Below are 72,089 nucleotides of genomic sequence, written 5' to 3' on the forward strand. Positions count from 1 at the left end.
GCATAATGTTTTCCTTCAAAAATATTTTCTCCAACCATTCAAGCAGTATAATGTATTTACTCCAACATATTTTCCTCCCACTCACCTTCGCTGATATTTACACGCTCATTTACCGCCATCTCTCACCGAATAAATTGTGCTCGACGCAAAAAAGCGTCGTTTCTCTTACGCACTGACGCTCCTTCACTCAAGCACTCATGGGAAGCCGAAAGATAAAGATCCCGGAGGCAGACATTCGAGTCGGCTGACACGTCGGGAAACGTCGCTCGCAGCCAGCGGCGGAGACCATCGTTCCTCCCGCGCGGAATGAGGTGGCTGCCGGATAGAGGTGGGGGACTTAGATTCACTTCGGTGATACGAGTCGTGAGATTCGGATCATGCCTGTGAATCGTTCATTCAAATCTATCAAGATGAAACTGAATTCGACTAGGAAAAGAAAGTAAAATAATATCCTTCACAATAGTGAAGTTGATTCACCTGGCTCTCCGCGGAGTTGATTTAAATTTACACAACCTGCCTACACAATCACCTTCAGGAATTATTCCGTACACGAATATTGCAACATAGGATCCTCAAATCGGCCTCAATAATGAGTTGCCACCCAACGCGCATTTAAATGGGTTTACAGAAGTCGCCACTCGCGTCGCTTACGGACAAATTGATCCGAGTGTCACGGAGAAATAAAGTTTATTTAGAGTTCAACCGAAGTTTACATTCTCTATGATATGATTAATCAAATCCATACATTATCCATGCAATTTCTTGCATGTTCAAAGACCCTACTGAAAAACATTCGAAAAAAGTGGATCGTATTGCACTCATCACCAAGTCACGGACATTTTTGAAAGCCGATTAAAATGCGACCGAAGTGCCAACAGAAACAAATCTTCTACGGGATGGAATTGGACCTTCTCTATGCAATACCGTTGATTCCGTAGTTCCCAATGGAAGTGACTGCATTCGGAAAGTTATTGAATATTCAAATGAATCGTTCAGCAAGTCATTAATTTTTTCGAGGAAACCACGACACGGTGAAAATGAATACTTCCCGTGGAAGTGAGCCCTTACTCTGCCGTGGCTTTCACCAGTTTCGGATCCTTTCATTACAACATGCTAGGCATCATTATCATGCGACTTTAAGTTTAAAATTTAAAAATTTCAACTCTCGATTAATTCGGAATGTCAAATATTAAAGTTTTTTTTCAAGACATCTCTCGAAGAAAATCAAAAATTTGTTTTCGAAGTTGAAAGTTAAGCTGAATTCTTTTGTCTCGTGTAAGGAGTGAAATGGAAACCAAAAGGTAAATAAAGAGTCTTAGCAAAAGAACTGAAAGTAGTTGGAAAAGAAGTTGGCCGATGGTAATATCTGCTGCTGGCCACACGTTCCAGTGCCTCCGACAACGATCCGACTAACCCCCGCGTGCAGGCGTCCCCGTATATACGGCACGGCCGCCATGATGGCCGCCGCCCGCATATAGGTTTATTGCACTGCCCGCGAGGGCGCATCGGCCAAGTTGTCGGCGGTTGGGACGTATGACCAGGTCACGCTGTGTGACTGATCTTCTTTAATTAACGTATCAAGGTACAATTTTACAAGTTCAGGATACATGGTAAATACAAAACCTCTGCCTTTCTTGAGGCTATATAAAGCACACGTATTGTCAATGAAAACATTAATACATACATTAGTCATATTGAAGGCAGATAAAAGATCCATAGTTTTGGCTAGGCCCATTAGGGCTGCGTATGTTTCGGCACCATTGATTTATTTAATCGTGTTAGGGATCGGAAAGGATTGTGACAATGTCCACACCGGTATGACGACCCCCCCTTGTGTGGGTGTGGCGTCAGTGTACACTTGTAATTCTTCTGTGGCTCGTGGGAGAGATACTTTTCTCTGAAATATTTCACTGTCACTGAGCATGAGCCACCACTTGTTATTTCTTTGAAACACATGGGATATTAGGAAGGTCGGTAGCCGTAAGATCCAGCATACCCAACTCAGGTAGCCTGCTACCTTTGGAATATCAATTTGGCGCACTCAGTGCAGTGGACATTGTCACAATCCTTTCCGATCCCTAACACAATTAAATCAATCAATGGTGCCGAAACATACGCAGCCCTAATGGGCCTAGCCAAAACTATGGATCTTTTATCTGCCTTCAATATGACTAATGTATGTATTAATGTTTTCATTGACAATACGTGTGCTTTATATAGCCTCAAGAAAGGCAGAGGTTTTGTATTTACCATGTATCCTGAACTTGTAAAATTGTACCTTGATACGTTAATTAAAGAAGATCAGTCACACAGTGTGACCTGGTCATACGTCCCAACCGCCGACAACTTGGCCGACGCACCCTCGCGGGCAGTGCAATAAACCTATATGCGGGCGGCGGCCATCATGGCGGCCGTGCCGTATATACGGTGACGCCTGCACGCGGGGGTTAGTCGGATCGTTGTCGGAGGCACTGGAACGTTAGCAAAAGAACTGAAAGTAGTTGGAAAAGAAGTTGGCCGATGGTAATATCCCACACCAAGGAATCTTCGCCTAATGAGCTTCAATTCTTTTGGTTCGTGCCAATCAATCGTTCACAGTGAACAGTTCTCTCACAAACGACAGTCTCTGTTGGCTCCAATGGATGGCGAACAGAGAGAGATACGGAGCTTTCACTTGAAGGGTGGATAAGCTTCGACAGGTATGAATGCACTGGGGCGGGTAGAGGGAGCTCCTTGTGATGAGGAGGGGAATGGTTTACTTCTATCATTTTGTTCATTAACATAGTGAGACTATGGACGACCATCTAAATCTACATATCACCCAAAAAGCCGCCAAAGAGGTCTTTGGCAGGGGTTGAATGCATCTCTGTCATACACCAAAGGATAAACGTTCACTTCCACGAACATAAACCACGCAACATATTCGCTAAATATGACACATAAGCTTTGGTATTCATCTATATCCTGCTTGTGGAGGAATTCTGCCTATGAAGCTAGAAAATTCAAAAAAATGAAGTTAGAAATACTAAAAAAATCAGAAACATTTATTTAGGAATGTATAAGTTGGTAAACTACTCTACCAATTGACCTATTTCTAAGTCCTAACGCTGACGTTTAGTCTCGGGCCATCGGGGTGTTGTAAAGCGCTTCAAGCGCAGGTTGAAAAACTTCCCGTTCCACGCTTTTGGTTAGACTACACGCTGCTCAGTGGAGAAAAATCTTGGCATCACTTCCGTCTAATCTGATAGTAATAACAGCATTTGAAGCGAAGTTTCAAAAATCTGGTTTGCTAAAATCCAAGGAAGTAAGTACCAACCAATCGCTATAATGGAGTAGGCTCACGGTTCTCTCCGCGAATGTTTTGGACTCAACAGCCTCGAGACAGAATTATAGTTTTCTCTACATCGTCCGGTGAAGGTTCATGAAGAATAGTCAGATAAAAGGAAATGGAATGGAAAAGAGTTTTTTCCCGTGGTAATATCCCATTATAAGCCTATTACCTAACTAAATTACTAAATCTAAGAGAGTAGCTGTAATGCATCCGGAACAAAAAATAAAAACAAATACTTGTCGATGAGAATGGTTCCGTTTATTTTTCAAAATATGCTACTTGATTATCGATATTCTTTTGCATACGTTTAAACCAATTTTACAGAAGTTTTGCCATTCTAATTGAGATATCTGCATAACATTTTTGAACGCATCAACAGCTACTTCTGTCATCGAAAACCGTTGATCACGTAATTAATTCTTCACGGATGGAAACAAAAAGAAGTCATTGGGTGCCAAATCAGGGCCATATGGCGGATGAACCATGAACTTGATCTTTTGACCGGTTGAATTATGATGTTTAGGCCGATGTGTGAACTGATTGAATTATCATGTGTTTAGGCATTGTCATGGTTTAAGATGATCTACAACATGTGATACGGGAATTGAAAATGGAGGGTACATCTACATCCACATAATATCCTGCGAGCCACCTCTAGGGTGTTTGGCAGGGTACATTTAGTCAGGGAATGGTGTGGATGTATGTAGATTAAAGGGTTCAAAGTTTAACGCGAGTCAATTTATTCGGTTCGCGCCAATGAATCGTTCATTGCAAACGATTCGCTTATGAAAAAATACCTTCACTGACAGAGCAGTGGTTTGCTACTCACGACGAGGGGAAAACGGAGCGTTGATGTGAGGGGTGTATATGCTTAGGCAGGTGTATATATACGCGAGAGAGTTTGGTAGAAGAGACGGCTTGTGATAAAGAGAAAAATGTATGTGACAGTGGGATAGGAACGGTGAGAAAGGGAGAATCGTGGGTGCGGGTGGGTATATTTGCGCGGGGATTTGTCTCCGAGAAACCGTCAGCGATCCCCTGGTTGACAGCCGAGGAAAGTGTGGCATTCTCTCTCCGCTTGGGGGAGGGTTGACGGGATGTTAGTCGTCCATATCTCTCGAGTGGAGAGATCGTGATAAGGGGAATGATTGAAGAGTGGAGAAAGAAGACCCAACGCATGAATCCCAGAGAGGTTTCTCGAGAAGATTCTTTCGGTTTTTTTATACTCTCAGGGTGGATTCGTAAACAAACGCGGGTATCAAGGAAGAGGAGTGGGTTTGAGATGGAAAAATCGATATCGAATAAAATCTAAAATCGAGTTTTAGAAGTCAAAGATCGAGTAAATCGAGATCAAGCCTGATTCGAGTATTTTGATGCTATTATTCTTATTTCCAAGTATTCTGATATTTGAGTTTAAATCCAAATCGTAGGAACTGCAGAGATGAAAACTTGGCTTTTTTACATGGTGATTTGGTGTGACCAACCATGATTTCGTTACAGAGTAACATTATCAAGGTGTCGGTACTGTTACGTACCACGTTGATAATGTTTCGCTGTAACAAAACCATGGTCAGTCACTACAAATCACTATATGGAAAAAGCCAAGTTTTTATTTCTCCTCTTCCCACGATTAAAGATTTCCACCAATTTACGTCCGCTACTGTTAATTTCGATCCAAACTCGAATTTTTTTTATCTTCGATATAAACAATTTCGTTTGATCTATGCGGTGTCACTATCGGCCTTTGGTAAAATCATCCGAACCGAACACGTGACTTTTCTTTACGGCTGGTAAAATTGAAAAGCATACCCTCGATCTTCAAATAATCTTCTCAATCAGTAGATCATTGTTTAACATTTCAGTAGAGCAGAAGGGTTCTAAAAAGTGATCCCAAAACTTAAAATTAAGAGCATCTGTAAAGTTTAACTACTAATATTTCAATAGTGATTTATAATTAGAGTTTTTGGGTTTTTCCTACCCAAATTAGTATTTTGAGCGAATTTCGAAGGAAAAATAAACATGCTATGGAAGAAAGATAAGAAATTTAAAAAAAAACTGAATCTTTGAATTTTTCGATGAATTAATAATTGGGTTCAAATTTCAATATTCGCAGAAAATTTGAGCTTTTCATGTTGGTAAAAAATCGATTTTGACCGAAATGTTTCCATGACTAAAGTGGGTCATAGCCTAGAATCCTGGTCCTCGCCCATTTCCTGGCCCCGGTAAATTTTTCCCATTGCAATCAATGCATTTTGTTATATTTTATAACTATCGAATATTAAGTACGTAGAGGAAAAACCATTGTCCATGTATGGAAATGGACCAGTTTAACTAAAATGCATACATTACCACAGCTAAAAGCAAATAATTGAAATGAAACATAAGTCCGTACGGACCAGAGGAGATTTCTCGAAGGGATCAAAACGACCCCATGTCCCTTACCATTCCCCCCTCTGGCAGATACAGCCCTGGGTGCACCACCTACAAATAAACCGCGCCCTTTAGCTCCCCCTGATCAAACCCTTCCCCATGAAACAATTTCTGGCAACGGTCTAGATCACAAGTTCAAACCAACTTTCTCGTAGAAGCACCAAGTCTGTAACCATTCAGTAGCTGGAACGCTTAGATTCTACACGATTATTTCTGCGACTTTAATGCAATTAATCATTTAACGAACAAATGCAGGGTTTCTCATAAGACTTTGTCCACGTCGCCCCTGATTTCCAGCCGCAAGCGCATGATGCACTACGGAGCAAACACTTGTGGAGGGGACTGGGACGACAACAAATATTGCATGATGGTGCAATACCATATTATTATAGGCATGGTTATGAATTACTATCTACCTTTCCTTTCCACAGGATATAGACAAATCGTTTTACGAATTCCCATTATCTCCTTCGTATGAATTCCATGTTTACCTCGAAAATAAATAAAAGAGATGAAATAGGTCGAATAAATGTAGCAAGTCAGAGCATTTAAATATTAATAGTGATGTTGAAAAAATTAATTCCCAAACTTCACCTATTCCAATTGTCCATGAATAAAAGCACTTAGAAAGCCACCTTCTTTATTTTAATAGTTCTCAGCCGATTAATTTGAATATCTCCTAATTTAATCCATTAGAATCTCATCGATCTCAAGAGAAGGAGATATTAATCTCTGTTAAAATATTATATATTCGGGAAATAATTTTACCCTAAATTATTCGGGTAATTTAACTTGAGCAGCCAAATATTTACTTCAGCAAACTGAGATTACAATGCAATAAAACCACGATACGCGGAATAGCAAATAGTACAACATAAGAGACTTCTCCAGGGGAAAACTTAAATGGCAGCAAGAAATACCGATGCTTTTATTGATCAAACATATGTACCTTATCAAAGAATTTCATTCAATAAAATACCCTCCAACACATTAATAAATTTTTCTTTTTTATTATTGCTGCTACAATATATTTCTCTTATGGCATGGTTTGGGAACACAAAAAATTCAAACCTTTGATAACCATGAATACTGAAGCTCTCTGCAGCACTGGAACAATGGTCACATGTCATCCTGCTTTTTTGCTAATTGGTGTTCCAACACATAATCAGTGAATTGAATTTCTTTTGATTCAGCAAGTTCAATTCAAACACGGGATGGCGTCAGCAATGAATTATCAGCTCTCAGAGCGGTGACACATGTCCTCAGCAATTCGCATCAAGCCGTTGCATTAAGGGTAATTGATGATAACTATTAACTGGAAAGCATTTTTGACTCCGTTGCTTGAAACCCGGAAACGGAACATTAGCGCAAAAATAAATTTTAGCGCAGCCTCCATGATGCGCATTATCTTAAGCCTTATTGTAGACCTCGTAGGAAGAGTTCAAAAGAAAATTTACCGAAATGCACGAGCTAATGCAGCGATTGAATGTGTTGGAATGAATGAAAGATGAATCATGCATTTTTGTCATCCACAATTCATATGATGATTAGAATATTCAAAGAGAAAAGCTGCAGTATCTACCTAAAGTGTTACTCTTTCGGAGTTGACCACGGAAGTGGTGTTTTTTTATCGGAAATTCACTCTGTGCCGTAATATAGAGCATTTCAGGAAGTGTTGCAAACACATTTAAGATAAAAATAAATTTCCACAAGGTAAGAATGCTTCGGGCATAAATGGAAGTTAATAGAAAAGTGGACTTCTTAGTCTAATTATAAATTACACCATAGAGGCCAAATATAGGTTAGCGCGGTAGTTAATGTATTTATTTCAGGTAGTTATAGTATATAATATAGTAAAGGTCAAGTATTTATTCATATGGAAATCCACCTAGTATACTCTAGATTCACAATACCATTTTTTTTCAAATGGGTTATCATTAAAATAAAGGTCACAAAAGACATATTACCTTTGTGTACATTTTCAAATGTACAGGTTTTCCCTAGTAAAGAATTGTTCTTCCCGTTCAGGTATTTCAACCGTATTTTCCGCAATTTGACACCCAAGAATTCCAATTGAAAAACGAAAATTATAATATCCCCATCATCTCAACTATTATAATAAATAAAAAAAATCATCCTGATGCATAATTAAGGCATTATCTGGTTCTTATTGACTTATTTTTTTAGTGCTTCAGGATTGTTTCGGAGCAAATGACCATGGCATTTCAATGGTATTTTATTCGGTGGCATTTATTTGCTAACTCTGTGGACGATGTTGGTTATATACAAGGATACAAGGATACAGGTGAAAATCCGAAGAAGACTTCACGCACATGGATTTTTTTCACAACATTCGCCCAAGCCTCAAATATACAATTAATACTTCGGAGAAACTGTCGCGGCAAAATTTTCAGAAGAAATTGTTGATAAGGGTCCATTTCTTAAATACAGAAAATTTCAAGATGATAGAGCGAGTTGATAGCAAGTAATTTGTGAAGAAAAGTATGCAGGTCGAGCGTGAATGTATCATTTAAATAAGATTTTTACTTGGATCCAAAATACATCTTTGTTAAAAATATCGGTGCATGGAAGGGAGAGATACATTACGACGAAAATGTTCTTGCCCATTCAGCCGTACTCTCTTAATTTCAAATCAAGAAAATGCGTTATCTTCTTTCGCGTTATCTTTCCCTATTTGGTAAGGTTATTAGAATTTTCGGTGATTAAATCGTACAGGAAGAACCTTTCATTGAGAAAAGAAATCGTCAACAAAGAGTGGACTACTACGAATCACATGAGGACTATTTAGAAGACCGAAGGGTGGTGGATATCCAAATATTCTGGAGAAATAACATTTCCCTCCCTTTAATGCATTTTTACTTGTTGTACATATCTAGGATATGGTTAGAACGAAATGAATGGCAATTACGTCTGCTATGACAAGCTATTCATTATTTATATTTAACAATATTATTTTTTAATTTTGAGTGAATTAAATATACTGGAAATCTATTTAACATGTGAAAAGGCAACTGTTTTACCAAAATCAGGATCATTATATGATGTTAGATGTAATATGTGGGTGGTTGAGAACGGTGATCCGATCGCCATGCGCCAGTGACGTCATCAACTTATCTATGGTGAAGGTGACGGTGAATTCGATCATTTCTTTATGGCGAGTAACTCGAAAAATAGGAAAAAATCTAAAAACAGATAAATACGGAATGAAAAACTTTTTTACTGAAAATACCTTATTCTTATGTTTTAAAAAATGCTGAATCCAAGTATGATTGTTTTTTAGTTGTATCACCCACCATTTATTCACATTATACAGTTACATTTATGAAATCAAGCAATATTTTTAGAATTTAACAGCTTTTTTATAGTTATAATAAAATTGAAAAAGTAGGTCTAATGAACGAAGATAATGGGGATTACTGTTGGTACTTCACCGAGAAGTTCAGCAAGCGATTCATCGCATAAGAAGCTACTCAAGAAGCTTCAAGGAAAAAAGGAAAAGAAAATGTAGGCCAATTTCAGTTGACAAGTGAACCCTGTATTATCACGCTGTAGTGTATACAAACAATTTTACTACGATGTATTGAACAGTAAATACAAACAGTTTTATGATGTAACACAGTGTTTCATTGATTTCCCTGTATACCGTATAGGGGTTTTAGACTAGATATTAAATACATATTGCTTGGAAACTAGGGTTGATACAAAAAACTAAGGCCAGGTTTGGATTCGGCACATCAAAATCTATATAGATCAGCTATTAAAATAAAAAAAGTTTTCAAACAAAATTTTTTGTTGGCCTGCGTAATTGTCGGAAAAGTACATTAAGCATTCAGTAACGGCTTAACTGCTTTGGAGATGAAATGGGTGCGCACATAATTTCAATCCTGCATGGGTGCATCGCAAGAGTCAAGACCCTGATGAAGTGGACTTAATGACCTGTCGGGCGACTCCAAGGCGACAGCATCCTCGGTCACGTCACTCCGGGGCCGACCGCAGGCGAGCCGCATCTCGTCATCCTCTTGCGGCCAGGCCGCGCGGACAGCCCGTAGAGTGTCGTTTGCCCGTGACCCCACTCCAGGGCACGCCGCACGGACCACATCACTATGCCTCACACCCCACCTACACTCCCGGACACTCTGCGGGAACAGAAATAGGACACGTGCTCAGAATTTCGCTCCACGGTGGAAAGAGGTAAAAATTCCATCCCACCTGACCATGAACGCTTCTTGGTCACTCCAAATACCTACTCTTCGGTCATCTCTAGCACGTAACCAATTTAGTTAATTACGGGGCAGGGACTTCACTCAGAAAATCCTAATCGTACACTTTCTCTCGCTATTATTTCCGCGATGAGATATTATGGAATAGATGAAATACTACATAGACAAAATTACTGATTGCTTTCATTTTAACACATTGTTTTGATGAAGAAGTTACTATTCGAATTCCTCTGACAAAACTACAATAAAAAACCTATTTCTTCTCTATCAGACACTTCACATATGACTATAATCCATAGGTCTGTGTGAATATTTCGTTAAAGCAGTCGTCAGGGAAGTTTCAGTGGATGGGTGTAGTTATAAAATGTCACGTCATAACATGCATTTCATCGATGTAAATTAGAGCCTCGATAACTATCGTTATAAATTTTCTAATTAAATACATTATTCAAAGAAATTGAATAATAAGCTCATTTGAAGGTTTTGAATATCGAAAGACAAGGAAAAACTGTTTAATATTACTTAGGGTACAAACAGGAGAGAATTAAATTATATCATTTAAAAGCTGTCCTTGTGTTAAGGAAAAGCACCAGAGAACATACTGATAAATCGACGTTGTTGAAGAGAACAAGTGAGTATTGATTTCAATAAAGAAGTCTAAAATTTGTACCCGTTGAAATGAACTGATGTAGGCAGAGAAGGACTGAACAGCATTAAATTACATACTAAGGATAAACTGCAATAAATTACATACACTTATTTTGGTGCCGCTGTGAAAGTGGAGAAAGAACATTCTGACCTTTTCTGTTACGAATTTCCTTACAAGAGAGAGTCCCACAATATTACATCAGTCACGAGAATATCTCATGAAAAAATCACGCAATTTTACCAAGAAAATCATGTAATCCGGAGTTGGAGAATGATGCAGATAAAGCAATAGAAAAACCAACCGCTACAGAAGTTTGAAAAATGAGCACTGTCTGCATTACGCACAAACACTTGGGGTTATCAGATTTATCTATGTGCTTCAGTCCTCCCGGAACAGGGGTTTCCTCCGTATTATGATCGCACCTGCTCGGATAAGAGGGAAGAAGACAACTTCATACGAGACTGCCGTGATGGAGCACGCCATAAGAGATTTCACCTAATGCCCGTCATCACCCAAGCGGCAACGTAACGTATAATTTCGTTGGTAGTCGACTTGGTTTGCAGATGTTAGAATGAGATCATCTTGAAGAGAAAACGGCTCGCTCCTGAAATAAGAGGGCCATAAGATAGACCAGACACCAAGGACAAGAGTAAGAAGCCCATCATGGCCGAGCTGATCACATTATATCGACACCTTTGGTCCCTTAATGAAATGGAATGCGGCGTCAAAATTGGATTCTCAGGTGATCCCGGACAAGCGCTCTGCCGTGGTGAGTTTGCGGCATGATTGATCCAGTCCCGAGATCAAAAAGTCCTTTAGGACCGTACTTTTAATCCATCACGTACACAATTCGATGTGGAAAAAAGCGAGTTAAATGATGAAGTTAAACTACCCAGTAATTTCACGATCACTAGTTTGCCGTAACGAATTTCTCCTTCAATTTTGCGACCCGAACCAAGAATTTGTTCGGATTTTTATTGGATAGCGTTGGGTGAAACGGAGAAGCTGACAGGTCGACTCCATTATTTTTTTCTATATGCAGCATTCTCATCTCATATAAGCCATACAATTCAACTACGTGGCTACGGTACGAATAAATGGAACAAAACTCCATGTCATTAAGCCGTAAAGAAAAAGTGGTTTTAAATAATGGATTGGGCAAAAATATAGCCTCTATCGCCCCTAAAAATGACTCTCGAATCTCCGTACATCATTCTGAAGAGGTAATAACGCTCTACGGTGAGGGAGAATCTGAAATTCTGTTAACGTAATCGTGCCGATATATGTTTAGTTATACCGATAAAACAGAAACTTTTGTCAAATGAATTCATTAGATTCTCCTGATTCTGGTAATACGTTTCCAATATTAAATGAATACAAAAGAAATCCTAAAAAGGACTAGTATTGGAAATAAATGTCTAAATATTATTAATGATTGAGATAGGATTGAGGATTAAAATCACCACATCAGGTTCTTCAAAATTACGGTCCCATGAGTATGAAACCAGATATGGGTATTCCTCGTTCAACATGATTTCCCTTTCAAGTTAGTGCACTGATCAACCGGAATTTCCTGGTGACGATTGGAAAAGTATGAAACTGGTTGAGGTTTGGGATACGTTCCTGAAATAAACGGATTATTCTCCTCATGTTGTACATGAGTAATAGTCAACCAAATAAATTTGCCAAACATTTTTTTCCTCTTTAATACATTCGTCGCAATCCTGTTCAAAATGCTATTTCTAAGGGGCTTCGATCTTGGACTGGAGTTGAAGAAAGAGAATAAAGTAGCTTGTAGACTGCACTAAAATAATTTTTCTGGAATATTGGTAACGAGGCTATCTAGACTGTGGTGGTTTTCCGTATTTTTCAGTACTAAAGCTTGCCTCATATCCATTGACGCGTTCTTACTTCGAGAGAATATTTTGTGAAGGTGCCTTAGGATTAATTGATATTTTCATATTTGCAGCATGGTTTTTAACGTTTATTTGTAACTCTTCAGTCTGAAAAAGAAATTTCTTTGAAGTATACATCTGGAATGGGAATACATTTTCGATATGGTCGATAATTTAAACACGAGCTCACTAATGTAATTTAGTAATTAACTTCTGCGATCTATAGCAGAGTGATCAATGTTTTTAAATCACAATATCTATCGTAATTATATGCTTTTGTCACAATTCTGACCATCAATTAATTCTCTTTCTTTTCTCTTGATTGCACCTTGTATCCTTGTCTTAGGATTATATCATAATAATCCATTTCCAATCCATCATATAATTTTTCCATTAACCCTGTTTGAAAGACAGCTTTTTATTTTTGGAATGTAATCTTTTTTATGCCTGAGAAATTTGTCGTGTACTTCATTTTGTCTAACAACGTCTTTTGAAATTAAGGTTAAAAAAATTATTTTGTTTTTTAATTTTGTACGTTTCGTTACAATATTTTGTCATATTTTGGGGAAAATGACAATCAATCAATGTGAGGACTGTGCTAATGTCCTTGCTGGAACAAAAGATATATCTGCGAAATTCGAAAAAATCAAATGATATCAACAAATTCTGGTTAAAAATGATTCATTAGCATTTGAGGCGTATTAATCATCGGAAGGGAATTACCCTGACATCCATTTCTGCGAAATTGCTTCATCCGTTAAAATAATTGAGTTTTTAAACTTCTGTTCGGAATTCTCAGCGGCTATTACCATTATTCAAGTAAACAGCACGTAGTAAGTTAATCCTTTCGACCTCAGAATGTTCATAAAAACGGAACGTTCGGCGGCCGGAAATTTTAAAAAAGATACCTTTCTCGGGAAAGGTGGCAGGCCTTACCAGATTGAAATGAATGACTTCGATTCGTTTTCATCAAAGTTCGGACGCTGGAGGCAAATATTGTCCGAGGATAGGTAATGACTTTTTGCGTCTGTGGAGGTCGTGCGTTAGGAATAGAAGAGAATGGATAAACTTTGGTGGACGAATCAGGAATACCGTGCAGTGAGATATTTAGATGAACTTCTGGTTTCGGAAAGGGAGTACTAAATTTAGAAAAGACTACATACGTGTGGAAGCCCTTTCTCAAACGGAGAGCATTTAATATGTCAGTTTTCGACAGCAATAGTCAAGGTGCTGCTGTAGAGGAAATGCGAAGGGTTCTCCCCAGACGTCCGAGAATGGATGAATTGAATGTGGAAACATAATTGGTAAGTATGCGTAAAATTTTATGACCGTATGTTCTGCATGTAGGAATCCTGCTCCATGCTGATGATTTTTCATTCCCTGCCAAAAGACCTAGAGGTGGCAAGCAGGTTATTATGTAGATGTAGAAATCGGTTATTTTCTGTTTATTAAAAGGTCCGCTTAAACATGGGGATATTCGTAAACAATCGATGCGTACAAAATAATGCGGTACAAATAATTGCTTGGCAATCGGGATTGTCATTTTCCGGGGTTCAGGTGAAAATTTTTATGATAATGTATAGTTTTATTAGGTATTAGGTATCACCTTTAAGTTTTTTCAACTAAATTCAGCATGCCAGATAACATCATTAAAGATACTGAGGATGTAATCAGATGCATTTGGTAAACAAATTATATTTTGGTGACGACTTTTCAGGTAAGTCAAATGGAGGGCTCGAAACATATATTGAGAATAGAGGATACATATAGTCTAGAGATCCATAAAAATATCAAGGATATAACAATTTCTCTTACTCTTCCAAATGATTTTAATAGTAGGTGCACAGTCCATACATACCTCCTTCCACTTCGCATTTAAACTATACGCCGTATACGTACAATCGTAGTATTTATTTTTTTTTTTAATTTACAAAGTGTCAAAGTATATATTTTACAATGTCAACATTTCACCAAATCAGTTCACCGATTATCTTACACATGCAGATGCAAAACATGAAGAAGTGTTAGACTTTGATGTCATCATGTCTGACGTTAACCTCGCTGCTACACGCAGAAAACTTCTGTCGTTATAACTCTAATTGCAAATTCAACATGGGATATCGCTTCGTGGCGTTATCCTCCGTGCATTTTCTTGAGTACTCGATAAAAAAATCTTACACTTCCAATGTTATCTGAAACCATCTTTTCCACTAAAATTCCCTTGGAGAGACTTTCAGTACATTATGTAAATGACGTTGTAGAATATTCGACCAGAACCTCGTGCGGACATGAATTTGGTTGTGGTTCATGCTAATATTCCTATTATGTTACATTAAAGATCCAAAATGCATGCATAATTGAATATATTGTGAGAAGGAAGGAAAAAGCAAGGTGCTTAATTTGTGCTAACTACGGGCTTTTATGGGTTAGCGGTGTGGGCCAGTTACATGATAGCACCTAAAACCCAACCGGTAAAGCGAGCCTTTTTGTCATGAATATTGGTAGAAGCCACAGCTTCCGCACAGCCTTTGCGGTTTTCCGACCAGAGTATCCGGTGGGTCAAAGGTTGTCAGGTCAACTAAAGCAGATCTATATTCGATGAGGGAAAGTAAGCGAGGCGGAGTGGCCGCTATGATGTGAATGTGCGATTTAGGAGGCCGGCGGAAGTGACACTGGCTAAGAATAGAGTGGGTGGGATTGGATGGGAGAGCGTGTGTAATTAATAAATGAACAGATCCACATCCGGAAAAAAAGAAGCGCGTTTTCCGCAGCCCATGATTCCATCGAAAAGTACAAAATGAGATTATCAACAACTCACGCGTTTAATAACCTCAAAATATACCTTCCAAAAGGTAAAAATATTGGCACGAAATGGGACTAACAAATATTATCTTTATGCCTTTATTTCATATGGAATGCATCAATTAAACCAGTGAGAAAGATAACATTCTAACTTATCGGCACAAGATGATTTTATCTCAACGACAATTTACCTTTTACATGAACTCGTTATATAATAGCATCTTCATATCATAGCCCGGAAAACTATTTATCAATCATACAAAGATGAATAATGGGTAAATATACAACATGAAATGAGGAAATGAGGAAAACAACAATAATGAGGAAAAAGCAAGGCATGCTGAAGACTGAAGAGGAGGATAGTGAACGATATTCCGTTTTCCGAGGAATTATACAAATTTAACCGACATCTTTTGCATAAGTAATTTGATTAAAAAACAAAAGAAAAAGGTCTTCCCGGAATCTAATACCTTTATGAAGATAACGAAAAAGATCAACAGTAATATGTCAAAAGAAACCCAAATTTTTTTTTTTCAAAATACCTCTCTTAGTGCGTCTGTACACGACACTAGGAATATACTCCTAAGATGTTATGGCTTCATCTTCAGTATCTTAGTACGATGATGATATAATGGATCAGTCAGCACACTTTCCTTTATATATGAAAAGATAGTGCACATTGACCCTCAAACATCTCACAAATCAATAGAATTGACGTATAAGTTAACAGGATATAATTAAAAATAAATATCATTAGTTAACTCCTAATGACTTAAAAAATAGCTTAAAACAACCACTTATTCCCTTACGCAACATTAAATCTTATGACGCAATAGAGGGCATTTTTGGAACATTTTTAAGCAGGCTTTTTAGTAAAAAAAATTAATGATTTCCTCAAATTCTTAACAAGGTACCTCCAGTATACCCTAGGCAGTTTTAGTAAAATAAAGGAGTCCAATTGAGCAGAAAAAAGCCATATACTTTTCCTTCTTGATCGGGAGACCAATTTCGTTTTCTATATCCGATAATACAGCTAGTTAACACATTATGAAAAGGCTCGAGAACCAATATATAACCCTTAACACAATTTATCTTCATTGAGATTAACACGATAACGATTAAGGTCAGGCCAAGAATATCCTGAAAATTAAGTTCCCCAAGGGCAATTACGAATGCTATTATAACCTATTCTGAAACAAATTATCACAACATAATTCCCTCATAAAATGTCTCCGTAAAAGTTGAAAGGGGCGCAAATTGAATGAGGTGTATACTTAAACCATGCTCTCAATCCACCCGTTATAGCTTTTTCATTCACTTATCTCAGAAAACACTCGGATTTCGCCCCCACCCTTTTCACTCGTATATGCCTAACAAATCAGCCGCAAGGGGCGCTTACGTGCAAGACAATCCCCGCCCACTTCCATATCTTTTTCGAGCCTTTCAAACGTCTTATCAACAAACCTAAAGAATTGAAAAGTGACCCGAGATCGTACTTAATTATCCACAACCCTTTGCCTAAGGTTCAATTACTCGTCCCTTTTCAGCAATATTGTTCTCGGCACCATAATTTTAGTCATGAGGTATACTTTATGTGTGACGAAGTATTCCGCAAAAATGCTTCCTATGACCATATTGCTATTTTTTAAACGAGTACATCCTCATTGTTAGCATTCTATCAAATATTACGAACAAAATTCGCGAAAATATTATGATGAGTTATAATATATTCGCAAAGTTTGTTATCGCTCGATAACGCGTATGTTATGATCCCATATTAAATTGGGATATTTGTTATACTTTTTTGACTTGGACGCCTGTAATATATTCTTAACTAAACTTATATGGAAATCCTTGAAAGGTAAAATATTATAGATTATAGACATATTAAGTACATAAATTTTACAACAACCCTAAAAAGCACTAACAAAATATCGCGTAACTAGCAATTAACTAGGTTCAAAGGTTAGCGTTTTGTGGCAGTTTTCTTTATTAAATTTATCTTATTATTATACCACCGAATACAACACATATCGGGCATTTTAAATTGGGGTATTCAACATTAACAATTATACGAGTAAAAACAACCAAACCATACTCTGGATAGGAGAAACCAACCCAGGCGGGACTCGAACCCGTGACCTCTTGTTAGCCAAGTGCGGAATTTACCCCGCCGCTAGCGAGGTCTGCTTTCCCTTAATATACTTAAGTACCTCAAGTACACAATCAATAATAAACTGAATTTCGCATTTTAATTTACATTCGCAATGGACTTAAAACTACGAAAATTAATGAGCATCAGTATCATGCATATGAGATTGTGGAGACAAACCGATTCATTCGCTTTAGAGGCTAGAAGAGGAGCTTATTTTCTGAAGATAATTGCCCATCGCTACCCGCTCCTCACATTCCCCGGCTCCTTCTTTGTTCTTTGGCCGCGGATATAATTCAAAAGAACTCCTTTCCCCTCCCCTCTATCACCGTTGGTGGGCCGTTGCAGGCTGCCTTATCTCACCCTATCTTGCTGCGGAATTACTCCAGCCTTTTGGTGCTGCTTCAATTTATTTCCCCGATACCTCCCCCAATTCCACCCGCTCTTCCACTCACCACCCTATCGGGCACACCCCCTTAAAACCACCCTTATTATACCGCCCTTCTACTTCCAAAGCGAGACTCCCGAGACAATATATGCTAACTTTAAGAGATCATTATGCATTCGATGAATCCGTGGGGAGACCCAAACTGGTGCGATATCCACCGGCCACAGCCGTTTCGGTTAATACGCAGTCAGTCGTATTTCATTAGACCTGGAGAGAAAATTCGCCAAATCTAGGAAATCAAAAGAGGATAGAAAAGTATGGAAACAAAAGCTATGACTCTTGAACCCGAGCAAGGGTTCTTATCTGCTGATCACCAGGAAATGGCTAAAAGTTGAATTTCCGTTGTTTGCTCCTTAGAGTACATTCCACCAAGAGATTGGAAAAGCTAACGTGAATGTATTCCATTTGATAACTAACCTAGCATCTAGTACCATAAGCCTCCGTAAAATTACTTTATAATTTCAGCTACCTATTTAACGTAGTTGTCCCCGCAGTGAGCCGGAAATACAAAAGTCAATGGTTCTATTCCCAGTCCAGGGGAATTTCTTCTAATGGCAATTCATTTAAATGTTTTCCATTTTTTCCAATTCTTCAGTCCATGATACTTTCGGCACAAATCTAATTAGCGCACGAATATGTATTATTTATAACGAAACCATCAATGCATCATTCTATTTCCGAAGTGACCCGCCACATTTACTATTAAAAGAGTTTTAACTGATACATTTTTACGATTTAGTTATGAGTAAGAACAATGCAATTTTTTTCAAATATATCCATTTTTGCCATCCAATCAGGTGGTACTCTTAAAAGTTAAGGTCACTGTCATCATAGAGCAGCCATCTCCTTAACACTTATTCTAAGAATGAGAGCATAGTGTAGTATCGATGACAAACTTGACTTTCTGTGTAAAGCCACGGATTTAAAAGAGGATATGTTTTAGAGCAATTAAGTGATCTCTATAAATTGTTTCAATTTTAATTATGCATCGAGTTACACCTGTATAAATGCCAAGCACGAGCAAAACTGTTTGCAATATCGAGAGTCGTAGTTGTTAGACTATTTTCAAATATATAAGTAACTGGTGAAGAGAAAATGCAAAAGCTTACAAGCAAAAATACTCCTCCATCATGCAAATTCAGCATTTCACCCTGTATTCATCAAGTGGTTTTATTTATGTTTCCAACAAAATATTCCTTTTATAACTCCATTTTTAAAGAGTGTTAGTTGTTCACCAGTTTTAGCAGAATCAACCCATTCTCCTCCTGTCATAGTACCTCCAGCAAGATATCTATTCAGGGAACTTGCAAGGTATGTAGATATAGATGGTTTTCGTACCCGAAACTGGCTATCCATATTTTTAACTCGAAATTCAATGTCGGAGAGTACCAACGACAAACTCATCCCGCTTTTCCCTCGCTTTCTTATCTTAATCTCTTCGAACCCTCTGCCTCCAGATACCGGAGCGAGCTTATCTCGTTACATCGCAGACTCCTCCTCCTCCTAAGAGTCATGCCACTGCTGTGCACATCCATCGATTAAGTCCAACCTGTCAGCGTGCCTCGGAGTTTTCCTACCGCGAAAGCTAAACTACCTTTTAAACTGTCTGAGAGGGGCCCGCACGCGCTGATAAATCGACCCTTGCCTGATGCCGTGATTTTTGAGGTTTCCTCCTCACAGCCACTTCCTCAGATTGCCGTGCCTCTGAGTTCCGCGCGGTTATGAATGATTGAAAATGTTAGACACGGAGCGAAGCGGTAGCATATTTATTCCTCGCCGTCGAAAAGGTTTTGGTGATTAATTTTGCTCGCGACCTGTTAACTTTACGGCCCGGGACTGCATTCTTACCACGTGCCTCGCGTGATACGCGTTGGGTCTTGAGTGAAACCTAAAACCCACCTCGGAAGACTTCTCATGGAAACTGTTGATGCACATTTTCTCTTCTATCTTCTATCGGTGGAAATTCGAGAGAGGCAGTGAGACTTCCGAATTCTGGGTCGAAGCAATATTTTATTTCCATGAACCTTTATTTTCAGTTTTGGTTCCTGAGGTAAGAGACGATCGACCGCAATGAGAGATAGAGTGCACATTTTGAAATAACAGCCACTGTGAGGGGAATTTAACCAATTTATTTATTAATAATATCAGCGAAAACGCTTTAAAAATTATTCAAGTACAATCTAAAATCTAAACCTTTCAATTTATAACAATACAAATTCTTAAAAGTTAGAATTCTAAGAAATAATTAGTTTAATGAGGATATAAAACTTGAGTATAGGGGATTACAAGAGAGGGAGAGTGATCTTTCCCCTTATCGCAGATAATTGAACTAATGCATTGTCATTTATCATGCGTAACGCAGCCAGTAATTACTAAATGTCAAAATTTCAAAAGGCAAATAGAAACACTAAATTACAATGGAATTTGCTAAAAGAATTAATTGGTGAAGAGCGAATAGATCGTTCTATGATGCAGTTAGAATTAAATGGAATTGTTATTAGTGATTCAAAAAATTTACCCTCTGAATTCAATAAATACTTCAACAAAATTTTTGAATGTGCAAAAGTAAAATACAATTATGAGAACAGGGCATGTAGTCAAAACCCCTGTGCTAATAAAAGTGAGTTGAATTCCTTTTACATAGAACCAGTGGTGCCAATTGAAATAGTAAAATTAGTTAAAAATCTTTCGTGCAATAAGTCCCCTGGATATGATGGTATAGATGTTAGAATGTTGAAATTAATCATTGATGATGTTGCTCCTGTGTTCGCTCACGTCTGTAATTAAAGTTTTATCAATGGCGTATTTCCGAGCCCTTTGAAGAAAGCTGTTGTTATACCAGTGCATAAAAAAGGGGACAGACAACAAATAACGAATTACCGACCGATATCTCTTTTGTCTGTATTTGCAAAAATTCTAGAGAAACTTGTTAAAAGCCGCCTTCTGAAATTCCAAGACAAGACCAAATTTTTTAGCGAAAATCAGTTTGGATTCAGGCATGGATTGGGAACTGAAGGTGCTCTAGAGAAGCATATGACCGAAGAATACAATTCAGTCAATTCAAGCTCGCGAACTATTGGGTTATATCTAGACATAACCAAGGCATTTGATACACTCTCGCACAAAATACTGCTAATGAAACTTGCGCAAGCTGGAATACGAGGATTATCACTGAAGTGGTTCGAAAGTTATTTGTCGACGAGATCACAATGTGTAAAAGTAAATAATTGTTTTAGTGAATATGTTACAATTGAGACGAGATTACCACAGGGCTCTGTCTTAGGACCTATTCTGTTTTTGATTTACGTAAACGATTTATGTGAAAATAAATTCAATGGTGAACTCACAGCCTTTGCTGATGATAGCACTGTGCTACTCAGCTCTCAATTGGAGTTGTGCTGAAGCACTTGTTAAAGAGGATCTATGTTTCTTGCGAAAATGGTTTAATTTCAATAGGTTAGAGTTAAGTGAAAAGACGAAGTTTATGTGCTATGACATATGTAATACAAGTATTTTTAATGGTAAACTCATATTCCATTATACAAATTGTTTCAACTGTGTCTGTAACTGTCCAGTCATTGATAGAGTGAGTGAAATGAAATACTTGGGAGTAATTCCGGATAGTAATCTACGCTGGGATAAACACTTACTAGAAAATGTCCCCTTCCGGTTAAAAAAATCATTTATCATGCCCTTGTTCATTCCAAACTTTCTTATGGTATAATCTGCTGGAGCAGTGCATAAATGAACACATTAAAGTGTGCACTCATTTTGCAAAAAAAATAATCAGGGTAATACTGTCTAAAAATTACTATGAGCACTCATTTCCGTTGTTTGTGGGCCTAAATTTGTTGCCACTAAGGCATTTGTATTTATTCAAAGTGCTTAAATTGTTTTTTGCCAGAAGTGGAAATATGCCGAGTGTAAGTGACAAATATAAATATAATTTAAGGAATGAGTCATTTATAGTTGCAAATAGACCCAAGTTAACTGTATATAAACGCTGTTTTATTTACATGGGGCCAAAAGTATTTCATCTACTGCCCGCCAGAATTAAAAAAATTAAAACCACAAGTGTCATGTTGGGACTTGCTAAAGACTGGCTCTTCTCGCAAGAAAAAGTTGAAAATTTATTTTGATGTTATTTACATAAAACTTAATGTATCATGTACTGCATTATTATGTTATTGGCATACATTTTGTTAATTGATGGTGGCTCAATTCTGGTCCTATGACCTTCGAGAACACCTAAAGCTCCTTCTCTTTTTTCATTGTATTAAGATGTAAAAAACAAATGTAGGAGTAATTAATTATTATTATTATTATCAAGCCTATCAAGCCTATAGGGCGAAGGAAAGAAAATAAATGGATGAATGAAACTATCTACAAATTAATATTAGAAAGAGATAAGGCCTTTAAAAAATGGAAAAATAGCCCCAGAAATAATTTTCTCAAAGAAAATTATAAAACCATAAGAAATAAAACTGTGAAACATATTAGGAAAGCAAAAATTGATCACTTGAATACAAAGGTATCAAATATACAAGATAATAGGACACTTTGGAATGAAATTAATAGAATGACAGGTAGGAATATTAGCAGATGTAATGATGATACAATATTTAGCCACTTAGTTAATGATTTTAATGAGCAAGAAATATGTAATAAGTTTTTGAAACAATTTTTAATAAGAAGTGAAGAGACTAAATGTACTTGTGGACAGAAATTTTATGATGACATTCATTTCCATAACTTATGTAGTATTTATTTACCGGAACCCACAGAAGATATCATTAAAAAAATTATAAAAGAGCTTAAAAATAAGGGACCTGGTCAAGATAGAATCAGAATCAGAGATATCAAGGCAAACCCTATACTTCTTCCTCTTATAACTACTCTTGTAAAAAGAAGCATTACCCAAGGTATAGTGCCTGATGGGCTAAAAATTGCATTGGTTAGACCTATTTATAAAGGTGGATCCTACAAAGATTTTGCGAATTACAGACCTATCTCCCTGCTACCAACTATCAATAAGATTATGGAGAAATACGTGGCACAGTATCTAACAAATTTCTTGAAAAAACATAAAATAATCTCAGACTACCAATATGGATTTGTGGAAGGTAGAGGAGCTAAAGATGCACTTGAAAATTTTGCCGACATAATAAATACCAACCTTGATAAGAATAATAAAGTAGTAGTCACATATGTGGATTATAAAAAAGCTTTTGACTCTGTCAATTTGCCCACATTGCTGCATATACTGCAGGATATTGGAATTAGAGGGTATATCCTGAAATGGTTTAGAAGCTATCTCCTGCAGAGGAGTATCAGGGTGAAATTTAAAAACTGTATTGGAAACCAAGGAAATGTAGAATATGGTGTACCTCAAGGTTCTATTTTAGGACCAATCCTTTTTACTGTGTATATTAATAGTATATTTAAATGTATTTTAAATTGTAATATTTTACTTTATGCTGATGATGTTGTATTGATATCTGCTCATAGAGATTTAAATACTGCCATTGCCTACATGCAAAAGGATGTAAATAACTTAACAAAATGGTCACATGACCATGACCTCTCCATCAACATGAAGAAGTCCAAAGTTATGTCCATAGCCAATAATGCAGCTAACGTTCAACAGATTCACATAACAATACATGATTATAAATGCCTGCATACTGAAATAACCTGTCTATAGTGATACCTAATGATAATAGTCTGTGTGTAAATGCAACAAATTAGAACAAGTAACACAATATACGTATCTCGGTATCATAATAGATCAGACATTCAAATTTAGGGAACACTGTGAGAAGATATGTAGTAAATTACGAAAGGTTAGTTATCAAATGTATCATATTAGAGATTTTTTGCATATTAAAGTTAAAAAGATGTTGTATTTCGCAACTGCTGAATCAATATTAAGATATGGCGTTACTATTTGGGGTAAAACCTGTAGGGTACATAAATTAAAACTATACAGTACACAAAACCGGATCATCAAAGCGATTGCATACCACAAAAAAAATGATAATAATTTGTCAGCTAACTCAGACTCTCACGATACAAATAATTTCTATAAAACACTAAGAATACTACCACTCGAAAAACTTCTAACCTATATTTTAGTAATAGAAAATTATTTTTCCAATAAATACAAAACACTGAAAGACAATTTTCATAAAATAGAAAAGAGGAATCTATACCAATACAAAATCCCCAAATGCTTCAATCAATACGGTGAAAACAAAATGGTGGTTAGTGTTCCTAAATTGTTTAACAAATTACCTAAAGAAATGCATGGTTTAACCACATATTCGGATGTCAAAAGTAAACTTTTAAATTATCTACTTGAGGACTTTAATTTTTAATTTTAAGACATAAGTTTTTTATCGTTTCTTTCATTGTTTTAGATGTTTTTAACTTCTTGTAAATGAATTATGGAGAACCTGCTGATGAGCCTGTTTTGGCTCAGAAGGTCTCCTAATTGTAAAAATATTTTTTTGTTCTAAAATATTGTAATATCAGGGTTTTTCTCTTTTATCTTTTCTTGCCCAATAAGTCAGAATATGTGTTGGTTATATAGTGAAAAGCGTGTTAAGAATTTGTAAAGGGAATGTGTTGTAATGTATAACATATATTTTAATATTTGAGATATGTATTTTTGATGTATTGTAATGTGTTTATAAACAAAAAAAATAAATAAAATTTATCTATCGTTATATTATAATTTTTGGGTGATTTATCATCTCTCTGATTATCGACTCTGAAGTTCTATTTCTACAAATATTGAAAGATCTGATTGAATGAGTTTAATCAGCATAAGTACTTGAATGGCGTAGAAACACTGATGATACCTTTGGTTTCCGAAACTTCTGCACAAATGGAAAAATCAAATATCTTTCGTTTTCAGCAATTTAAAGTGAATATTATACAATGTAATACATGCATGAAAGTTATAAGTTATGAGATGAAAATATTTTTCCAAAGGTTTCCGGTTTTAATGCTCACACTTCTAGACATAATTAGAACGTCAGATGGCGTAGTTGTGAAATATTTCATTGTCACTTTGAGTCAATTCACGCACGTTATGTTTGCATCACTAGCACGCGCCACAATTGTAAATTTTACCGGAAATTTTGTGACCATCGATATGAATGAGTTATAAGATGACTAAGCTTTTGGAAGAAAAAATGTTAATCAGATTGATATTAGTTATATCCGCATTCTCTGCACTGTTTTTTGTTTTATAAGGTCGATGGATGATGCGACATGATGGCCTAAAAAATATTTCAGTGCAGTAAGCGAAATCTACTTGTTTTGATTCATGCAGTCGCGAAGCTACGACCTCTAATGCAAAGAACATAATGGAATAATTCCGCCACATTTGTCTACCACCAAAGAATCTCCTTTGAACGAGCATGCATCCATTAATCGGGGAACAGAAGGTTCTTTCAAAATACGGTAACTCTGACATGAAGAGACAAACACGTATCTGGAAAGGGAAGAAAAACTTCAGTCCGAGGGCTAAAATATGCACTCCACTCCACATGGCAGATATGAAATATTTTCTCCCTCCTTTACCCATCTCTGATTCCTCCTCCTCCAAGAGCGCCACCAAAACACATTCCTGGGAGCAACGCAAGGGATTTCTCATAAAGAAACGCCATCCTAGTCCTCCCATCCCATCCTTCTTTCAAACGGCATGCTTTCGTTCATTAGGATTCCACTCCCAAGATCTTCTGCTCCTATTTACTCCTCTTCAACTATGGGCTATATCCTTTAAAAACCATGTCTAATAACACACACTTCTTCAAACTTCTAAATGGAAAAAATAATGAGACACGCATGGAAATTTTACTTCGCTAGTTTGCAAATACACTTTCTTTCAAGCGATATGCTTTCGTCTGTTAGGGTTTCACACAAATAATACCATGCTCCTCACTAACCTCCGTCAACCATGAGTTCTATAATGTCTAGTAATACGAACTTCTTCAACCTTTTGCCAGGGAAAAAATTCGAGAAGCCATTCGAATTTTTTGTATCTAATTTTACAAATACAAGATTGGATTGCTCCATTCTTCCTTTTTGAACTGGGTCTATGCCGATTTGTGTAGCATTTATCCCAGACGATTCTTCAGCCCTAACCCATTCATGATGGAGTTTTCTTTGAGTTAATCTATCTATTTTTTCCACGACTTACGAGTCTCCTTTTTTATAGAAACTCCGAGCTCTTATCCGCATAAGGGGGTTCAACAATCCATTTTTATCTCCAAGTCTCCGGTATTTATCCTCGTTTGCCACCAAGAATGTTCATTTCATTTTCTGTATCCTAATTCATTACTGCATGCTGAGGATACAATGCATTTTTTACTGGCCTAACCAATGATATACAGAGCTCATATCCCTTGTTTCGATGAATTGTTTCTTTGTCATCCAGAATAGATTAAGGGATAGATTTAGGGATAAGTAGGTAGCAGCGATTAACTCACTAATGCTATTTAAGCTAGGAGCTCAATAGAATCTTATTACCTCTTTTTCTGATTGAAACCCATATGATGATACTTCCAACGAAGTTAAATGGTTCAATTCCAGCAATGTATTTCTTTTAGATATAATCGCATGCATTGAATTAGTTTGATCGTATCACAAAATTTGAAAATATGGCTTTCATTCAAATGACCCAGAATAATTAAAAATAATATATTCAATTCGCAAAAGATCACCGCTATACGCATCTCTAGTTTATTTTTAAAATACGGAAAGTTATTTCCGCGCACCCCCTGACCACCACTTTCATCTAATAAATATGGGATCCCGAACGGTTGGGTCGACGTGTTCTTCCAGTCCAATCGAGTAAACAGGTCCTAAGAACAAGTGTACCTATCAAGCGGCTTGCTTGTACGAAAATTTGAAACACGTTTCGTCTTATTTTCCCCATACCACCGTACTTGAGCGTTGTCCAGACATTCTCGTTATCCAATATGACCTGATACACGAGGGTAACAGTGTTAACACCATCGTCGCCACCTGGGAAAATGCCGAACAGCCGAGGCATATGCTTGAAACATCAGAAAGTCTGAGGTTGTAAAGGTTGACAAAAAATTTATAAACTACCAATATATTCAATTTACATAAATGTGGCACATGGAGAGGTAGATGCTTATTTGTGTGTGCTACAGTGTTCATTTCACCAGTTTCGTATATCCACTAATCTAAAGGTGGCATTAAAAGCATAATTAATCATATGCATCATTCATAAAAACTAAAACATTACCACAATTTACATCAAAAGTACCAACGTTGTGCCCAGTTTAAGCAGCTGCACATCATTAATAACTTATTTTGTATCTTTAAACGCATATCACCGATAGAAGCCGCTTAACCCTCCGCTACTCGCGTGGCGTCTGCTGGACGCCAACCAATATGTTTTTGTTTTTCTTCGGCCAAAGTGTGCGTATAATAGTTTCTCCTTCTAGGTACCTTACTCTTTTCGAATTGTCTGCCATTCAGTTAAATCATATCAGATAAATTTATAGCAGGGTGCCAGGCAAGGGTTTTTGAAATGTATTTGAGTCTGTCAGACGCCACGCGACTAGATTCGTTACAATTTAATAAATATTTTATTTTCAATCAATGCTCATTTCTTATATTTTATAATTGTTATTTAATGCTATTATTAATTATGATTATCTTTAATTTGTTGTAAATAAAAATGCAATTTTTTTCTCTTATTTATTTATGTGGTTTAAGCTCGCGTTTTTGTTTACTGCGGGAATATATCAAGGAATTACTGCTCTCGATTTCACCGGAGACAATCATTCGAAGGTCGTATTTCAGCCACCCATCCATTGTGGGTTTTTTGTGTGCAACTTAATTGCACAGCAATTGATTGCAATCTGGGGAGCGGCACGCCACGGCCTGCTGTTTCGGCATATGCCCAGCTGCTTTTTTTTCTATCCGCGTAGGTCCAACGCTTGTCTTTTCGTCGAGTCTCAATTATAACGTATCTTACCCTAGTCTATTCAGCACTGTGGATAGGCGCCGCGTCGCGAAACCATATCGGTGACGACTTTGCTTTCTTTTGAATTCGGCATATGCCCTGCTAATTTGTTTTCTATCTGCGTAGGTCCAACGCTTGCCTTTTCGTCGAGTCTCAATTTTAACGTATCTTATCAATGTCTATTCAGCACAGTGTGATAGACGCCGCCTCTAAAACCATTTCGGTGACGACTTTGTTTTCTTTTCAATCTGCAACCTTAGAGAAACTCTCCAACATATCTATGACAAGTTATCTTTTTCTTATCTATTTCTCGCAGCCGCAGAGATGCCACGTCGGGTCCCCACATATTGCGCTAATTTACTAACTTGTTTTCTTTTGGATATACAAATGTGCAACTCTTGTAGTTCCTCCGTATAAATACCCAAGTATCCCGCTATCGACCACTCATTCTTTGTCCGTTGGTGTATTGGTGCGTCAGAAAGGAACTTGTGACTGCAAGGAGCCCCTGAATTTTATCAGTAAAACGTGCGAGTAATTCCAGAGTGGTGCAGTGGAACAAGCTACACTTCATAGTGTTTCATTGTTCGAAAGTGTAAGTTTTATATTCCTTTATATTTATGCATATACATTTATGAAATTAATCACGCTGTAGATGGTTGTTCCCTATTATGATGTATCTCTTCTGGATTTACTTACGTCCCTTAGATGGAGAGAAAAAAACAGCTAAACCTAATGCGTGAGGAAGATCGTAGCTATCTGCAGCGTCTTCTGATGGAATCATCAGATTCAGAATTGTCTGCAGTAGATGATGAGAGCGAAGGTGAAGAAGATTCCTTAGTGGAACAATTGCAAAACACGGATACGGAGCAAGAAATTACTAGTGAGGAAGAAAGTGACCGAGAGGATGAAGAATCAGGTAAAGAATTTGTTTTTGGGAAAGACAAAACTACGAAGTGGGCTTTGCAAATACCAGTGGTGACTGTAAGGACTCGTCGTCATAATATTGTAAACCTGAATTCACGTGTGAAAGAAAGTGCTACAACCGCTAAGACTGTACTCGAGTGTTGGAGATGTTTTTTTACCGACAGTCTGCTTGCTATTATTTTGGAAAACACTAATAAATTCATTGAATCCCAAAAAGATCGTTACGATAGGGAAAGAGATTGTAAATTTACCGATTTGAGTGAACTGAAAGCTTTCTTTGGATTACTGTATATGGCAGGTTTCCTTAGAAATAGTAAGCTAAATACAAGTGATTTGTGGTCTACAGATGGAACTGGTGTTGAATTTTTTCGATTGGTGATGTCTCGTAAGCGCTTCCACTTTATTTTACAAAGCCTTCGGTTTGATGACAAAGCAACTAGAAGCGATAGGAAGCTATTAGATAAGCTTGCACCTGTTAGAGAGGTTTTTGATATATTTGTTCAAAATTGCCGTGAAAGTTATTCTTTGGGAGAATACGTAACTATTGATGAAATGCTATCAAAATTCAGAGGAAGATGTGCATTTAGGCAATACATCCCGAGTAAACCAGGAAAATATGGAATTAAGATATTTTCTCTAGCAGATTCTAAAACATTTTACACAGGGAACTTAGAAGTATACGTTGGGAAGCAGCCGGAAGGCCCATTTTACGTTAGTAACAGTGCCAATGATGTTGTAAAAAGGTTGGTTAGACCGATTGCTCACAGTGGTCGCAATATAACCGCCGATAATTGGTTTACCAGTTATGAGCTAGTTTTAGACCTACTCAAAGCTAACCTTACGTATGTAGGAACAGTAAGGAAGAATAAACGGCAGCTTCCACCCAGTTTTACATCCCCTGTCGGTCGAGAACCATTTACAACTCGTTTTGGATTTGATAGGCATTGCACATTGGTATCATACATACCAAAGCCACGAAAAAATGTAATTTTAATATCTTCAATGCATCATGATTCCACAATCGATGAAACAACAGGGAATTCGAATAAGCCAGAGATCGTGACATTTTACAATGCAACTAAATCTGGCGTTGATGTAGTTGATAAATTATGCGCGACTTACTCAGTAGCAAGAAACACCAAAAGGTGGCCGATGACTATATTTTATACCATGCTCAATGTGGCAGCAATAAATGCTCAGGTTATTTACCTTGTAAACAACAAAGAGAGTTCTCATGCAATTTTGAAAAGAAGGCATTTTATCAAAGTCCTTGCGCAAGAACTAACTAAAGAGCACCTGCAAAAACGTAGTCACGTGGTAAATTTACCGAGGGAATTGAGAAAAAGAACTTTAGCCATTAGTGAGAAAGACAAAGAAACTGAACATAATGAGTCAAGTACTTGCAGTTCCAAAAGTATTCGTAGGAAATCGGAGGAAAAAACGAAGGAGAAAAAAGAGAATTCTAGAAAGAGATGTTACATTTGCGACAGAAAAAAAAATCGAATGACAAAATATAGGTGCATTTCCTGTGATCATTATATATGTTTAGAGCATTCTGAATACGTTTGTATTGTTTGCAAGGATAAAAATATGTAATTGTTGCTGTGATGTGGTTTAATTGAGAGCAATGTATCAAAAATGTGCTTAGTTACTAAAAGATGGTTAAAATGTCTTAAATAAGTTAAAAACTATTGTATTTACAATGTTATAACTTGTAAAGGAGCAAATAAATAACATAAAAGTAGTGTGTTGCATTTAATTTTAATATTAACTATTATATTATAATGTACACTATTGGCGTCTAGCAGACGCCACGCGAGCATATTTGTCCCAAAATTTGACGCGAGTGCGGAAGGGTTAAGGACATTTAATATCATGTATAATATTTCTTCTATTCTATGGTAATAAAACCCAAACTTATTCAGGAGTAGGGTTATTGCTGCTTCCTGTCGACCGATGCAATAATGAAGTCAATGAATTACTACAAATGGCTAAATACTGAACGGTGAATTTTTTTACGTCTCAGGGACAAAGTTATCTCGAAAAGGCCGAAGATGACACAACATTAATATGTAATTCACGCTAAAATATCAACTAGGTAACGGCGGGGACACCATAGGTAAGCTAGCATGTTTTTGGATACATGATGAGGCCCTGAGGCGGAAGAGGCAGGAGATAAAAAAGAGGAAACCAATAACAATTAGGCTCTCCCAGGGGACGTAATTCGTACGCTTCGTCGCGTGAGAGCACTTACGGATAATCGACGTCCGTTGCCGTCTCGACCACGCCCAGAGTTAACCCATGCCTCCCTGATCCTCCTCGAGCCCACTTGGCGTCTCTTAGGGGTAAGTAGGGAGGGGATATTACCCTACGGTAGAATGAGGTAGATTGGTCTCCTCACGTCCCCACGATATCCCTGCTAAGTCTTATCCCTCAATCATCACGCCTTACTCCTATAGGCCTCGGTACGTTAATAACCGCAACCAGTCATTTCCTCCCTTCTATGAAATAAAAACCTGTTTCTCACACTTTATCATCTGTTTATACTCTATTATCAATAACAGACACTTTGTTATTTCCACAAAATATGTAATAATTTCCTTTTTTGACCGGTTTCGGCTGTTTCACAATTATCAAATGTAGAAAATATATTTTTTTCCTGGACTTGATTTAGATTTAACAGCCAAAATTTGTCATGATACAGAAATTATTTAAATATTTTGTGGAAGTAACAAATTGTCTGTTATTGATAATATGGAGCCCTTCAACCATGTACAAGCTTGAAGTTTCGACTTTATGTATACTCTACTTTATGTATACTTAAAATTCATTCAAAAACTAGGGCTAAAAATATAGTACCGTGAACCGCGGCAATTTTATAATAAAAATAATAATAATAACAATAATAATATAATCTTGTTCCACTCATATTCAATACATTACTTCGAGAAAAAAACAGTAATAATTGTGGAATATATGTATAGGTACCCCTTTGTGAAAAAGTTTTGGGGCTACCATCATACACTATTTAGAACAAAACTGGTGCTAACATACATAAAAAATATATTTATTTGGTTTAACTGAGTGATTTGTTGTCTTGACAATTGCATTCGATTGTGAATTTACAGTTATTTACGCGTGGATAACTTTTCTTAACACACACACTTTCATAACACACTTTCTCTCATAACGCACAAGAATTACATACAATATATTAACACGGAAATTAAGGAAACTGGGTAGCGTAGTGGTTTGCGTAATGACCCGGAAAGCCAGAGGTCCCTGGTTCGATTTCCGGCTAAAGGGAATTCTTCCCATGACAATTATTCTCGCTTTAAGCTCAAGTTAATGATTCCATTTCAGCCATTTTCGTACCACTGATGTTTGCGTTCTAAAGTAGTATCGTTTACTACTACCTGAAATCGTCAATCACAAAAGAATTCGGTAGAATGAAGGGAAAGGTGTGCAATGGCGAAAAAAATTTCATTCAGTCCTTCACTCATAATTTCATTATAGCGTTATTAGATTTCCGGATGACTTTCCTCGTTCCTGGTGAACCACTCCAAGAGGGAATGAATCGATCACTAGAAGGCAAACAATAAAAAATCATAAGAGCACAATACGCCTGGCGTGGGAATAGCTTATAATCGGTGGCCCATTCAGAAGAAGCACGTGACATCAACTATTTTTAATTATTCGTATGTAACATAATCTTATAATAATTAATTATTTTTATTCATTTGTCCCCGAGGATGAGCCCCGAGTCGGATCTTGAAACGTTAGCTATTATGGAAACATTAACCCCGTGAGAATCCCGAGAAGAGTTTACCCACACTGAATTTTAAAATTAACTATGCAGTAATTACAAAAACCATTTCTGGAGTACTTAAGTTTTTATGAACTGAATGTTGCGCTAATTTAATGCAAGTATTCCGATTTGATTTAAATTGTGTATTTTTTTATTTGCCAGCAACTAGAAAATAACATGGCGATATAAATAAATGTATATTCATAGTGATTCAAACGTTATGGTGAGCCTAATTTGTGAGCGCGAATTATATTCCAATAATAAAACACGATTTCCCTTTGATTAAACAAGTATCGCCATCATAAGGAAACAAAAAAGGCAGATTTTTAATGGCAGTTTCTAGAGAATACAGCAAGAAGATTCCATTTGCATGTCCTTTCACAAAAAGTGCTGCAAAATGGGGAACCATAAAGTAGAGAGATATTTAATGGTATTCCAGTTTTTGTCGGCAATTTATCTCGCAGTAGTCGCTTTGAGAAACGCGGATATAACAGATAATCGGAGAAGCTTCAAAGAACAAAGATTTTCAGCGTGAATATGGTACCCAACCAAAGATGAACATTATTACTCCGAAAATCCACTTCTTCAACGTAAATGGATCCTAATTTCAAAATCCCCTGCGTCTGTAACTGTTCTCTCATCAATGCAGACATCAACTAATGAGATGTAGGTCTGAGGATTGACAGATTTACGTACCGTTCGTCGAACAACCAGGTTTTTATACTATAGCTAACACTTAATATCCTAATGCTTAACTGTCGGAAAATTGAAGGCTCAATAATGATATTCGGGAAAGTCAGGAAACAGATGCAATATTTACCTAAGGCAAATAGAGGTCGATGTTGAAAATATGATGAGATACGGTGATAGATTTTATATTCTATAATAGTACCTATATGCCATGTATTTTTATCTCAATATTACAGCTCCATTCCTTGAATACAACGAAAAAATAAAAATTTTCAATGTTTTTGGAGGAACTCGAACTGCCCACTGCAAATCAGGCTGTTAAAAAAAATTTCTTTCTAGTATATAAGTCAGTTAAATGGTTTAAAATATTGGGTATAGCAGTGCCTAAATAAACAAAAGATAAATAGAGATATACAATTTTGAAAAAAATACATTTTTACAAAGAAAGAGAAGGAAACTTTTGGGGTGTCAGAGACACACAACGCGACCATTTGCAGACCGCGAACACTGCTAACACGGCGCGAATACCGCCGGGTTATCAGTGTTCAATTAGCTAGAACAAAATGAGAGCAAAGCATAAAAATCTATTGCACATGCATCGTTTTTTTAACGGCTGTACAAGCACTGTGTTTCTCATTTTAAATAAATCTTCATCCTGGATATTGTGACAGAAAGGTCTTTTTCTGTCATTCCGTATTTGCTCCTTCAATACTGCACCTACAATTATTAATCAATTTAAACGTTGAATCAATGAATTAGGAAAAAATTCAATCTTAAACTCGAATTTCACTATTCATCCATTAATGTGACTTTCAATCGTTTCAATTGTTCCATGTTGATTACTCGCTCGAGGTATATTGACTCCAAAAATTTTATTATTATTTATTCAAAATTCTTAACTTAAAAAAGGATTGGAACGCATTAAATCCATAACTAAACCAAAAAAAACTTAAAATAAGCAAGAAAAATATCAAAAATATAATCTAAGTGAAAGTGTAAAATTTTTGCACGGGTCACCCAGTATTAATTATTTGAAAACATTTTCACAGGTACGTTCTTGTCGTGTGCTCGCTAAAACCATGTTCAATAAAAATATCAAAATAATTATTCCTTGTAAACCTTATTTTGAGGAAAGACATAAATAAACAGTGCCCGACCTTAAATTCAGATTCTGTTTTTTCGGCACACGTGGTGACAGTGAGAATAAAAACACGAAGAAAGGAATCGCTCTCCCCCGGTTGAATTAGAGCAGTTTTTTCATGGCGTAACAGGCAAATAAATCATACCCTAAGTACGTAATCGTGTTTAATGTTTTACTCAGTGCTCACAAATCAAAGCTAAGAACATGCATAAATTCGCTTGAAATATGCTTAATTAACAAACGCAGCTGAGAAGGTATAATGAATTCCCCGAAAAAAAGATGAATATATATTTTACAGCAGTAACTTTTCACCAAAACGTTAAGAAAACATAAGCAGCATCAACTGTATCCACCAAGGTACATGCGGCTAAAAGAAATCTGCGTTTTAGGAAAAAAGATAAAAGTAAATATTCGCAGAGGGGAGACGTTCATCTATTAAATACATTCAAAAACGTATGATTTAATATAGAAGAAAGAACAACAACACAAGAAAAGTAAAAGCCAAACGTTGCTTGAATGTACTTCCTTGACAAATAAACAAGTACTTCACGGTGACTTATACCTATTTTATGCACTCTAAATAACTATTGGTACGTTTGGACTTAATTATATGGTAGCCACCCGATTTGCTACTTCACATCAGCCACTGAAATGATTCTTGATTTATATCCATGAGCGACAGGGAGTACTTCAAAATTTTGGATGAAGTTATGAAATTCAAAAAATACATCAAATTAACTAAATCGTCATGTCTTACTATTCCGAAAATCTAGCTCGTAAGGAAAAATAACTCATTGACTTACGGAGGCCTTCTATTGCACTTAAACTAGATTTATAAATATAAATGTTTGTACACTGGAGATCAACAGCTTTGGACGCTGTTTCACTGATTCCCATCAAAGATGGCTTTTGTTATAATCTATTCAATGATAACTTTTGTATAAAATGTACTTGGCTATACCTCTACCTAGACACCGGAGAAGGTTACTCTAACGGTAGCCTATACTAAGCATTGTTGCTTCAGTTAAATTTTTTGCATTCCCAAGTTACTTGCATTCAAGATAGAGGGCTACGATTATTTGATCCATTACTGAATAAGTGAGGTGTAAAATTCCAATCCATTTTCTTTTACGTTTTGCCAGAAACTTACATTTTTTTCAGGGTATTCTTACATTTTGTACGAGAAAACTAGAGTACATTGCATTGAAAACCAGTGAAGATAATAATAAACAATGATTGAGAATTTGACGAGCAATAGAATTCCGGGAATATTTAACGGATTTTCAACTTGTAACACCGTTACCAATCAATTTCAGGCGCAATTCCAGAGTTTAAAAAAAAAAAAAATACAGTACTTCTTGCGATATGTAAGTTTTACAGCCAGTGAAATAAATAATGTTGCATTGGCCAAGCACCGTCTACCGAATTTGGTCATGGTTGTATATTTGACTTAAATTTTTATTCTCCAATAAAATGCCTTTCATAATTCGTTTCCATTTACTATTAACAAAATATATGACAGAATGCACTTAGGCCACTATTTGATAAGAACAAAAAGTACCGTTATATCGGAAGCACAGTGGCTTTTATATGTCCACGAGATACCTGCATTAAAAACAATTAAAAATAGTATTCAAAAGATCCAAATTAATAAAGATCGCTTTTTTGTCATTCTTGCATCATATGCCAGCCTACATCCACGAGATTTATAATAGATTTCCTGCTGAGACATTTTTGAAAACCAATGAAAAAGCGACCGAAGTGGCAATAGATATCAACATTCTGTGGGACGAAATTGGGCGTCCTCTATTAAATCCTCTTGTGGAATGATGCAATTGGGAGGAAAGAAAACAATGACAAACGAAATGAATTGAACAGCTCGTTTATTTCGATGTGGATCTAGATGAAAGGGAAAAGGTAGAGGAGGAGGCGTAGGAGTAATACCGGCTTTGTAAAAAATAGCAGAAGACGTCGTGGAATCATAATTAGGGTCACAAAAAATTTGAACGTCTCCGAGGAGTATTGCAAGAAACTTGAGTTTTGAGGAGAAAACCAACGATCCTCGGACGGTCATGGGACACGAAATCCAGTATAAGTAAGCGCTGGGTGTCGTGTGGAAGGGTGCCATGATTATTACAAAAGAGGATTCTCAAGTCTGCCCCTAAATGCGTTGCCACTCATCGCGAAATTAAATCGGCTTACAAACATAAGCACTAGCGTCACTAACGGAAAAATTGATCCGAGTCTCACAGGTAAATTAGGTATTATTAGGGGTGTCAGCCGGAATTTACATTCAGGATGATGCAATTTATCACATTCATATCTCTCATATATATTCATATCTCTTCAATGCCATTCCTCGCAATTAGAAGCTTTATAACGTAAAGTGCGGGAAAAAAGTGGATCGCATTTCACTCATCACCAAGCTGCGGACATTTTTGAAAACCAAATAAATTGCGACCTAAGTAGCCACAGAAATCAACCTTCTGTGGGATGAAATTAGATCCCCTCTATGAAGTCCTCTTGTGGAAGGACCCAAATGCGAGGGAAGAAAACAATAAAAAACGAAATAATCGAACAGATCCAATTCATTTAATTCACTGTGGCTCTGAATGAGAGGAAAAAGGAAGAGGATGGGACGTAGAAGGAATACCGGCTTTATAAAAAAATAAGAAGACGTCGTGGAATCGTAATGAGGGTGGCAAAAAATTCAAACGTCTCTAAAGGGTGTTGCAAGAAACCTGAATTTTTAGGAGAAAGTCAATTATCCGTGGTGGGTATGGGACCCGGAATACAGTATAAGTAAGCGCTGGGTGTCGTGTGGAAGGGAGCATTTTGAAGCATTCAAGTGAGGGAATGAACAGCGGTAAAGAAGTTGTGCAGAGTGAGAGTAAGGGGCATCTCGCGTTTCAGTGAGCTTGTTTTGTCTCCCGAGGGAACATCATAGGGGTTTTAATGCTCGTGTCGAAGTATGCTAATGAGTTCATTTGCATCGTGGTGACGGAGGAAGGGGAAAGTAATGAGGAGTAGTCGTAAGACCGGGGTGCGTGCAATTTGCGCTCCTGTACAAGCGACTCCCGAGGAAATGGTCCAAAACCACTCACTCTTCCACATTTTAACTCTACGCAGGAATTTTATTGAAAAAAAAACTTTCAATTTGGCTCGGATGAGGTTAGGAGGGTAAAGAAATATGCATAGCAAAAAAATAACTGGGTCGAATGAATTTTTCTCCTCTAAATTAATCTTGAATCCCAAGTACAGAGGAGTGTTTTTGGGCAGGTGGCTAAATATTGGCATTAGGTAGGCAAACATTGGCACGCATCATTTTACAAATTATGTTATAATAGGAATATTCATCGGTAAAAATGTTGCATACAACAGCAGTATTATCAAATGGACCTCTAACTGAGCAATTCTAAAATAACCTACCAGTTAGGTTTGAAATCCTTAACAAAATGACTAATGACATTTTTTAGGAGTGCGGCAACCCATAATGAAACCTTACAAACATGATTGCATCAAAAGTAGATGATAGATTTTAATGTATCCATCATAGAGATGATCAAAACGTAAATCTTTTGGGTTACTTTTATTCGGCCACACAATTATCACCTGCAATTATTGACCATTAAAAAAGAAGTTTGAGGTTTGCTTTAAATACCAAATTCGCTGTAAATGTTCTTATGCGTTTTCCGTATAGTATTGTAGTAAAGTAGTATAGTAATGATTTGAGCTCACAAAAAACTACCTTCATGTTGATCAGGACATTTGACAATGCTCCACGATATATTTCAGCTACTAGGTCATAAAATCTACTTATTCTTAATATTAAAATATAATATTATGGCATTGTGTTTTCTTTAACCTAAAAGTACGTGATATTGGTGTCATTTACTATAGGTTCCATTTCAGTTTCTTTATTCTCATAGCTTCAATAAATAACTACAGCGAATACATGTAGCGCGGTAGCCCGTTGACGAAATCGTCTGGTTACAGATGATGGTTCCCAGGATTAATTACCGGGTTGAACCCTCCCCCTCCAGCAAAATTCTCAATACGAGTGTGGCCCTAATAAAAGGGCCTGATCCCCCGACTCTGGGTGTGCTAAATTCACACAACTGTGACTTAAATTGGGATTAAATCTACCCTCACCTGTTTCTACCAAAATTAAGGTTGAATCTCTGAGTGATTGGTGTGTTAAGCATTTTAAAATCTTATGCATTCAATCCTTTTAGGTTTAGTTTTCATGCATTCTCGCTGTCTTTTCATATTTAGAAAAATATTACGCACTTAAAAAAATTAATAGATAGATACTTATGATTACAATTAAAAATGAAAAATAATCAACTATAATTCATCAGTTCATAACACTAAATGAAGCGAATTAAGCGAGCGTGTTGGTACACCACCATCTTTCATTAAACGTGACATTTCCCTGCTCCACTACGGTCGTCGCGTTATACACCCTCAACTACCACACATCTCCTCACCCACACCGCGCCCCCTACCGCACTTCCCGTGGCCTTTCGACCCACCCCTAGCCCTTACAAGAACCCTTTTCCTGATGTGCCCTCCGAAGTTACCCCTATTCTCTCGTCCCCACGCCTCGCGAAAAGTCTAAATGGCATCTGTCCCCATACCAAGCCCTATACGTGCTCGGAATGTATTTTTACAAACTTAGCCCCGACAACTTTGTGTACCTACGAGACGGAATATGTCCCGAGTAAAACGTAGGTGGGAACAGAGTTGAAAAGGGCGGCATTAAGGTGAGGAAAAAGGGCTATTTCAAATATCTGCAGGGCCACAGGCCTTCTGACTCCTTATCAAACCCGAAAACGAATGGTGCAGTAATTCATATCATCCTCAAGTTGACTCGCTAGTGGTCTAATGGATTCGAGGAGTAAAACAGGTATTCAGAAAGTAAACTTACGATCCTGAAAATTGGCCCCGCAGAGAAAATATTGAGGACAGAGCAAATGAGCATATTGAAATTTTATTCGTACTCATTATCGAATTAAGAATAACTAACCAAAATCATTCAATTACATAAATGATAAAACACGAAACATAACAACAATCTCGGAACTAAAAAGAAAATATAAGAAGCTCCTACCAGAAAATGAACCATAATCTAATGAAATTTGTACATATTTCAATACATGAGAACCTAATACATGCTATGATTATGTTTAATGCTAATGCGTTTTCCTCTGCTAAAATATATGTGTTAAACACCAGCCCTCAACCATGTCTGCAAGAACCTTCTGAAGAGCCATGTGTCTCGAGAGGACTTGCTTAGTTACCATTTAGTGTTTATATGCAATCTATGTAATACCTTATTAGTTACGTTTAAGAATTTGCAAAAAAGTATGCAAAGAGTTTTGTAAAGATTGCTATGATTTTTGTGCTTACAATTATGTAACTTAATATTTTTGCATTTTAAAACTTTTAAAAATATGTAGTTAAAGTGGGAAATAAAATTTATTTGCCTACAAATGGATGCATACTTGCGGCATACTGTTTATTAAGTAACTGTGTTAGTCTTGAGTAAAGTGCACTGTTATTTGAAAGAAGCATGGAAATAAAACTTCCTTGATGTTATAGTTACGGAGCTAAATGAGAACTAATTACATTGTTTGCCGTTAAGTATCCAGCAAACTGTGGAAATAAAACATTCATACGACTCATCGCATTAACTACATGCGTTGCAATGCACTCAATATGATAAATTCATCACACTTCGAAATAATTTCATCTTCCAAGACAAAATTATCAACGGGTGGACTAGGAAATAGGGTATACTGCCTAAAATTTAGGTTTGACAAAGTCATGCATGAGAAAATTATTGCAATAATGCATGCTGATGCGGTAATAAAGCGCACATGATTCATTTAAAGGGAGATATGTGGCTGAACTTTTACCTCCAGCCATCACTTTCAAAAGTTAAACAGCCGACTTTTCATGAAAATTTAACGACCGCATAGCTCATTCATTATGCATTAGCGTGCTAAATATTCCATCGTAGTGGAAATTATAATTACTATATCTCATTGACCGAGTGGAATTTGGATCCCCTCACACAATTGAGTCATAATATCATAACATTAACATAAAAGTATCACATAAATAGGTGTTTCGTTTTCCACCGTCGTGCTCATTGGCGATCTTCGATTTTTAAACCCTTAGCAAATTAAATTTTACTATTTTTTTGGAAAAATTAGCTTATTAATTTAAAGATTATTTCCTTTCATCCATTTAAATATCATACTTTCAAGCATACTTTTAATCACTTTTTCTCAAATAAACCAATAATTTAAATTAGAATGAAAATTTGAGTGTTTCTTATTGTCATATATGGAAAAGCAAGAGAGAAAAAAAGACTCGAATATTTTATTTTTCCCGCCTTCGTGTCATTTCCGCCAGCACTCCTCATTATTAACACGAGCTGTAATTGTAGATCAACTAAGACAAAGCTGTGGTGACAATGTTGCATACTTTGTGATGCATATGCTATTCCCTTATGAAATAATTATTTTATAAGTTTATAAATAAATTTTTAACACCAAAAATTAAAAATAATATGTACTAAAGTTGGAGTTGAATGCTAGAGAAAGTACCTAAAAACGTATAATGCTGACTTTAAAATAGCTATCTACCCTCACTATTTGGCGAAATAGCCAAAATATTTATTTCTTAAAAATTTTCGGGGAAAAATATTAAGATGACTAACAAGAGAAATCATCAAATGGGCGATCCCTGCTACAAGTGACAAAACCCAAGCACAACTTCATTCCATCACAGCTACGTCACCATTACGGAAGTCGACAATTACTCTGCCTCACTAGAAACTGGAAATTCCACCCTTTACTTGGATAGACGCCACAATGCACCGTAGTCACGCCCGGCGACAATTCACTCTAGCCGAGCATTAATTAAGAAAACAAGGTCTTAATTTGTAAAGAAATATAGGACCGCCAACTTCTTTATCTTTCGCACAATTTGAGCATTTCGGGTGACTCCGTAAAGTTTCACCGTGGCTAGCCCCGGGATCCTTAAATCAGTCAACTCCATTCTTACAATTCACACACTGGACAAGTACCCAAACAAGTTTTAATGAGGAGTAGTTCAGGCTACTATGGAAGGATATTTGAAAGACATAAGAAATATATAGAAACGTTCGCGATATTGTTTGTCAACGTTTCGATATATTTTTTATACTTTCTTCAGGGCTATAGATCATGATAGCTAAAACAAATTGATAAATGAAAGCATAAAAGATTGTAAAAATATTTTGGGAGAATAATAAAATAAAAAATATAAAAATAACAATAAATATTAAAACAGCATTTTTATTAAATAAACATTTTGTTAAAAAGAAGAAAATAACTGCTTACGGCCCCTTTAATTATTGAAAATTTCCAATATGATTGATGGGAAAGTAAAATAAATTTTGGAAGAACGTTTCAGATATCAAAAATGAAAAACGTGGTGCACATAGGAGATAGTAAAATTAATAATTTCTGGACAATATAAATTAGATTTGTCTCCTAGCGAAAAAGAATGTAATCTTACGTGCGCACAACGTTTTTCGTTTTTGATATCTTAAATTTTCTTCTAAAACTTGTTTTACTTTCTCATCTATCACATTCGAAATTTTCAATAGTTCAATTGGCCTTAATCAGTTATTTTCCTCTTTTTACCAAAAAGTGTTTTTTAGTAAAGTGTTAGTTTTATACATCAATACTATTTATTTCTGAATATTACTCGACGTAGGTACTTTTCCATTCGTGTTAAAAGCATAAGAACATTATATTGTCATCCAGGTCTGAGCTACCTTAGAAATTTCTGCACTCAAGGTAACCAGGTAGTGGACGAAATATCTAATTTGTAAGATTACATTTGTAAGATTTTGCCCGGAAGGACAAAAAAGAAAGCGAGTATAATCTAGTGTGGTAAAAATATGTATGCTGAAATATTACCCAAGATACGAGACCAGCATTGAAAATTGCGGCATGCCATTATAATACATTCGATATTAATTATCCGCCATTACCATCATTACTATTTCCATCATAATTTCAAGCGAGGTTTTTCACTTACATCTTCCTTAACCTTCCTCCCTCTTTCTGACCCGTTTTTGTTTGCACAAAAACCAATTAATATTCTTTCAACTTGAATTCGAGTGGAAAAGAAAACTTTCGCTGGGCTTTGCGAAGAAGGGGAAGGCTGTGAGACAGTAAGGGTACGATAGCAGGACGTCTGGTCAAATTGGGCAGGAGGGGGCAGAAGTTGTAAAGAGAGAATTTTCAGATAGGAGGAAGTCAGACATGAGGGGGGTTAGACTGTGGAAGGTGAAAAACAGGGCGGGGAGAAATTTTTGGGGAACAGGGGTGGCATTAAATTTTAGGGTGGAAATGGATCCAAAAAAAAAGTGAACAGACGGGAGTGCGTAAGCAAAACTTCAAAAGAAAACTAAAAGAGGAGAAAAACGAAAGGCGAGGGGGAGATAAAAAAAATCGTGAAAGACTCCAAAGAAAAATAGGGAAAAGGGAAGGGAACTTTCGTAGAAAAACACGCCAGTTCTCATAAATTCCGACTCGTTGCACCGTACATCCCGGCGTTGGAAGCTAGAGAAATTTGGGGAGTAGTGAGAATTCAGCGATAAGATTTCCCGAAATTGATATCAAAGAATCCTACTTGGCAATTTACTAGCATATAGATGAATTATGTGCAAAGAAAAATTTCCCTTTATTGATGATCACTACAGGAGGTATTTATGCTCATCCAATTAAACGAAAAATATCACTTTAAAAGACCATTTTTGTACATGAAACCCAAGGTCTTGCTACCAGTGGGCTTCAAAGCCAATACATATACTAAAAATAAACCTCTCCCTAACTCAGCAAATAGTGGATAATTTCTTCAATATCAATGTATAAGGTTTCTTTATTAATTGTATTCCCTTTGGTTCATTGGTTCATGGAATTTACAACTGTCCGCATTGTCTCACTATAGATATTTCTTTAGGCAACCTAAAAATTTTGTTGTATGCAAAAATGCCTTATTTGTGAGTAGATTATTTGTGAAGATTGTTTTTCTGTTTTCGGGAGTAAAAAAATATTATTAGTATTCTGTTTTCAGCCAACCATCCACTTGATACAGAATATATTCGTTGAAAGTAGGTATTGATAGTACGGTTACAGTATAAATGTATTTTTCAGAAAATTCTTCCGAAGCGATTTAATTTGTCCCATCATTTATTGCTTAAGATATTCTGACAGAATTACTGCACTAGTAATTTAGAAAATATTTTACTTAGTAAGAGAAAAAATATTCTACGTAGAAATGGAGTCAAGCAGCAAAACAATTAATGAAACAGACACAGGAATATCTCCCACCAATCTCTTCCCTTTCCTCCTTCACCTCCATTATCTATCCTCAACGTCTGCTTTTCCCTGTCTCCTTCTTACCCGCTGCACGCATACTAGTGAACGAGACTAATCACAATAAACCTCGTTTAAAGCCACAGTGAAATTGATGAAAACGAAATCGGTTTCAAACTTTTCAATTCATCATCAAGAGGTAACAGAACCTTTGACAGAAGGTTTAAAATACTGTGTGGAATACAACAACTCTTAGTTTTGAATCTGCAGTGTTACCATTACACGAAGTGAACTCGCAAACCATTCATTTGATCAGTCTCGTACACTGTCATGATTGCAGTGGGTAAAAATGGTATTCGACAAGCAAAATCTGGAGTAGATTTTTTCCATTAATATTGAGTGGAATATAACAACGTTTATTTTGAATCCAGCACGAGTCTGAGCTTAATAGACCTGAAAATGATGCAGTTCGTCCAAATTTTCAGTCATTATTTTTTTTATAGGAGTAGAAACTTTCCTAAACTCTGTTGCATCTGATGGTACAGTTCCACCTTATTTGATACTTTCTTTCATTTAACTTGGTATTTGGACAATGCAGCACTACATCATATACATATTTTAAATATTTAATCGCATCAAAAATGCCCCAAATGACATATGACAGCAAACCACGTCATGTTATTAAACAACAATAAAATGAGGCTTTACTTAAAAACCTAATAAAGCATTGCATTATATTTAATGCGTGCAAAGTCATATTTCATTGAAATATGCCTTATTTTCATATTTCGAAAATCCCATAGTTTCTACTTTATGAGTCGTGTAAATATTTAGAGTGAGAGTGGAATGAAACTTATATAGATGAAGCGGCAACAAATTCCATTACTTATTCTCCTAAGCTATCCAATAAATTATTTGCATCTTACGCAACGAGTGATATACGTACCCACATTATTCTACAGAGCTCCACGGTGAATAAACACCTTCAAAGATATAAAAGCTTCAGGTCAAAAAAAGGAATGAAATTCCTCATGCAATCTGCAATTCTGGTAGTTCATTAATTTGTGATGCCAAAACTGGGGAGATATAAATAGCTTCGATAATGGAGAACCTCAATGAATTATAATTCATAAAAAATAGCTAAATACATATTTTTAGTTGGAGGAACTATAAATAAAATTCCATAATAAACGCATCCGTTCTCCGAGAGTAATCACTGCAGATTATTTTGTGCGGAAACCGTTTCCAGAGCGCAATCGATTCAAAAATTCAAACGCCCGATTAAATCGATGTCCATCCGGAAGGCTGGGTAGGATTCGGACGAGCGATTGAATATGAATATGCACGAGTGATCCCCTTGCCATGCGCTGCGAAAAAAATGCCATGGGTTTTTAACCCCGTCTGCAACGCCAGCATATATTCTGAACATATGAGGAATGCCTCGTCTGTCCAAAAGAGCCGCATCGTTGATTATTCAAACACTTTTTCCGCGTCAAAATATCTTTGCAGCAACCAGATTTGCGACAGATTGACCCTTGGGGTGACTTCTAACCGTAGGTTTTAACGGACACTGCAGAGTCACTCAAAATCATGTCATAAAAATATTCTTCCTCATTTTTTAAAATTTCCATACTCACGCCAATGTATGCATCATGTTGAAGATTACGCACCGTGCACTCAAAGGGAAACGTTCAAAATAATGCGAAAGGTTACTATAATTGCCTTAGATATTATCTTACAACAATAGCATTGAATGATAGCCTCTAAATAGCTTATCGGCTGGCTAGCCTTAATCGCAGCATTGAATTAGCAGCGTTAGCAAACGGCAAAGCTACTGCACAAAGGTTAAGAAAAGACTTAGCTGTTTCACAAAATTAAATATATTTGCGACCGGTTTCGATACAGCGTATCATCATGCCAGATGATGATACGCTGTATCGAAACCGGTCGCAAATATATTTTATTTTGTGAAACAGCTAAGTCTTTTCTTAATCTTTATGCATCATGAAGGAGTTTCACCATGTTACGCCAACCACCATCGCATTCATTCGGCAAAGCTACTCTTTATGCCCTAATGCCGATAAATTATGTCACTTTAGGCAATTAATTTTCACCCTCCTTTGCTTACTTTAGAGAAGAGCTTCTCATAAATTCACTACTGAAAGTACCAATTTGTATTGAAAACATTTATTAGGGGACTGCTCAAAAAAAGCCATTAAAGCAGTTCTCTCAAGAGTGAATAAGAATATGCCGAAGAATCAACCGTTCCCTGTGCCAATATGCCTTACCAAGTTTTGGGCAGTGACTTAAGATGTGGAACAGCATCAATAAGTCTTACAGAAGTACAGTCAATTCGATATAATACACACTATCCATCCATCAAATACCATATACTTCCATAAATCATCAAAAAATTAATGTCCAAAAGGTTAGTCGACATTGTTTTTTTCTTGGTATTCACTAATTGATGGACACAGATTGATTATGAAATTTCCCTTTTTTATTACTATGATTACTCACTCCAGTCCTACCACATTAATCTTATTGTTTCTACAAAAACTTCTAAAATGCCCTTTTTTTCTAAAAACTATCCGGATTGAATGCATTTACATGATAGCGAAATTAAGGCTCGAAATTACTCAAGGGTAGGATTAGTTAACTTCACCAGGATCTCCAGAATACGCGCCAGGTGTTTTACCACTTGAAAGACGAAAGCAATTTCTTCTTCTGCGGAGTTTTGATGGCTTTAGAAAGGAAATATGGTGTATAATTCTAGACGAAGAATAGGAAGGTGCGATGTTTGGTGACACATGATGTTTGTGTACATAGGACCATAGTCCTGAGCCTAACGCCAGAATCCCAGTCAGTGCAAACGATATTTCCTAAGTGGAATTTAAGCACATTATGTGCATTTGCGGATGACTCCGTAAAGGAACGCTGCTGGCTAGGTAGCGGTTAATTCCTAGAAAATTTTCAAGAATCGGAGTTTACTAATGGTTATTCTCTGAACAGAGGACCACAAGCAAAAAATAATATAGCTACAATAAAAGATTCAGTGTCCGGGGTGATGCGGTGTAAATCTTTGATATTAAGCTTATTAAAACCACAAGTCTGTTTCCACACACTTTTATTTACACCGACCATGGTTTCGGCAACTTGTGCCATTAACATGTTAATGGCACAAGTTGCCGAAACCATGGTCGATGTAAAAAAGTGTGTGGAAACAGACAAGTGGTTTTAATAAGCAGAATATCTACAATACGTTCAAATATATTTAAAGAGAAGCAAACCAACTTTCCTAGAATAGGTACTCACGATTTAAGCGGCAGTCGTGATAGAAGGTATATCTAATGGTACTGAAGCTGGACTATGAGGAAACAACAGTGGTGGTTTAGAGGCACTTCCGGAGTGAGGAACGGAATGAGCAAGTAAAGAGGGTGTTTGCATGGGCCAAGGAGTGATGGCGGGAGGAGGGAGCCTATAGCGCCATGAGAAACAGATCAAGACCCACCCCATTCGCGAGCAGGTAGTTGGAAACGTCTTGAATGGTAATGAGTGACCCAACTTGCAAGTAATTAGGCCCACTAAATGCTAACAGGGACAGAAAGAAAAGGGGGAGGGAGCGGCGGGTGTTTTTGGAGGGGGGAGATGGAACCAGCTGGGACACGCGCGCCCTCAGGAAGTAAGTGGGGAAGATGCAAAGCTCGGGGTCGTGGAAGACAATAATGGAGAAAACGGGGGCATCAGATGAACACTTGCGTAATGACAGCGACAGAAGTACCTACTATATACCACTGATTTATTACTGCTACATCAACTGACGTCGTCGTGGATCGTCAACGTAGAACGCACATTTAAATGCTCCCACAATGATATATGTTGCACGTTAAAAGAGTGAGATTATTTTAACAAACGTAATATTTAATCATGTGCTCTAAAGATATGACTACACTTGATAGTAGGATTGGAAAGAGACTTCTGGATTTAACAGCACTCGTTTTGAAATTATACCATAATTTGATCCAATTTTACTTTCTAAAAACTTACCAATTTTCAATAAAGATGCAAAAAGCACAAGTTTAAACAATTATAAATGTCAGTGTAAGTTGCCACACTTGGAAAATAACCAAGGGGGAAACTGCGCTAAGTGTTATTCAAAAAGTTAGCAAGAACACGATTCAATGACATATTGATTGAATAATTTCCTGGCACCATGTCCAGTAGTTCCACTTTTATGTTCCAATATTTTCACAAAAATAGAGGTTCATTCATTCTTAAAGTTAGATGCCAACTCATCGACGATACTGTCCCACTCGGATACGGAGAATAATGGTTTCATGAATAAATTAAGACGCAGGTTGGCATAAAATCCTACCGGACAATATACAATGGATAAGGATACTCGCTCAATAATCACCGCAAGGATAACTTTTTAATAAAAATAACTGTCTGGCGAAATGTTACCACACAAGTTACGCTACAAAAATATGAATACCACGACATAAAAACATAGTTGCAAAATATACAACGCAAACATGTTTCTGCATTTTCAGTAAAATATGCACAGAGTGATACTTACAACCGAGTACTACCTGTCATTAATGATCCCAGAGTATATTATTAAAATATTCCATCAACGTCAAAATAATGTAAAATAATCTTGTTTTTGGTATTCACACTCTACTGCATTTTTTCGATGCCTGAATAGTTTTGGTATGTTTTGATTTTTTCTGTATATCAAAATAATTTTCCACTTGGATTAAGGCCTTATTCGCCACAATCATTGCCAAAAAATCCATTAATTAACTGCGCTATCCTTCTACAAGAACTAAAGAGACTGGTTGAGCGATAGGTCAAAGAATTAGACGGAATTTTCAATAGTATCAATAGTTAAAATTTATATTAGCCGATAATAATTTCAATTATAAATAAAGTTATGTACAATATCTCCGAAATATTGAAATAAATTATCAGGATCTAAAGATATATGTTTGAAAATAGCGTTGCAACAAATGCAGCCAAATCTTATGGGTATAATTATTATAAGCTGAAATTCCTGCGGGGAAAAAGGCACTGCGTCACACTAAATGATAAACAAAATAATTAAAATTCTCGTTTTTAAACGACACATGTTATAATATTAAAACCTGGTGTTGGCACTGCTTTGAAATTCATGTCACATTTCGAGCAATAAAACAATAGAAAGTGCACATCTTAGCGAGTCATGCTTGGAATACATTTACACAATTATAATAGGTATCTGGATGCGTAAGCGTCGGGAAAAAATTTAATCATTTTATTCGCATGCATTAATATTCAGTAGACACTGCACATCAGGAAAATCACGAAAAAATTGTAGTCACGCAGATGAATTCGGAATTTATGCACCAAAAATGAAAGGACATCAGAAACACCTATTTCAAAATTAAAGTCTCAAAAATAACATACAGTATCAATGTGGTTAGAAACTTGATTAAATGTTCAACAACAATCCCTACCATTGTGAAGCGATAGATGTGTTCATTCGGGCGAAGTTGAGACTAAAAGTCCCCACTTCCACCTAACTCCTTGTTAGAGCCATTTCATGCGTACATATTAGGCTAACTATTTTCCACAGAAATTATATTATTACAATATTTACTTTTAGTGAAACGCCAAACCAGATAAACTAGATATTAAGTATGAAATGTAAAAATTTCACTAGTATATGTATTTTGAGATTAAAAAGATATCTGTTTGTGGAAAAAACATGAGAATTAGGGATTGATATCATTTAGCGAAAAAACCTACTGCAGGAAACAATGGTGATGAATAAGAGAAATCAAGATTTTACCCACTCATACTGATAGGGATCTTGTCTATACAAATTCACAAAACGTTCATAAAGAAGCACTATTTTAAGAAAATGGAGCCCATTACAATAGCAATAGTTCTTTAGTTACGAAAACATTACAGTCAAGGGGATAAATGTAAGATGAATGAGCTTATAATTAAAAGGAAAACATGCCAATCGCCAAAATAACTGTCATGAGAAATTCTCTATAGGATTCCTCATAAAGAGCCATTATCGATAGACCCTTCAGGAATTTTTATCTATAATTCCTACCGTTAAATTGAACAGCATGAGGCAACCCTGACATGAATCTCCACTTATAATTTGATACGTTCTCCCTTGTAAGCAGTAGCCCGCAACCCAACGCAACGCGAATCCTATATTCACGGCGAGGCACCGCACTCCGACGTGAATCCATAGGAGGGGCGAACAGAAGACATATGGATTAATATTGCCACCCCCACCAAATTGAGGACACACCGCATCTTTGAATACCAACGCGGTCTCACTGAGAAGCGAAGACGATTAGCGAGGAAAGGGAGCATGAAACGCGACGGAGATGGTGCGGCGGGCGGCTTACAAGAAGTTCGTTCGTCTTGAGATGCTAGCGCGCGGAACCGCCGCCACACGGAGATGTGAACTCGGTAGCACAGGAGACGGGTCGCAAGACGACGAACGAATAGACTTGGTAAGGAGAAGGATGAACCGAGGAGAGGAGCATTGAATCTTGAGAGAACGGGTCATAAAGGCGGTACGGGGAGGAACAAAGGGTTCACGGGTTGCATGGTCGAGGTTGAGCGAGACCCTGACGAGATTAAAGGGCCTCTCCCCACTCCGAAAAGACGTATCCATTGAGGAGAGAAGACTCGAGAAATCATGCTCAGCAAAGCGTTAAGGCTCGCCGACTAAAGGCGGAACAAAGATTCCCCATTTATAGGTTTAGTGGGCCGAAAGATACCTTACTTATTCTTATTTATGACGCTATCTTCGTATCGATTCTAAAAGGTTAAGGCTCGTCTTTTCCGCGTATAATATCGCCGTTCTATCAAATGGTCTATTAAGATCGTTCTCGAAGCCCAAGCCGTGCTGACATGAAATCGTTATCTTTTCATTCTCTTACAAGATACTGCAAGATAGCCTTTTGTGCCAAAGCACACCCTTAAAGTTGCCCACCAATACTAGTGGCAAGGGATTATCCTTTTAGCATCTCCATCAAAGATATTTCTCAACTAAAGGATTTCGTAATTACAGTAATAAAATTCTATGTCCACTATGCACGTCTACTTTCATTTCGCGATATTCCCGTATTACTTGTGTTAAAGAGAAGAAATACGTAGTTATGAAAAGATTATCTAATAGCCGAATTGAGTGGAGAGTTGCATCAAACCAACCATAAGATTGTTGGCCTGTGATCATGATGATTACAATGGGTGCCAAATTCTTTTCATTATACAGTGCTTTCTTCTAAGGGTCATAAATATAAAATTTTGAAGCCAAGACGATTGCGAACTAGTTATTGAAATGTACTTGAGAATAATATTGTAATAAAAATGCATTATTTTCTCCGAAAAACTGGCATAACTGATAACTGAAAATTATTCGATAAACATGAATTGATATTTAATATAGTAATAGCATAGTTAAGATAAAACATATAAGTCCACAGACTAACACTCCGACACTTTACAAAATAAAAATCTAAAGAAAATTGTCATACGGATCCACATGAATGGTTCAAACAAAAATCTTCAACAAAAAGTACTCGAAGTATAAAATAATGTTTATCTAATAGCTAAATAAATTCAGTTACTTTAAATGGTTTACTGATATCTGGTTCTCTTTTACAAATTCGGAAGATTTTCATTAGGTTATAAGTTCGATCCATGCCTCGCTTTATCGCCACATAAAAATAACTGCTTCATTAGGAATCAGAGAGGAACTATCTATGGAATAGTCGCATAACATATGTATCGGAAAACTTGTATTAAACCAGTGTCCCTAAAGAGAAAGGACATCCAACATCGTTACATACACACAAAGGCTGAATCCGCGGCAACGAAATACAGTAAGCATGGATAACTTGTACAAAATGAATTTATTTATGCGAAAAAATTAATCTTTGGCTTAAAAAACGTTTATAAAACTTATTGTTTCCACAGCCTAGTCTGTTTATTCGTGAATACAATTTTAACGTGTCCGCGGATTACATTATCAAGGGCGATTGAGCGGCTTCATTGTTCATAAATTCACATAATACCAATGCCTGCCATGAAAAGTGATTCGATACTCAGGATAACACCATTAACTCCCTCCCACAATATTTGCCTAAACACTTCATATTGATGGAAAAAATTATTACGTCATCGGGCCGAACAATAGGTAAAAAATAAACATGAATTCCTTTCCCCACCCAGACTGAACAAATTCAAACAGTTTTAGGGAATTGACACGTGTACATTCACACTCAACGTAAATCAATTCGAAGTAATCAAATCGAGTGGGGTGCAAATATTCAGTGAAATATACGCAGAGAGTTAAATTTTCGGGCGCTACTGTGATTAAAACACTCCCCTATTCCTCCCCCCCACTTCTGTCCTACCGGTTGCGAAACGCGAGTAAATTCTTTTTACAAAAAAAATTAAACGAAACCGAAAAAAATGGAGAGAAATGTAAGCAATTGATGGCATTTTACAAAGTCCTGATAGCAAAATCTCCGAGCGGCGCGGTGTATATATAAAAAAATAATGGGAGGTGGGAGTAGAGGAAGGGTGGTTGACAGTTTACAAAACAAAAGAGCGACGGACGGCGTGTAAAAAGGGCGGAGGAGAAGATCGATTGTTTTCGACGACAGAGACCTCTTCTTTTTTTTCAGTCACGCCACGCCGAAAAACCCCTTTTTCGATTTGTTTTTAGCCAAACCGACGCTTCGAATGATTAACGATGAGCCTTCCTCGATCCCCACTCAATTTCCGCGACGGACGATCCATACCACGGGCCCGTGCGACGAGAAAATGGAGGATGGGCCAAACGAATGCGCATGAGAAGGGATTATCTTTTCGTCCCTTCCTTCGCTCACTCATCCACGAGGGAGGAACGCTTCCCCTGGCTGTGCACAAAAGAGTCCTGGCGACGACATCTACTGCATGCTTCATTACGTAGAGGAATTCTTTATTCGACCACATACATGCTTCATTACAGGGAGATGACGAGTGTTTTGTTAGCTACTTAAGAGATACGACCGCGGCTATTTTCCTAATAAGGTCGTTCTCCTATATGTCACAACGAAAAAAATTCTTCATTCAAAAAAGTCTTTCCCTCAAAAATGTTAACGCGAAACTTTCCATTCACTTTACAGGAATTGGTGACACAATAAGAGTTTTGGATCATTTGATGTATCAGGAGCCTTTCTCGGTATGAGTGTGAACAACAAAGAACCGCATTAGTCTCACGCAAAAAGCGAGAAATATAAAGCTGAGACTCGAAGAAACGTTTACAATGAGTTAGTGACGCCATAAACTCATCTGAAAAGGGTTACGGCCGTCGGATTTCTGTGGCGTAAAGCTGTAGTAGTAGGACACGAATCTACTGCATCTACTCGAAGACAATCACATCTACTGCCTGCTTCATTACACGGAAGAAATATTTATTCAACCATTTTATGCTTAATTACAGGAGATGACAAGTTGGCTACATAGAGAGACGACCGCTGCTATTTTCCTAATAAGGTATTCCACCTAGGTTTGAAAACGCAATTCTATAAAAAAGTATTAATAATGAATAATATTATAAAGCATAAAAATAACATTTCAGTAAAACCACGCTTTATTAAAAAGAAGAAAATAACGGCTTATAGTCCCTTAAATTATTTAAAATTTCAAATGTGATTGCTGGGAAAGTTAAAATAAGTTTAAGAAGAGCGTTTCATATTTCAAAAACGAAAAACCTGGTGCGCATGTAAGATTATGTTCCATTTCGCTAAGAGATAAGTCTGATATGCATGACAATCAATTTTTAATCTTACTTCCATCTATTGATTTCCTATTTAGTATTTCTGATTTTCTTATTACGTCATCAATTCATGAACGTTTGGTGGCAACTTTCGTTTACTGTCTTATTTAAAAATTTTGAGAATGAGGAAGATTTCCTTACGCTGTGAGGCATACTTCATTTCCATCTACTGATTTTTTTATAGAATTGTGATTTCGAACCTAGGTTAACAGCCTTATTAGGAAAATCATTAGATTAAAGAGAATACACCTCACAACGAAAATAGCATATTCCTCATCAAGCTGGCATCTCAAAAATTTTAAATGAAAATAAACGCGAAAGTTTCCACAAACTTTAAATGAATTGGCGACGTCATAAGAGTTTTGGTTTATTTACTGGATCACGAAGAACCTTTCACCGCTGGAATCGTCAGAAAGTGTGTAAACAACAAGAAACGCATTAATCCCATGCAAAAGGAGTGGCAAAAATGCAGTAACATGCTCAAAATGAGCTGGTGACGTCTCCATCTTCTGAATGGTACTTCAGAACGATATGCCATCGTAAGTGAAATTTTATATTGATTCGCCTTGCACGTCAACAAAAGATAAACACGACATTGCCTCTTCAATAGTAGGTATTATTTACTCGGGGAAAAAAGAGCAACAACAAAATTTTTGCAGCCACTATCGGTATGCGGGAAAAATCATTGTCCATTATGAATACATAGTTCTTAGAACTGATTCACTAACGGAGAAAATTCAAACATGACTTATAATCGTGTTCCATTTTTTCTGCACACAAACCGGCGAAGTTATACTGGCAAATTCCTGCTCCCGAGCGTAATTTGCTTAACTATTCAACGTACTTTACCAATATTCAAAGTTTTATTAAGTTCTTTTTAACATATCAGTGTAACCAACCACCAAATGAGCGACTGAGCAGCGACACGGCAAAGACTTTCAAAAACAATTCTGCATTTGTTTTGGTCATCATAATATCACAAAAACATACGTACAAAATTTAAAGATTTTATCATAACGTTAATTTTGAAGTACGCTGAAAAATCCATATGCTCTCTATTTTCACGGCATCCAACATGAATATGAGATCAACTGTTATACTATCCAAACTCCCCAAAACGGAATCCCTTCGGGAAGACAGGACAGTGAAAGCGAACAGGCCGTGCCGTAAAGTATAATAAAATGGATAAAAATTAATAATTTTTTTGTATCGAGGAAAAGAATGAAAAAAATGGCATCCACGTGAAATGGGGAGGACTAAAAAATGGAGCCGAATAAAAGAGGAACCAGACGCAGAACGTTGAAAGTGACGATAAACACTTGCACCTTTCTCTCGACGCAATAAATTCCCTGGTCGATACAATTTATTTCACTCGCATTTTTTTTTCTTTTTTCCTCCGAGACACACTGTAACACAACACAAGGTGATATATAGGTAGGGACCAGTAGTGGGTTGAACTGTTCATTTTGATGTTAAGTTATCAGTAAAAACAACTTAAGTGGATATCTGATCTTCTGGAAAAGTGAGGGACATTTAAGCGTAATATATTGTTTCCAGCCGTGTATGACAGTTGGATATGATATGGTTGAGTGCGGCGTTGCGTAGCGCTTTCAAATAAGCTCCTTGGCCATATTAAAGAAAATATCAGCTGCCTACTCCCAGAATTAATGTACAATACTTACTCCAATCCCAAGGTTAGTCACTTATTTAGCGGAAGAAAATTTATGTAAAATCTTCATTGAAATTTCGAGATAAAACTTTTGCTCGTTTGTTAGACTTGAGCGAAAAACAATATTTTTTCTGAACTCTTCCTATCAAGCTTTTGGTATTGATTAATAAATCAAAATAAAATAGCGATTAAATTTCAGTTTAGGTAATTAAAAATTCAATTAATTTAATTCCATAATCAAGGCAATGGAAGAGGGAAAATATTTAGATAATTGTATACATTCATTCATGCATGTTTTTGTTTAATTGTTGTTAAAGGATTTTTATTTCTTGTGTTAACTTGCACAGCTTTGATGCTCCATTGTACTAAAAAATTGAATTTTGTTTATCTTAATGCTTTACAGCTTTATCCACTCATAGAAGTCTCTATTTGAGAGAATGCATTGTGATACTAATAATGTGCATTACATTGAAATACACATTATGTAGTCATGATGATGTGCCGGTGACGATTATTATCTTTATGTAAAGAAGTATTTTATGCAAAAAAGAGATTTTATTCCAATCTAAATTTGTAATTATGAAGTATCCTTATAATATTTATCGAAGGTAACCACTCATTTGTGTATAGTTTTGAGGTTGATATGCTGCATTATCTATGAATTAACAATCTATGCAGCGCAGATGATAATATTCCTTTGATACCGAAATTTTGAAAATAATATGATATTTTGAATACCTAGCATGACCTATAGTGCCTACTGGTTTTCAATAGGCATTCAATGGACTGTTCGGTTAGGCTCGTCATTTCTTTTAGACCCATCTCCAAGAGGGACCACTACCAGAAGTCCCTCAATACCCCACCCATTTATCCATCCATCACCCTTCCCGCAATACAGTACTCAGGACTGTGACAACAATACCAGACGCCCCACGAGCTGCGATGCCATCATTGCCGCCTCTAGCGCCAGCGCTTTCGGAGACAAATCTGTGGGATGAGCTCCCAGTCCGCTCGATTTAACACCGGACCCAAACGAGGAGCAGAGCCGTACCACGTACTGCGCCTACGGCCATAGCAGTATACCTACGCCCATATATATTCGGAATGCCATCGCTTTCAGGATGATTTTTGAGAATAAAATCGTAAGCCATGTCGCATTCGTGGTCATGAGTATAGTGATCCGACGGTGGATCATTCAGCGTGGGCAATGGGACTATCGGTTTGCCCACGGGTCAAGGCGAATGCAGCAGCGTCGTAATGATTTTGCACGGGAATCCGAATTAGTGCGTAATACTTTCAACCGCACCGAGGCATTAGTTCTAATTAATTACTCCAATAAATGGAATCGCTCGCGCAAACGGTATGGATTCTCCTGTACGTTAAGCCCTGAATAGAGAGAAGCCTTCTGCCCCACATATTGAAATTGAGTTGCTGAGAAAGGCACAACACGCAAACGGCATGGAGATGATAATGCTCGAATCATGCGCGATACTATTCGAAGATGGCTCGTGGAAATTATATTTTTATGCAAAAGGGCGAGAGCAATAATTTCAATTATTTAAGAATTAGAAAGCTATGCCAAGGCTAACATATTTTGAAATCATTGAAATGGATTGTGATGCACACGGGGGAGTCTGGAAAACTAAATTCAACCATAGTGTTACTAATTATAAAGGCTTTTATTACTGAAGGATTCCGTAAATTTTACGGGATTAGCAATACATTGACTTTCATGCAAGGACCTTAAGTGCTACATGATGAAGTTTTTCACGGCGGTAAAGAAAATTGTTATCTGCTCGCGTGAGTTTGAAAATGAAAGTGCAAATAAAAGTATCATATCCGAGATGTATTTTTGAAGATCGAGACATTTTGCATGCTTACAAATATTGGGTGGACTTGAACCTCAACTCACAGATGCCTCCAAGAGCGCTATCAATGACAAACGATCCAATAAGTAAAAATCGATAATGACTTAACCTCCTCGTCCTGGCATATTGTACTTATACAATACTTCGATGTTTGATTTTTTTCTCACTCGGCTAGGTGAAATGTCGTTATTGAAAATATTTCAGTCCTTCCTGACAGATGATGGCGTCATAAATAATCAGCATTCGAAGAAATCACCGACGTCGTGTTTTAGCATCTAATTAACTAGAATGCGTGAAATTAAAACCAAACAGAAGTCTCGGGAATAAGGAGGACATTTAAATGACGGATTTAAATACTTTAACTGATGCAACATGTAAAACATCGCGTAGGTATAAAACATTCGGCATAATTCAAAACCTATAGAAAATTCAAAAACGAAATTAAACAATGTCCCATGTAGAATGGCTCTCTCTCTCTCGCAGGAATAAAGCTGAGTGAACTCAATCTGTCCATATTTTAATTCGAACTCCAGTTTTAGCACAAGCCTGCACGGAACCATGGCGGGCCATTTAGATCTGGCTCAAATAGGTAGTTCGGAGGTCAACGACGGAAAAATGCAGATTGGAATCCTAGTCGAACACGTGTCCTGCCGCACACTATATCTCCCTATAGTAGGGCACCCTAGTCCCACGTATCTACCCATCCCACCTGCTCCTATCCGGACAGAAGAGCCCCATTGAGTGATGCCCAATCTGTATACCGCACGGCGCGAGGCATCTCTCGGTTTTAGCTCGATGTCGTGGATTTCCGGATACATGAACTTTCGCCATTAACCCAAAACGCGCTAATGCAAATCCCACTAACATATTTCCGATCGCGTTAGTCCTACCCCATCTCCGTCAAGTTACCCCACCTCCGTCAGGTTTCCCCACCTCTACGGTATCCATTTACGCCTTCATCCCTTCATCTTTCCCCCTCCAACGACCCCTCCCACTCTCCAGACTCGACACACCGTTGCCCAATCCAATTTAGTGAACTTGATTTAATTCAAGTAAATCACGCCAGACTCCGGTCGCTAGGGATACGTTTCGGCGGTTGAGGGAAAATTCCATTTTGCTGATATTTTGCTACTATATTTTCTTGCCTTTCGGGGAATGGGAGGCGACTAGGTTTACCAACTTGCCCAGCTTCTCTGGGAGACTTTAGGGGATTTGGTATAAAAATTTTAATTGATTATATTCAACAATGAAAAATTTATGTCACGTAAATGTATGAAATCATAATAATGATTTTTTTAAAAATCACAATACCATATTAATCAAAGAAGGGAAACGGAATGTAAAAGCTTGTATCAATAATAAAGTCAATATTGGCTAACTTTTAACTCTTTTGAAACAAAGCTTAGATATTGTTACCCTTTCTTGAGTAATATGGTATTGCAATATAAATAATGATATATCAATAATTTCGGAAATTTTTGAGGCGTAAAATTTTCATTTACATTTCTTCCTCAACGATTTTTTCATCACGCAGCTCATAAATGTTTCAGAGCACAGAGGTCGAATCAATATGATGGTAAAGTCGCTCGTTCCCTGAAAGTAAAATTAATATTCAATAAAATTTACCAACAAATTTATAATTGTACGCTGTACCCTAACATAATAAACTTTCAACTAATGTCATCACGGAAGAATGATGCTATCAGATGAAGTGAAGTATACGCGTTCGTTGTATAAAATAATTCTTGCAAGTATTTTATTCAACTATATCACACTGAGGAAGCAATGAAAAATTCATCACAAGTCATCATTTGTCAACTCTGTCCAGAAATCTCCACCAAAAAAATAGATCCGTGATATTGAGACAGCCAACTTACACCTATCACTCACAACTACGTATAAAAATGTATCTATTTAGTCCTTTGTAATGTAATTTATTATAATTTTATTTTTTTAAAGTTATTTCTTAAAATCATTTATTTAACTTCATCTTAATTGAAATAACGATTAAATTAGTATAATTTTGTTGTTGATTTTTAAAATAGTTGACATTGTAATTAAGGAACTCGGCAAATTAAATTTCCGCATGTTTATCAAAAACGTGTCCTATTGTATTATTTAATAGGTCTGGCCTGCCCAGTGATAATTTCAGCGGCCGCGGTATATTGACCGTGCAAAGGTAGCATAATCATTAGTCTTTTAATAGGAGTCTCACTGTCTCCGGCGTCATTAAGAGTCAATTTATTTAGAAAAACTAAATTACAATAACTTGTTATTTATTCTTCATTAATTATAGAAAATTGGACCACGATTCGTGACTATGATGGGCGTCTATAAGTTAAGTGTAAATGAATCTGTGAGAATAAGAGCTTACTATGAATATTGAGAGCCAACAAAAGTGTGATTTATTTTCAAAATGCTAACATTACTGCTAATTAGGAATGATAAGTTTTAGCATATGCCGCAAATTAGCCCTTAAGTCAGCACCTTTGATGATTCATTCAATGGAAACCCTTATATAACCACCTTAATTGGAAAATTCAATGTAATTCAACGATAATGATGGTTTATGACACCATGGGCCTTGTTCTAAACGCTCTGCTTGTGGAGAAACTGACGGGGCACTGTATTCATGTTTCGTGAAACAATTTGTCTTTCAAAAATAAGAGTCTATAACAAACAAAAATTAATTCTCAAAGTTTGTTTTGCCTGGAGAACCTGACACTTGACAGATGGTAGCTAATTACCATAGCCTTCAAGTGAGTGAATCACAGTGAATTAGAATATGTACTCATGAGTCGCATTTGGGAAAAAAGGGAAGTTTAATTGCCAAATCTAGCCCCCAAGATTTCCTAGCGCGCAGCAAAAAATTTTCGCAGCCTCATTCATGTAATGCATTGTAAAAGATGTTTGGGGATCTCCGTAAACAAAGTTTTCGATAAAAAAAAATTTTAGAGTCAAAACCCATTGTGTACATGAGAAATAATTTGTCTTTCAAAAATAAGAGTCTAAAAACCAAAAATAATTCTCAAGTTTGGTTTGCCTGGAGAACCTAACAATTGACAGATGGTAGTTAATTACCAATAAAGAAGTTTTTTCTCCCAGTTGGAACTGCTGCATTAAGAGATAGAGCCAATTAGCGATTATTCATCGCGTTTCACAAAAATAAATTTCATTTGAAGCTTTGATGGAATAATTTAAAATCCTTCTGAGCGGGTGAATTTTTTGCTAACGACACTATCCCAGAAATACTCACTTAAAATATTTCATTAGCTTATTTCAAGCTTCATTATTTCTTTGATAGCAGCAAATTCACATAAAGAAGATTCCATCCATGATATCTCATCTCACTTTGGTTCACTCTTCGAAATATAAATCCTGTTTTTGCCCCAAATATCAAATCCTTATCGGTTGCTTGAGAAGAAAATGTGTCCTACTAAAAGAAGAGTTTATAGACAAACAAAATTTGTCAAATTTGAATTGCTCGTGGAGTCTGAGACATTACAGATGGTAATTGATCACGAATAAATAATTTTTCCCTCCCCAATAGGAAAAATGATACCAGGAGATAAAGTCATTTAACGATTATCCATCGCCTTTCACTCATGCGTTTTTCATTTGAAGTATTAGTAGAATATATCACAACCCTACAAAGCAGGTGAACACATTTGAAATCAACGCCATTTTAGTATTACTCACAGAAAATATTTCTTGAACTTTGTTCATGCTTTATCACTACTTCTATTAATGAAAACAAAAGAAAGAGGAAATATCAACCATAATTTCTCATCCATTGCTTTGGTACGTTCTTCGGAAATAAATCCTGTTTTTATCTCGAATTTATTCATTTTGACGGACCCCGAGGCTTGAAAGACTATGAATCACATTCACTAGAGGAGATATTAGCCTGATACCCAACGTGTGCCCTTCCAGTGTTTCTTTGCCTAAAACTGTCCGGAAGCGATTCAAAATGTGATTCTCTATCCCCACTGCAGATGCCGCTTGCCTTTTTTTTCGACGCGAATTCAACTCAAAGTTTCAAGTGCTGACCTCGCAATTTGTTTTTGCCGCGAGCTGAGGGACTAGGATCGCGACAATATGGCGCGTGGGATACATGCTCGACTTTTAAATCGGTACTGCATAATAAAACACAGAAGCGCAGATGATTCTTCTGTACCCTCAATGTAAACAACTAAACTCTCATCCCGGTGGTTGGAGGAGGAAGAAAACAAGGTTTAGTGGTTTTCATTGCTGGCAGGGAAGTTGATTGCAAAAAAGAGGTAAGGTAAACGACGGTTGACAGGGAAAAGGGGAGGAGAAACTCCCCCACGACTAAGTAAAGGGATACAATCGCTGAACGATAGATAATTTTGTATGTTTGATAAAAGGTTCCCCGCCAATACGCAAATGACTATTTCGTAGCCGACATCTCGTACAATGACTGTTGACAAACCGGCATCTCGCTGAAGGATTTTTAGTGCCATTTGCAGTTTTACTTAACCAATTACCCTAAAGATGTAAATTCAAATGTTTTCAAATGAGTTTGGTTTCACAGATGCCCACAAAGACACTTCAAAACCCTTATTAGATGAAATCCTAGGGAGAGCATGAAATGATTTTCAAATTTCAAAAGAAATGATATTTTAAAAATTACCGTTGAAGTAGAATGCAAATGTTTTAAATTCAGTCTTAAAATATGCACGAAGAATTTTTCCAAACTTTTGTTTTTAAGTTTGTATTTGTTTTTAGAAAAAGCATGCTTGCGATATATTTATTAGGAAATTGCAATATTAGAGGGTGAGAAATCAAGGGGCACAATTGATTATTTTCTAAATTGAATCATGTACAAAAATTAATAGAAGCAATACATGGAAACTTGGTGGTCAAGTGATACGAATGAGTATCTCTTTTATTCTGACATCGAGTGACCATTCAAATGCACAACTAAATATATAGTTGGTCTCGTTTATTTTTTACCTGATTTCTTTCGCTAACACAGTGTAAAATATCCCTTTTACTCCATGGCTTCCCACTCTCTCAATTATGATATGAATATGATTTTTTCAGTTATCACGTCAAAGCGTAAACGGCTTTCTCGTAACCGACATCTCGTAAAGGGACGGCTCGTAACTACGACACCTCGTAACCGCAACAATTCGTAACGAGACAACTCGTAACTGACTATTTTTTTTAAACCCGACAGTTGATGTAAAGACGTTCCGTAACCAGAAAGGATTAAATCTTATGGAGGGTATGAGAAATATTTATACTCTAACTACCAGTGTGCAACAGTATCTTAAATTTGAGAATATCAGAATTTTTCCCATCCCGTGAACACGTTTTCGATACTGTATACTTTTCTGAAATACTTCTCTTTATGAAAACCCTCCATGTGATGATTTCATCATTTCCGGTTACGGAACGTATTTATACCAAATTTTGCGTTTACGAAGAAAGAAATTATCAGCAGAATAGCCCAGGCGAAGAGAGCATTCCACCAAAAGAGAGACCTGCTAACAGTGGGAAACTTAAATATGGAAGTAAAGAAACAATTTATAAGAACCTACATCTGGAGTATGCTCCTATACGGAAGTGAGGCATGGACAATGACCGCAGCGGAGAAAGCAAGGATAGAGGCCTTTGAAATGTGGTGCTACAGAAGAATGATGAAAATCAAATGGATCGACCGAGTTAGTAACGAGGAAGTCCTAAGAAGGGTAGGAGAGAAGAGAAGCCTCATGAAAACCTTAATAAGAAGACGGAACAACCCTATAGGCCACATCTTGAGACATGATGGCCTGATAAAGACAATCGTCGAAGGACAGGTGGAAAAGGAAGACCCCGAACAAAATATATGGAACAAGTAAAGAGAGATGTGAGAGAGAAGAAATACGTTGGAGTGAAAAGATTAGCTGATAGGAGAACTGAGTGGAGAGCTACGTCAAACCAATCCTAGGATTGTTGACCAGTGATGATGATGATGATGAAATAGTCAGTTACGAATTGTATGGTTACCACTTGCAGTGGTTACTAGATGTCGAGGTTAGGAACTGTCCGTTTACGATGTGTCGTTTACGAAATAGCCGTTTACGTATTGACGCGTTACCTGAAAACATTATATCCATTTGAGAATTGAGAGAGTGAGAATCCAAGAAGTGCAAGTGATTTTTATTTCTAAACATGCTAGGAACAGAAATAAGGTAAGTAAAACAAATGAGACAAAATAGATATTTAATAGTGCATTTGATTTTCCAATCGATGTGAGCATAGAACAGAGACCTCGGCAACCAAGTTTTCGTGTATTTCTTCAAGCAATTTCTGTACCCAACTCAGTTTTTAAATAATCACTTTAAACATTTGGCTTTTCACCCCCTCAACTGAAATAAATATTTTCTAAGATATATATATTTATGTCGTAAGGATCATTGGTGAAAGTAAAGGGAAACTAGCTTTATATATCCTTCAACATATAGAAAACCTTAATTCGCCACATGCTTTTAGCACAAAGTACAGTCTGATATGTCTTTACATGCGAAGGTTTTACAATCCTAGTACCAAATGAAAGAAGTGCGTTTTACTGAACACGTAGAGCATCAAAGTTTTCAAGTAACTATTCAAATCTTTGAGATAACACCATGGTATTTACTAACTGCCGACAATGGTTATATGCATATATAATGTTTTATGAATAGTCTATCTCAGTCAGCAACCGTGGATTAGCCAAGACAATCAACCAGCATTCCATGTCCCACTCAGCAATTCAAAACATATCCAGTCGTAGCTTTTGTTCTTTCAATGGTTATGATTTTTTTGCGCAATGCGAATTTCATGGGCCGGCAGAAGGATGCTCGATTACACTATGCATGTTTTTTGCCAAGCCCCGAGGATGTTTACATTCTGAGAGCTGGAGGCGCTGCGGATGAGATGGGACAGGGGCTGAGGGAGGGAGGGATTCACCTTCAATAAATTGGCAGGGAAGACGCCTGCTGTTTGTTCCCGGTTGTTTACCACACGGCCTCGTTGATCAAAATCACATTCAAGCACGTCGCACTACACGTCAACGTTCAGACCCTTCTTTTGTTTCTACCTGCGCACCCAAAGCTCTTACGAAATTGTATAACGTCTTTTTTACCCTGGTGACGCATCACAAATTATTTCACAGCAATACCACTAACTTATTCACCAATGAATATAACACGGAATACCGTTTTGCGACGACGCGACGTCATGCACACGTAAATAATAAATACAAAACTGTTCAAGGAAATAACCGCAGACTAGTCACTGGCGTACCGTACGATGCCACCCACAAGTACATCTCTATCTACATCTACATAATACCCCACAAGCCGCCTAAAAGGCGTGTGGCAGGTGGTGTTAAGATACCAGCCGTTTACACATAAAAATGAAGTCCTCTAACGAAGTTGGGACGAGCATTTATTAAAGTCCTGTGTGGTTGGGGGAAAAAACGAACTCCCATATCTATCCGTTCGCCAAAACATCTCTATTAATTTATCGCTTCTATCGGACCTGGAAATATAGTGGGGCTCTAATATTATGTTCTCAGTGTCGCTCTTAAAGATATCCATTCTCAATTATTCAAGCAACCTAAGCCTAGCGCGCAGCCTCCGATAATTATTAATCGATATTTATCAAGGGGGCTCAGTCTGCATTTCCATCAAAGTTCCTCTACACCTTAAACATTTTTAAACCGTAGGTGTGAATTTAGTAAAACAAATACTAAGATAGCAACCTCATGCGCTCATATCACTGCAAAGACAACCGCATTTACCCAATCGAAACAGATGTCCACAAAAACAATCTAAAACCCTTATTAGATGAAATCCTTGGGAGAGCATGAAATGATTTACAAATTTTAAAAGAAATGATATTTTTAAAATTATCATTGGAGTAGACTGCAACTGTTTTCATATCAGTCCTAAAATATTCACGAAGAATTTTTCCAACCTTTGTTTTCAGGTATGTATTTGTTTTTAGAAAAAGCATGCTTACGATATATTTATTAGGTACTTATTAGAACAAAAATAGTAGCCAATTCAATGACGAGAAGTATGCCATAAAAAAATTATTCAATCTTCTCACATTTTTCACTTAAATTTCGCGTTTTTAACTTAACACGACAGTCATACTATCGCACGAGCATTCCAGCAATTCTATTCCCAGTACTTCAACATTAAATTATCTTAGTAGCTTGGAAAAAAAGAGCTCTTTCACAATCACTGCGTCATATAAGACTGATTGTAATAGTCTTTATACTCTTGCCGTTCCATGGCTTCCTATTCTTCATCAGCTACTTCCCTTATTGTCGATTTCTAAGAATTTATCTCGCTTACCTTTTTCATTGGTTTCATTTCCCTCCTCAAATCTTTCATCGATGCCTACTGAGAATTTTGTAAGTTTCAATAAATGGCTGTAACTGGCTATGTTATTTCTTACCTAATTTCTTGAACTGTAAAATCAATGACGAGTGAGGAGGCAAATCCATCAGAGGATCGGATAAAATAAAATACTTATGTAGTATTTTAATTTGAATTCGAATTTAAATTTGAAATTTTACATAAGTTGGATGATGAAAGAAACCTCATTTTAGTTCATCCTCACGCATTTATGGCTTTTTCCCAAAATATTTTTTACTAAAACATTTCATGATGGCTTTACTCTTCCCATTGATTAATTTTGTTTCTTAACTTTTGTTTGTCTCATAATTTTTCCCTAAAAGCATTTCATTCCCTGCAGTTGTATTTATGGTACGCATAACAACAAACGATCAACTTATAGTTTCTATCTTTATACACCACTATGAATACCTGTTCTTAAGTGGCAAATTTCAAGACACAAACTAAGGTGAATACGTATCCTTTAACGCGTAAGGAAACATAATCCAGGAATAAGTACTCAAACAAGTTCATCCGAGATAAAACAATAGTGACGACAGCAATACCTTTCTGGCAATGTGAAACACCCAATGCGATTATTCAGAGTAGGGAGACATATAAGCCTGTCACCTTCCTATATGCTCCTCAAAACGTGACTCACTATCCGGCATATCAGATCTCATATGTCACCGCTCATTTTATCCAGTGACTATCTGGAAGTGCGCACCTTCTCCGAGTTTCACTTTTCTCTCACGCTACTCGGGATTCTATGTTCCACGTCCTCGCCTTTTCTTTCAGTCACTCTATCACTTTGAACAAGATGAACAGCTTGGAGATCACCAGATTTGACAGCAATTTTATCCTCGAAATTCTTAGCTACAAATATTTCCATCGGGTCATTTGGAGACATTAGAGAATCTATAGAGATAAATGTGCTGGATCCACCTTGTTCCTGTAAAAAAGCAACATTCAAATATATAAATAATATATTGATCTGCAAAATAAAAGAAGAGTGAAAAGGCTATTTCTTCTTATTCAATGATAAAATTTGAGTTTCTTTTCAAACTTTTACGTAAGATGGATAGTGAAAGAAACCTCCACAAACCTCCAGGTTCACAATTCCCTCACCAATTCAAAGCAATAAACTGTAATAAACTGAAACATTCCATGATCGAAATTCTCCACGCATATGAAATTTCTGTCAAATTTACCGTCATTAGAAAACAACTAAAAGTATCTGTTCCTAACATTCATAGGATACAAGAGTTTATTTTTTTATTTGGGAGAAAAAACATCCAATACCAATGATGATGGGATTAAAAGAAAATGAGCCAACTTCTCTTCGAGCACATGGAAAGTAATATATATGAAATACATTAGATTCTACGGAAAAAAACTCATCAGCTTAAACTGTTACATATGCATATGGATAACAATATCTCAATCGAAAACGTCAGACCATAAAATTCACATGAATGCTAATGCTAAACATGTCAACAGGGATATAATGGTTAACTACATGTGAGAGTTAATCTAAGAATCATACAAATATTTAGATGCACTTTTATTCAAGATAAACAATGATTATGTTCAATAGTGCATTAGATATAAATGAAGAGACTTAGCTTTCGTCACTAAGAAGTAGAGGGTGACTGTGCAGTATAATATAACAAAAATGAGCAGGCCACATGGCAAATAGAAATTAAAATATTTATGCGCAACCAAGGAAGACTAAATAGGCAAAATATATCCCGGTGTGGTTTAACGGAAAGCCATAAATATTAGCAAACCAGGGAAACCGCGATAGCGTGCGTGTAAGTATATAATAATCGGTTTCCTCTTTTTTTCGCTTCACAAAAAATGAAAGAGCGACCGATGATTATGACTACGCATGAAATGGAAGGGAAATGGATGCTGAATTGGCTACGGGACAAAATTGGATGGCATCTCTTGGATCTGAGCGATTATGTGAGGAAACCATAAAAAAATCTCAAAATCTAAGGGTATGATTAAAAATGGAGAGATTTTAAGGCTTCCGACACGCTACGGCTAGTTCCTCCGACGATTGACACAAAACTGAGGGGAAATAAGATTAGTGCTGATTTTTGATACAATTTGGAACAATTACTTAAAATTTCCACGCTTAAAACATGCTAAGATATACTCTGTTATTAAGTAACAATTCTAAAATTTAAAACAGGAATATTTGATGAGGCACAATTTTATGAATAGCGATAAAAGGGGGATTAAAATGTCGAAGGAATCTTGGAAACACTATAGCCGTATATAAATTTCGAAGGGAACAAACAAGCCTCAATTGAGCTGCAATCAAGTAAGAATGAAATCCCAGAGGACAACATTAGACCATCCTTTTAGGGAAATAATGGAAAAAATTAATGACAAGTTAGAAGTAATGACAGTTTTGGGTAATTATTTAATTTGATGCAATCAAAAGCAATTAATGCGATGAAATATTCCTATTGACTATGATTGAATTTTATTCGTATTTTCTCACCTGGCATCTTTTGACAGGAAAGGACTCCCTACTATACGGAAATAAAATTATAAATCGGTAATTTCCACCACAAGCATTAACGTAAGTACGTGTATTCACTATACTTACGCATGTTTTTAAAATTGCTAATAAAACACTATTACACCATATGTGGTAGCTCAAATTCCGTGGGAGTAGCTTATTTTTGCGCCAATGCAATTAATTTACTTTTATTTGTAGGTCTTTGTTTGTAGAGAAAACTTTCCTCAAATCATATACTTATGAACTGTTATTGTAAATAATGCATCCAAAAATTAAAATTCCTCCCCTCTAAATTAGAGCCAAACTAGGCTACGAAACGGAGTGCGAAACTTGGCACTCATTCCTTCTCCCTTAAAAAATATTATACCCAGAAAAGTATATCCATTGAACTAACGTCTTCCATTCATAAATAGGCCAATAAATAAGATCACTACTGTAATTAAGTCTCTGATATCTAAAAGGGGCTACACATTTCAAAGGGAACAATACAACTAACAGGTAGAAATAAAATCTGTTGTTCAATATGGTCTTAACTAATATATAAGTTTGAATAATTATTTCTCTATTACTGCTTATGTTTTCTACTCTGTCATGGATAGAAAAAGCGATTCCACTGGCAAACCTTCTGCCAAAATTTAATCTTTTCTACTGTTTGACAACTGATTTCAATGGGAAAATTTGGTGAAATATGAGGACAGGAAGTTTAGTTTGTTATTAGGGATGATTGAATTCGACACCTGGCCGTACTTTTGGGGATGTCTTGATCCTGCGAAATTTACTTTTAAACAAAAAAAATGATAGGTGAATACCCGGAGTTATTTACATGCCAAACCTAATTACTAGGCTCAGATCAGCAAACAAATTACCAAATTTTAACATAATCAATGTATCAACCTAATGAAATTCTACGCTAACCTTTAGATAGACCGGATATCGACTATTTTACCTTCCCTTTTTTAACTCGAAAGAACGACGAAGAAGATTTTAATTGTGTCAGCATACAATTTTTTCAGTGTTTTCGACATTATTTCCCAAATTTCAAACGAATTATTGGAATTAAATCATAAACAAATTAAATTTTCACACTTACTCTACTCCTAAGAACTTGGGACAAGCCAAGCATACTTAAGACCTGTTTATACCTTTAATTTAATTTTGGCTCATATAATATATTTTCATCTTTTTCAATCAATGAACTGGTTCCCATCACAATGTTAACAAAAAAATTCTTATAGATACAAAAAATAAAGTGAAATATAAGCCTCTCTCAAGATAAATGCCTTTCTACACAGCTATTCTCTCAGACACTCCCTAAGTGATTCAACACCATGGGTGGTTTGGATCGGGGAGGGGCTAGCTTACTCCATACTAAGGCAATTGCACAAGAAGGTTGACGACATAAATATAGTTCGCGATGTGGAATATGATCCAAATCATTCCATACATATCTTGTTTTTCATTGGCTTCGTGCCCAACAGATGGCAGTACCTGCGTTAGGATGCCCCAATTCATGCTCCTTTTTGGGTTAGCTACCCAAAATTTGGCCGCCAAAATCCAAACTCCTGAAAGCCTAACGAGTTGAGACACGGCTTAAGACATGGAACAGCCTATTCGATAATCACACGCAAAGCTGAAAAAAAAGTTGACTGAAAATAATCAGATTCAATCATCAACACTCTCCGCACCCTAAGTATGCTTTTTAAACTCAATGGATTTCGTCAATGGTAAAATATTTATTTTATCCAATCCATGCTTATCCATTTGGGTTAGTCTACCCAAAGTTTCGCTCCCTAATGGCTAACTAGTTGGGACACGGCGAAAGCTTTAGCGAGGACTGTATCTAGCAATATTTAAACAACGCTAAATACTGTAAGTGCGTATGCTATTGCATATGCACTGGATTCATTAGCTCTTCACACCGCATCTCTCTTCTCACAATCACTTCCTTTTCGGCAGCAAAAACAAACGAATTCAAATGGGAAACTCAGCGCTTTGAATCGACTTACGAATCTCCACAGCCATATCCTGGACGTTCCAATTACCGCAGAGCAACGCGAAATGACATCCTCTCTCCCGGATCGCACACGCAATTTCGCCTTCGTTTCTCTCCTCTTCTGCCGCGGTCCGATTCTCTTTTTTTTCTGTGAAACATTCTCGCTCTCTCTGGAGGGAAAAATGCCTGCCCAGTACAGACACGGGCTTGGAGCCCTGCACAATGTCCCCTTCTGCCAGACTAGCGTTCGTACCGACGCAGGTGGTATCCTCGGATTCACACTAAATTTCGGGCTTTGTTGTACTTGTGGAGTAAATATCTCGGTGTCTAACGCCGACCATTTTTTATATCACTTCAATATTAACACCTTGAAGGCCGTGGTATTTTCATATGCGGGTTACGAGAAACCCAGGGTCGTTGTTGTTTTGTTATAAAATCATTTCCTAATCCGAAAAAGTATATATTAGGGCTGCTAAATAACAGCTCTTCCGTACATGAAGACCAGATAGCTAAACTAAGAGGCTAAATAGTTTAAATCAGACCACGATTTCAAAATATACATCTCTAGGAATACGCGGACTTGGGCTTTAAATTATTAAAAATAAAGGAGTCCACCATTTTTCAGCGTATTTGAGGGAACTATTGCAACGCCTTTCAAGTCAACGATTATTAATGATATTAAATATTTTTTTAGATGTTAGCATTAGCTTGAATACGATGAATTTCGGAATGCCTTTACAGCAGTGGTAAAATAATTTTGCCTCAAATGGCAAATATTTTTAATTCTTTTCTTGTTGGCCTTGAAAATCACTAAAAAGAAACTCGAAAAATCTATATTTTCACACTCATATTTAAATACATAACTCTGCCGATTGCAGGACTCTCTCTTCATCATAAAGGGCACAAATAACTAATTCACCAGTTAAGTAAAGGATTTTAAGTTAACTTCCTTTCATTCTGAGGGCGAGAATTGCGTCATTGAAAATGGCCTGTGTAAAAGGACATGAGTCATCACGCCACATTGACAAAATGGCAATTACTGCGCAATAATTTCGATTTAAATACACAGAAATCATTTTTGAGGTTTTGAACACTATATTTCGATTTCAGATCTCTGTACGTCACCGCCTCCATCGTCCTTTCCCGGCTATGACCTCGACTAGTCGCCGTCCAACACTCGTTTCTTCTTCGTGTAATTAACGCTTGTAAATTGAGTTGCGAAGCGAGGGGTTTTGGCCATTTGTGAAGCATGTATATCACATGAGTGTGCGCATGTCACCGCGACTAAATAATGAACCATCGCGAGTGCGGTCACGGAATACGGCTCGGCAGAGTGATTACATTACAGTTTTCTTGTTAGGGCACTTTCTCTGCCAGACGGTACGCCACTGGTTCCTTGTTGTCTCTGATATCCTCTCTAATTCGAGGAATCAAATTTAACTTTAGAAAAGTATCGTAAGTGATTGACAATACAAACAACGTGAATGAACCCAACATTTTATTTGTCGTCCGATTTGGACTTCTAGAGTTTCATATTCTACTTCCAATCGGCGTCGACTACGCTACTTAAAGGAGAAATAATTACTGAAAGACGCTTAATCGGCATTTAAATTTTCACTAACGTAGATAATGAAAAGAGAATATTAAAACAAGTAAGATTTTATTCGAAAATATTTAGGTGAAATATTTTCGAGTATAACCTTATACGAGGAAAGCTAATTTGTGAAATATTTGAGGAACCACTACAGTTGAAACCATCTTCTCCCCTATGCTCCTGAATCCTCTGATGTCACAGCCTTCTAAGCAATGATGGCAAGGGAAACGAAACGAAAATGTTTCGTTCCAACCAGGAGAAAAACGAAAATACGAGGCCTGGGTTTAGT

At 36.8% G+C, this 72,089-nt stretch overlaps 1 protein-coding gene and 1 long non-coding RNA gene across 2 annotated transcripts; one reads left to right on the forward strand and one right to left on the reverse strand.

The window, feature by feature from the left end:
* The first annotated feature begins 28,515 nt into the window (after positions 1 to 28,515).
* Positions 28,516 to 33,628, forward strand: LOC124167145 (piggyBac transposable element-derived protein 4-like). Its single transcript, XM_046544947.1, has 3 exons — positions 28,516 to 28,549; positions 28,663 to 30,281; positions 33,616 to 33,628. The coding sequence occupies exons 2-3, from the start codon at positions 28,663 to 28,665 to the stop codon at positions 33,626 to 33,628; spliced, it is 1,632 nt and encodes a 543-aa protein (XP_046400903.1). The 5' UTR covers positions 28,516 to 28,549.
* Positions 33,629 to 43,823: 10,195 nt separating this feature from the next.
* LOC124166799 lies at positions 43,824 to 59,494 on the reverse strand. Its single transcript, XR_006866515.1, has 3 exons — positions 59,332 to 59,494; positions 51,677 to 51,679; positions 43,824 to 43,834 (listed from the first exon to the last, which is right to left on the reverse strand). It is a non-coding gene; the product is annotated as an uncharacterized LOC124166799 (long non-coding RNA).
* Between the last annotated feature and the right edge of the window lie 12,595 nt (positions 59,495 to 72,089).

Source organism: Ischnura elegans, chromosome 10, assembly GCF_921293095.1.
Source record: "Ischnura elegans chromosome 10, ioIscEleg1.1, whole genome shotgun sequence".
In the NCBI taxonomy this organism is placed as follows: Eukaryota; Metazoa; Arthropoda; class Insecta; order Odonata; family Coenagrionidae; genus Ischnura; species Ischnura elegans.

What these genes read in the sequence shown, in the direction of transcription:
- LOC124167145 (XM_046544947.1), top strand. Translation starts at nt 28,663, where the DNA reads ATGGAGAGAAAAAAACAGCTAAACCTAATGCGTGAGGAAGATCGTAGC.